The 72,089-nt window shown below is 35.2% G+C and overlaps 6 protein-coding genes across 6 annotated transcripts; 2 read left to right on the forward strand and 4 right to left on the reverse strand.

Moving 5' to 3' along the window:
* Positions 1 to 17,136: 17,136 nt before the first annotated feature.
* On the reverse strand, positions 17,137 to 19,659 carry LOC109807175 (transposon Tf1-107 polyprotein). Its single transcript, XM_083061410.1, has 2 exons — positions 19,246 to 19,659; positions 17,137 to 19,134 (listed from the first exon to the last, which is right to left on the reverse strand). The coding sequence occupies exons 1-2, from the start codon at positions 19,657 to 19,659 to the stop codon at positions 17,137 to 17,139; spliced, it is 2,412 nt and encodes an 803-aa protein (XP_082917536.1).
* Positions 19,660 to 21,626: 1,967 nt separating this feature from the next.
* LOC145950854 (uncharacterized) lies at positions 21,627 to 24,092 on the reverse strand. The gene is made up of 3 exons (XM_083062683.1): positions 23,927 to 24,092; positions 23,203 to 23,844; positions 21,627 to 23,130 (listed from the first exon to the last, which is right to left on the reverse strand). The coding sequence occupies exons 1-3, from the start codon at positions 24,071 to 24,073 to the stop codon at positions 22,864 to 22,866; spliced, it is 1,056 nt and encodes a 351-aa protein (XP_082918809.1). The 5' UTR covers positions 24,074 to 24,092; the 3' UTR covers positions 21,627 to 22,863.
* Positions 24,093 to 24,732: 640 nt separating this feature from the next.
* On the reverse strand, positions 24,733 to 28,575 carry LOC145950853 (uncharacterized). The gene is made up of 2 exons (XM_083062682.1): positions 24,911 to 28,575; positions 24,733 to 24,786 (listed from the first exon to the last, which is right to left on the reverse strand). The coding sequence occupies exon 1, from the start codon at positions 28,082 to 28,084 to the stop codon at positions 24,914 to 24,916; it is 3,171 nt and encodes a 1,056-aa protein (XP_082918808.1). The 5' UTR covers positions 28,085 to 28,575; the 3' UTR covers positions 24,733 to 24,786; positions 24,911 to 24,913.
* A 4,513-nt stretch (positions 28,576 to 33,088) lies between these two features.
* On the forward strand, positions 33,089 to 38,785 carry LOC145950737 (putative terpene synthase 2). The gene is made up of 6 exons (XM_083062425.1): positions 33,089 to 33,252; positions 36,914 to 37,292; positions 37,384 to 37,602; positions 37,701 to 37,839; positions 38,136 to 38,384; positions 38,479 to 38,785. The coding sequence occupies exons 2-6, from the start codon at positions 36,982 to 36,984 to the stop codon at positions 38,770 to 38,772; spliced, it is 1,212 nt and encodes a 403-aa protein (XP_082918551.1). The 5' UTR covers positions 33,089 to 33,252; positions 36,914 to 36,981; the 3' UTR covers positions 38,773 to 38,785.
* LOC109817747 (putative protein phosphatase 2C 15) lies at positions 33,972 to 35,462 on the forward strand. The gene is made up of 4 exons (XM_020383088.3): positions 33,972 to 34,368; positions 34,674 to 34,824; positions 34,944 to 34,972; positions 35,252 to 35,462. The coding sequence occupies exons 1-4, from the start codon at positions 34,339 to 34,341 to the stop codon at positions 35,384 to 35,386; spliced, it is 345 nt and encodes a 114-aa protein (XP_020238677.1). The 5' UTR covers positions 33,972 to 34,338; the 3' UTR covers positions 35,387 to 35,462.
* A 3,906-nt stretch (positions 38,786 to 42,691) lies between the features above and the next one.
* On the reverse strand, positions 42,692 to 44,425 carry LOC145950323 (glutamate receptor 2.9-like; the record flags this gene model as incomplete). The annotated part of the gene is made up of 3 exons (XM_083061411.1): positions 42,692 to 43,123; positions 43,473 to 43,741; positions 44,254 to 44,425. Coding segments are annotated over 3 exons (873 nt in total), but the record flags the coding sequence as incomplete, so codon positions are not given.
* Between the last annotated feature and the right edge of the window lie 27,664 nt (positions 44,426 to 72,089).

A 72,089-nucleotide genomic window follows, 5' to 3' on the forward strand; every position in this document is an offset into this window, starting at 1 on the left:
AACCAATCCATACCAAGAATTACATCTAATTGACTAAGAGGCAAACAAATTAAGTCAACTAGAAACTGCTTATCAGAAACTGTCAAAGGACATTTCAAACACTAGGGATGTAGTCACAAGACCATTAGTAGGGGTTTCAACAACTAAATTAAAATCTATTAAAGACACAAGCAAATTCAATTTTTGGACACAAGAGACAGAAATAAAGGAATGAGTTGCACCAGAATCAAATAGTACAACAAAAAGAGTCTCAGCTATGAAACAAGTACCTTATATTAGATTTTTTGACCGAGCAGCTTCAACACCACTAAGATCAAATACTCTCCCTACAGTCTTTGGACGCTTGCGAACCCGGTCCAATAACATGTGTTCTTGGTGGTTCAGGACATTGGGTGCTGAGTGACCCTTACCATTGCAATTGAAGGAGGTAACCTCCTTATCACAACACTCAGACTGATTATGACCAACACGTCCACACTTCCCGCATCTTCCTGAAGGAGTGGACACAGACCCTCCAACACTTCCAGTAGCACTAACAGTGGATCCTCTAGTAAATGACTTTCTTCCACTAGCAGCAACTTTACTCCCTTGAAATCTAGTAGAAGCGGAGTAAGGCTTATTCCGACCCGAAGTACTAGAGCTCACAGCACGGATAGGACCTCCAACTCCTTTATAAAAAGCAGGACGAGAACGGTTGTCACAATCATAAATGCTACACTTATTGACCAAAGTGGAGAAGTGATATATCTCCTGATAATTAATTGCAGTCTTCACCTCAGGATGTAGACCATTTACAAATTTTATGCATTTAGCTCTTTCACCACCCTCACCATGGTAGTGTGTACAATAATGAACCAAAGCATCAAATTTGGCAGCATACTCTGCCACTGTGTCGTTCCCTTGATTCAGTTCAAGGAATTCCATTTCTTTCCGACTCCTCACATCATCTGGGAAATACTTCTCAAGAAAGGCCTTCTTGAAGTTGTCCCAATTTAAGTGCATCCCTCCATCAATCATCCTCAGTAGTGCTCCTTCCCACCAAAAGTGAGCATCAGAAATTAACATGAAGGTGGCCAACTTCACCTTCTGAGCGAGGGGACAATCCATAATGTTGAAGATCTTCTCGATCTCCGTTAGCTAATTCATAGCAACATCTGGGTCATATCCTCCTTTAAAGGTAGGTGGGTGATTTCGTTGAAATTGCTCCAACCAGTTAGAAGCTACTCCAGCCCTATTGTTATTATTCATAGCTTATGCTAATGCTCAAAGAGCATTAGTAATCGCACGATCATTTCTACCAGCCATAATCTAAGAAAATAGTACAATTAATAAACATAATCAATCATCACACTAGCATACCAATAAGTTCCACAATCAATTCAGTCCATCGTTCATCTACCAAACAAGCATAATAAACTCATAGCTCACGGCCGATTGGATCGACCTGCTCTGATACAACTAAATGTGATACCCTCTACCCCAACATTAATACACAATAAATGTAAACAATAATTTTTTTTTATTTTTGAGTAAATAAAATCTTTCATAGTGTGATAACATCTTTCATGTATAAAACAAATGTCTCAAATATCATAACATAGAAGGTTCACATTCGTAACTCATAAACCATAAATAAAATCAACATGTAAGTATCAAAACTTAAGAAATCATAAAAAATAATAAGAAATTAATATCATAAGAAATTCAAATCACCAAATAAAATGTCCTAATCTATCCCATGGTGTCACATATCCTAATTAGAGTTTCCCACCTAAGCATCATCATGGAATTCATCAATGTTAGGCTGAAAGTCACCTGCAAGCATAAAGGGAAACACACACAAAAACAAACAAGGGAGTGAGAAATGTCTCACTCAGGTTCAGGTGCAAAAATAACTGTCAGATAACACACACAAAGCAATCACAAACAAGGCACACATACAAGCCATACATATACCAGTAACACATGCACAATCACTTATCATGTGACGATGCCATGGACTCGACTCATAAATGCATGTATGTGGCGCCAGTCACGTATCTCATAATCACATATCACATGGTATGCTGCCAAAGTAACACACTTGAAGTAGTTTAGGAGTACATGCAGGCTCAATCATGCACTCTCAACTAGAAGGATGTACTGTTGGTCTCGTTAGGATAGTGAAGCTGCGCAAGATACGTCTCATGCACACAAACGGGCAGAACTGAGCCTTCCAAACTGCACTATCCCCTAGGACTCCTCCGAGATGTTTCACCCAAAGGGTCTTCCTTAATGGTGTACTCCATGTCGTACCCCGTCACATAGATGCATATGATGCATGTCACATATTCACATGTTCATGGACTCAACATTTCACTTATCATATCTTATCATGTCACTTATTCTCATATCACATTATCATACTCATAGTCACAAGGTCACATATAAGAGATTTTTATCCTCATCATGCTCATAGAAACACATCACTTGCATTAACAAAATAATAAGACAATTCTCACACCATTAGCACCTTCAAACATAGCTTAAAAACTTATCTATTTTCAAAATTATCTGTTCCTCATAGGGTTTCCCAAAGGAACCCACAAAGCACCCTAATTCATATCAAAACTTATCTATTTTTTAAATTAAGCACATGTTCACACTCAGCAAACGTCAAGGAATACAATAGAAAACTCAAATATCAAAACAGAAAACATTCATATTTTGTCCGTTTCTAATAGGGTGGTTTACCGTAGGAACCCATAGAGCACTCTATTCCATATCAAAACATATTCAATCTTAAAATTAGACATAGATTCATGTTTAGTAATCATTAGGGAACACAAAAGAAAACTCCGAAGCCGAAACAGAAAACATTCAAAATTTGTCGGTTGCTTACAAGGTTTTCCTTAGAAACCCATATAGTACTCTAATCCATATCAAAAATTATCTATTCTTGAAATTGAACATATATTCACACTTCGAATCACACAAGGAACGCAAAAGAACAATTAGAAAGAAAAACAAAAAACTTTTATAAAGTGTCTGTTCCTATACGCACACATTAGGCAAGGGATTGGGGGTCAATCCGACTATCCAACAATTATTGCCACACCCTTGAGTGAGGTTTCTAACTCTCCCCTTACCTGGATGAGTAGAATATGAAGTATGTACAGTTTCTCTGGTGATCTCCTCCTCCTGGTTTTCTCGAGTTTTCAAAGAAATGAGTAAGAAACGTGAAATATAAAACTCCTGACAACTCCCTTAACTTATGATAATTTCTCTCTCTTAAAAAAATAAAATAAATAATAATAATAATTTACAAAAAGATCATTACGTCCTTCCTTCCCTTCTCATAAAATAATTAGAAACAATCAAAATACACTTTCTCTTTTTAATTAATACAAAATAACATATGCTTAACTTTAATAAAATACATTTCATAAAAGCCTATTTTACATCAAATAATCAAAGATTAATTAAAAATCATGCTTTATATTAAAAAAAATCTCACATAAAATAGATAAATAATATAAAATATATTTATCCTTTTTGGTAAAAATAACATATTTTTGTATAAAAATAAAGCTCATATCAAATAACAAAATAATATTAAAAATATTTTTAATAAACATTAAAAAATTAAAATAAATACTAGCATATTATTAATATAATTTATAAAAATTGGAGTGTTACAAAGGGGGTCTTTGTCAGGCCTTAGCACCAGGCAAGATTTCTCAACACCGGGCATGGGCGAGAATAGGAGCTCGAGTTGAACTTGGCTCTAAGCAAAATTGTAATTTCCCCGAGTGTGAGGTAGAAATAGAATCGTAATTAGATGAAGTGTGTGTGATGGATGACCTATGTTTTGCTATATATATATATATATATATATGGTGGTGTGTGCTAAAATGGAATGGATCTAAATGTGAATTATAAATTGAGATGTGTACGACAATGTTGTGTATAATGCCTCGCACGGGCGTGTGTATGACACAGTGCTGCTGAATGTGTGATGCATCAACACAGGCATGTGCATGACATGGTGCTGAATGTGTGATATATTGGCACGGGCATATGCGTGATACGATGCTAGACGTGTGATGCATCAGCATCGGCATGTGCGTGACATGGTGTTGGATGTGTGACCTGGTGCTTACTTAAACTATGATGTGGTAATGGAAATTGAATGAAATTAGAATTGATAATATGACGAATGATTGACCGAGGTTTAATTGTGTATATTTATTTAATTGAGGATGTATTGGTTGGATTTTCCTATTTTGATTTGTATATGAATGTCTTCTTTTCTCCGCATATTTTGTCGTTGATTTTAGGTGAGGAAGATCTGGATGCAGGTGACACTCAAGGTATGGACAATTGAGTTGAAGGATTACTTTAATAGTGTGACATCGGGCGAGGGATTTTATTTGATAATTTTTATTGTATTTGGACTTCATTTTCCTTTATTTAAGTACAATTGCAAACTATTATTTTCAAGTCTTGATTTTCTATTAGACGATTAATTAGAGGTTTCATTTGTGAACCATTTTATGTAGGATTTTGATAATTTATTTTTTATTTTATTACTATATGTGTTAGGGTAGAATGAGTGTCACATAAAAAATATGAATAACTATTTAATATATTTGGTTAAACAACTCTTATCATTCATATCAATTCAAGTTAGAAATGTATATTTCATCTAAGAAAGAAAGAAAATTGAATAATTTTTAAAAATAAATAATAATAATAATAATAATAATAATAAATGTTATTAATGTTTTTTATAGAATATATTTTAAAAGTGACAAATTTAAAATTTAAAATATATCTACTCATCACAAGTATTATCAATACAAATAAAAAATATATAAAGTATTACAATAAATAAAAATGAAATTAATCTATTGTAACACCCCGGTTTTAAAAAAAAGGTTATTATTATTATTATTATTATTACTACTACTACTACTATTATTATTATTATATGGTATTTGGTCAGAATTATTTTAATAATTATAGATGAATATTATTTTGTATGTTTTAAATAATTATTATTTTGTAAAATTATTTTATACATATTAAATAAGTATTTTTATTATCATTTTAAATATTTATTAATATGTTTTAACGAAAGGTTGATTTTATATGATATTTTAATATTGAAATTATATTATTATATTTTGGGTCAGAAATATATTATTATTATTATAGAGAAAAATATTTTATAATATACATGTATTTATTTTATTTAATTATTTTGAGGAAAAAGAGAAGCAGGTTGGAAGAGAAGGAAGATGGGTTGGGTTGACCCAGCCCAATGAATTATTTTAAGAAAGGGGTTAGACAGAGTTAACCCTATCTGTCTCATTTGTAGTCTGAAGGGTTAGGAAATAAAGAAATGAGAAATAAAGAGCTTTAAGGAAGAGATCTCAGGAACAATCTCAAATTGCATCAAGAGTATTATTCTGATTAAAGCAACCAAGTACAGGGGAAAATGGATTATTTGTATGTAAAGTTACATAAGAGAATCGGGTAGAGGAGGAGTCCCGTAGGAGATGATGGGTAATTTTATAATTATTTATGTTTGAGAATTTGATTATCCCATTAAATTTTGCATGTATTGAAGATTAGGAATATGCAAACAATTTATAAAAATGATGATTTGGGAGAGAGAACGAAATTGTAGAAAAGTTGTGAGTTAAGTTTTGAAAAAATTGGGGGTTTTACTATTTGAGTTGAGATTCTATGAAATTTATGATTCAATCAGATTTCATATCGATTTATAAATTTGGTTGTGATATTATTTGGTAAAATTGATTATTTAGATGATGATTGGATTTATTGGGATATCCTCTGTAAGTTAGGATTCTTGTAGATTGATGAATACCCTTAATTATATGAATTGATGAGTAATTGAGAGATTTTAGTTGTGGATGTACCTTATTATTTTTGTAATATATTTCTGTGTGATTAACCAAATTAATTCTCGTTTATTGGGTTATAAAGTAAAGACTTGGGGCTATAATTTAGACTCTGGAATCGTGTAAAAAGATTAAGAATTGATTGAGTTATGCGACTTATAAGTTCAGTCTCCATTCCAGTGCGCGAAAGATTAAGTTTAATGTTGTCAGCCATACGAGGTGACCTTAAAGACATTTTTAGGCTTCATGTTCTTCTCAAAAGTTGTATCTTTGGGTGTTATACTTTTAATGGCTTTGGAATCACTCAAAAAGAATGTCTAGAACTCTATATATGGCTATTTTAGTGAACAGGGATCAAGTTGTCAGCGTGAATTATATCTGTTGCAGTTTTTGACATTTTTAGCTAAGTACATGATTTTTTTTTAGAATTTAATGTCTCCATAAGAGTTGTAGATGATCCTCTTATATTTCTTTAAAGATAGGTTTGAGCTTATTTGGATGAGTATAACTCTCTGTGTGTTATTTTCTTTGACAGTTGTCAAAGATAGACGTATGCTATTTTGATGTTCCACTACTAGAATTTCCCTTATTACATGCGACTTTTCTTTCGAATTTTTACAAAAAATTTTCAGGAAACGTTTCCTACAAATTTTTCTATGAAATTTTATCTGTAGGTAATTCCTTCATGGATAATATATTTTTGCGAATTTTAAAATTCGCAAGAAATTTTCCTACGAAATTTCTTGCGAAAAAAATTTGCATGAAAGTTTCTTGCAAAAAAAAATTTGCAGGAAAGTTTCCTGCAAATTTTTTCGCAACAAATTCTGCAAGAATATATTTTTATGAAAAAAATTAAAAAACACTAGTATAAATTCTATCAATAATTCTTCAACTTTCAAATGCTCACAATGAATTCATCCAAAGGATTTGTTTCCATGCCTTCAACATGTGATACATAATCTTTTAAATTCTAAACTTGTAGATTATAAGCCTAACACTCAACCATACAAATCAACTTGTTAGTGAGTGTTGTCCCAACTTATATACTCTTTAATTATTTTATTTTCAATCGATGTGGGACTTGAAGTTTTTTTAAAATATTAAAGTTATAAATTTTAATTTTTTTTAATTTTTCCAGCAGATTAAAATTTGCAGGAAAATCCACAGGAAAAGTTACCTGCAAAATTTTTCTACCATTTAGTAAACATTACTTGCGAATTTAATTTTGCAAGAAAATTTGCAAGAAACAAAATAAAATTCTTACAATATTTTTTTACAAATTTTTACCATGGAAAAAAATTTCTATGATTATTAAAATTGTAACAAAATTTGTTAGAAATATCTGTAAATTATTTTTTGCAAGTAGATTCGCAAAAAAATTTTGTGAATATTTTTTTGCAGGAAAATTTGCAAAAAATTTATGCGAATATTTTTTTGTAAGAAAATTCGCAAAAAATTTCTGCAGATATTTTTTTGCATGAAAATTCGCAAGAAAATAACACTTTTCTAGTAGTGTTCTAAGGTGTTATCATGTGAATTGAAAAGTTGTTTAAAGAAGTATGACACTAGGTTGTAGATTTAGTTCATATATGTATAATGATGAGACATGGATTCATGGTGAATTGCTTGAGGGGTATGTGAACCATTATTTGTGTGGACTTATCTATATCATGTATCTGATGCGGAATTGAGTTATGGACTATGGTGTGATGTCTTGGCACAAATGTATAGATATTGTATCTACCATTTTAGTATTGAATTAATAGCATGATGTGGCGAATGGTATGTTATGGCTTAATTGTTCAATTAATTATGATGTGAGTATGTTGGCATGAAATGAGATGTTGTGTTGAATGTGAATGTGATATGATTGTGGTTCCTCACACTTATGTCAGTGTGACACGACCTTGGGCAAGAGATGCTACAGGGGTGGCGTGAGCATGGCATAGTGTGGGATGTGTGAGGCAATTAACACGTATGTCGGCGTTGCACGACCTTGGACAAGAAATGCTACAAGGGTGGCGTGAGCATGACATAGTGTTAATTGCAAGAGTTGTGATGATTGTGAATAAAACGTGATTGTGGTTCCTCACACTTATGTCGGCATGGCACGACCTTAGGCAAGAGATGCTACAGGAGTGACATGAGCATGGTATAGTGTGGGATATGTGAGACAATTAACACGTATGTCGGCGTGGCACGACCTTGGGCAAGAAATGCTACGGGGGTGGCGTGAGCATGACATAATGTTAATTGCAAGATTTGTGATGATTGTGAATGAAATATGATTGTGGTTCCTCACACTTATGTTGGCGTGGCACGACCTTGGGCAAGGGATGCTACAGGGGTGGCGTGAGGATGACATAGTGTGGGATGTGTGAGACAATTATCATGTATGTCAGCGTGGCACGAACTTGGGCAATAGATGCTACAGGGGTGATGTGAGCATGATATAGTGTTAATTGCAAGATTTGTGTGTGACAACTAGTACTTATGTTGGCGTGGCACGACCTTGGGCATGAGATGCTACAGGGGTGGTGTGAGCTTAACATAGTACAAAATATATGATGTGATGAATTGGTGTAATTGAGAATTGTGATGTAAAGATGATGCATGATTAATAGAATTATGATATGTAGAAATGATTATAAATATTTCATTACGTAATGAGTTATGATGAGATTACATTGTGGTGTGTTTGTATGTGCTTTACATATAAATGTTTTCTTTTCTTACCCTACAATTTGTAGATGTTTTAGGTGAGGAAGATCCGGCTTTGAGTGACATCTAGAATGCCAACAGTTGAATTGTGGGTATGCTATGATATTGTGACATCGAGGCAGAGGGCTTCTAGGACATGGATTGTTGTATGCATTTGGAGTTATACTTATTCTTTTGAAAACAATTTGTAAACTCTTATGTTTTATTTTCCAACTTTTATTTTCAATTATTTTAGATATTAAAGAACATTATGAAGGTTTTTATGTGGACCCTTTTACCAATGTTGAAAAATTTATTTCTTTAGTTTATTTACATTATTACAATATATGTGTTGGGGGTAGTAAAGGTGTCACATCTATCTTCTATATAAATATAGACAAATACTTATTAACTTAAAAACGACACATTTAATAATCATATACACAAAATTTAGTCCTCTCATCAATTTGACATCGGTTAATTACTAAATTCAACGTTTAACTCATACTTAAATGATGTAAAATTTAGTAACATAACATTTGGAGATAAAGAAAACTAAAAACATAATAAAAGTAAGATTTATTAATAAAATAAGTACCCATCATCATTAAAAATACAAACGATTGAAGATCTTTTGTAATTTATTTTTTAATTTTTATTTCTACAAACATGTCATTAAATATCAGCTATTTAATTGATTACATGTCACTAAACAACATTAAATTTAATGATTAAGCAACATCAAATTGACAGTATGATCAATATTTTGTATTTTTAAAAATAAGGGAACGAAATGTCTCTTAAAATAGGAGGGCCAAAATTGCGGATTGACAATGTAACATTCCACTTTTTCCAAATAGATTAAATAAATATTTTCTGATTAATTAATTGGGGAATATAATATTCTGAGTGATTTGATTTAATAATATCTATTTATTATATTTTTAAATTCAAATATGTAAGGTTAATTAGTTGATTTTTTGTATTGATTGGCGCATGTAGTGAGAGTTAGGGTTTTATTTAAATACATTATTAGTATTAGGTATTCTCACATGTGATTTGACCGTACATTGTGATCTAAAGAGGGAAGCGAATTGGGGGTAGCCAAAGAGGAATTTGGAGAGTAGGATCTTGAAAGTAGCACCTATCAAGGTAAGGGGAGAGTGTGAACCTCGCTTTGGGGTGTAGGGTAACTGTTGGATAGCAAGATATTAACCCCCAATCCCTAGGTTATTTGTGTATGCATACAAAGATGGATTAAACCTGATCTTCTTGTGAACTTATATGAAATTGAATGTTTTGTGTGCGATATATGCATGTTTATAAACCCTTTAGTAGGAATTAATTCATAATAATTATAAATTTCACGACTAAAACATAGATAAATTAGACTATAGAAATCCCCTTCAAAAGATTAAAATTATAGAAATCGTAGGAACCTTATATTTGAAAAAAAAAATGCGAATTATGTAGAAAACTTGTTTGTTGATACCATGTCGAGTGATAGCTTGGGCTCGTCGGGTGTAGGAACCATAAAATTCTTGCAGCCTTGACCACATTGCATGTGGGCTTGACCTTATCTGGCATCAATACTTGTGGCATCATTGACGCCAGATGTGAGTGTAGTCACGTCGAACACAAGGGATTTAAAAGACCTATAGATACTTCTCGTTGGGTGCAAAGTGTGGCAGAATTCTATGTATGGACCTACTTTTTGTGTATGTTTATGAGTAAGTAGTTTGTGTATATAACTAACTGTGATACGTGAAAGTGATAAGTGATAAATTGTGAAGTGATAAAGCGTGATGTGTTATGTGATAAGTGAATTTGTGTGGTAATCCATTGAGTTTTGAATGACATGTATCATGTGCATTTGTATTTTGTGATGGGTACGATGCAGAATACATCACTAGGGAAGACCCCCTAGTGTAAAAGCTTGGGGATAGTTTGGCTTGGGAAGCCCTAGTCTTGCCCATTATGTGGATGGGGTGTAGCTTGCCCAGCTTAGTTATCCAAAAGAAATCCTGGTAGTATATCCTTCTAGTGAGTGTTGTGATGGCTTGACCTGGTATGTATGTACTCCTAGACTACTCAGCCTTTGGATAGGGAAAAATGATTTTACTAACACCACATACATATAGATTAGTAGACTCTAGTCTATGTATGATCATGACATCTTTCTTGTGTTTGAACTGTATTATGATTTATATCATAATGGAATGAGATGTAAACTAATTTTAATTATTGGTTATGATATATTATTTGTGTATGTGGCTACCTGACCTTAATCTACACCGGTAGTCAAAGTAAGATATGTTCTCACTCCCCTATTTTTCTTGTGGTTGCTTTATACGTGGATGTAGGAGGCTTCCTTTTTGGAGAAGAGTCTAGTTGATTGAAGGGAGAACTCTGATACCTATGATACTGGGGATATTAAATTATGTTTCATGTTTCATGCCTTTGTTTTAGGAATTTTAGTTTACTTCCCTTAAAGCGTACTTTCTTTAATGTTGTAATACCTAGAAGTTGTTTTAGTTTCATTTGAATTTCAAATGTGATACTCTCTATATTTAGTTGAAGTTATTCTAATATCATATTTCCTTTTTATGTTTATTATAATTATTTGATTATGCAGGTGTGGTAGAGGGTGTCACAGACCAAAAATATAAGAATCAAAAGTGAGTCTTTAGAATATTTTAATAAATACTAGTACATGTACCTGTACAATATATGAAATAAATTATGTGTAAAGAAGTAATATTATCATTATTTTTAAAAAATTAAAGTTAAAAGTTAAAAATAATGAAAAATAGTTATATATATATATTATTGTAACTTTTTTTTAGCAATTTTTTAGTTGTTAGTATATTAGATAATGATTGATAGTCCTAATAATATTTTCAAAAAATAGTTGAAAATCACAATTGGAGTAGAATGCAATATTATTTTATTATTTTGCATCTTATTATTTTTGTAACATACTTTTTAGAAATAAAAAATAATAAGAAATTATATTATAAGCTTAATGAATTTAATTTATTAGTTTATAATATAAAGTTGTTTTTATTAAACTAAATTAAATAAAGAGGGACTTTAAGTGGAATGTATTGAGTTGGACTCTAAGATTTGCCTAAAACTTAATAAAAAAAAATAAGGGTTGGATGTTTTCTATTCATCTTTTTTAACCCTAAGAACACATGTAAAGGACAACATAGAGGAGGTCACTAAAGGAAATACGGAGTAGTGGCTAAAGCTTTAGATAATGTGCTTGTGTTTTAGGATTATTAGTCAAAGTAAGAAGAAGTGAGGATGTTGAATCCATGCGTATGTATGAGGGATAAGGGGTATGAGGTGATAATCCCTAAGCATGTGAGTGAATACATTATAATTAGGTCTATGTGTGAATCTCTATGGGCACCTATGTGTGACTTTGTTGTTGCGAGTGTTGTGATGTTTTAGCCAAATTTGTACATATATTTGATTATGTTAATTTGATGATGAATTGAGAAAAGTGGTGAATTAAACCTTAAACCCTATGCATGAATTTTGCGATTTTTCATTGAATTGGATAAATTTAAATATGACAATTTTAATTGTTTGACCGACTGAATTGAGAAAAAGTGGTGAATTGATGGATTTTGGATGTGCTGGGAGAATCCAAATCATGAAACTCACAATTCTACAAAGTTTAGAATTTGTTGTAGTATCAAGCGTGAGAACACAATTATTTGCTTTGGGCGTGAAAAAAGGCTCACGTTGGGTGCAAAGATGCTGGAGGGGTCTTAGACTTCCCGTGTTGGGGGAGAGGTGTCTCGCTTGGCACAATTTGACATCGTTTTAATGAAAGTTTTGATGCTAGATGTGACCTAGATCACATCGGAAGAATTGGCTCTAAAGGGGACATCTTTTACTCCTCAATTAATGTTGGGTGTGGGAGTATCTACCTTAGGCGTAATTTATCCAAAGAGGTCTCTGATCACTTCACACAATTCAAGTAGAAAGGTCTTTAACCTCTTCACATTATGTCTTTTTGTTTTCAAGATAGTATGAATCTATGAAGGAGGGTCACTATGGTCATTTACCTAAACCTTGAAGTGTTATGGTAAGGAGCCTTTAACATGGATAGGGTGTGAGGCAAACATGGCCAACAATTATTGTAACACTCCAAATTTTCTATAATTATTAAAAATGTTTTAAATAATTAAAGGAGTTTTATAATATATTTTAGATGTTTTTAATTATTATGAGTTTTTTTAATTAAATAATAAATATTTACAATTTTTTAAATATTTATTGGAGAAATGTGTTTTTAAGTTATTTTGTTATAGAAAGTATTTGGAGAAAATATGTATTTGAATTAATTATGTAATTAAATATGTTTTGAAAAATGTGTTTTACGTATTTTATTTTATTTATAATTGGTTTGGGAGAAATATGTTTATTTTATATATTATTTATTTATAAGTTTTAAGATTTCAAGGGAAGGGAAGTGTAACCACGGTTTAATTTTGTACTTTAAAGAAGTGGGAGAACCAAAGATTGCTAATGGTCACTGTACTTACACGAACTAGGTCGTCTTCCTAACTCGGATAAGTCATCTCTTCTGCTCGGCTTGGTTGAGAGCGTACGAGGTTGATTGACAAGATGGGATTCCTTCTCTTCGGTCTCTCTGTTTGAGCGTCTCGGATGTACCTGCAAAAAGGACTCCGACGATCAAGTTAGCCCGAGTTCTCCAGTTTTGCATATCATTATATTATTACCTGTGGGGAGTTGTCCGAATAACTGTGCAACTGCCATATGGTTATCTTCTGAGGGTGGTTACTTGTCCTTGTTTTCGTTAACTTACCGAGGTATCTTAATGATGCCTTCTATGATATGTCAGCATTCTCTGACGTCAACTTGGATTGCTTAGGAGGTCACCTCGGGGTGGATTAATTTGTGGGTATAGCCGAGGTTGGCTCTAGTTAGGTTGGTACAATGAACTCGGCTCAGGTCGGCTAGAGTCAGGTTGGTACATAAGCCCCCCAAGCTCTGAGTGATGAAAGAGTGAAAGAGCTGAACACTATTAATTCCTGGGGGAATGTAACGCTAGGTGGCGCCGAAAGGTTATGTCTGTTCAGGACACGTGTAGTGAAAACGGTGGGTGGCATTAAATGGGTGTGACACATAAAACGACAGGCACGCGGGGAGGCGCGAAGTTTGGGGGAGACGCTTGGGTTTTGGAGGGGTGTAAGAATCTCAATAAAGAGTTGCATAGACAAAGGCGCATACATTTGTATGCTTCTAGAGAAGTGCTAGGACGCAAAACGCGAAAGCATCATCGTCGTGTGTAAAGCCTTTGGCATTTCAGGTACTCCCTTAGCCCTGCTGCATTGCGTTTAAGTTTTGGATACAGTCTGTACACATTCCTGAGGTTCAAGTTTTGTAGTGAGATTGAGATGAAAGGTAGCAAAGGCAAAGGTAAAATGGTTGGAGTGGAGGAGGAGAAAGGTCGAAAGAGAGGAGGGAACAATCGGAAGGACTCTCATCCCATAATAGAGGCATCTGGGTATGAATGGGTGAGAGGTGATGCGGGTCAGTATAGCAGTAGGTTTGGGGATTTAATGGGTGTGAGTGTTTTGCAGCACCACTTAAAATTTTGCGTGCCCCCTGTGTTGGAGAAAATTGTGATAGAACCTTGTGCGGCGGAGGAGCGTGTGTACTTTGAAGGGTCGAGTGCATCTCCTAGTGTGTACATGTATAAGTGTGTGTTTAAGGATTTGGGCGTGTTGATGCCGTTTACGCCATTTGAGTGTGAGTTTCTAGAAAAGGTGAATATAGCACCGAGTCAGCTACACCCAAATAGCTGGGGTTTCTTACGTGCGTTTCAAATATTATGTTCAGTATTAGGGATTGAAGTAAGTTTGCCAAGATTCATGCACTTTTATCAAATAAAATTAGGGGAGCGACCCTATGGTTGGGTTTCATTGAGTGCAAGTTCAAAGGGGGGAGGATTGTTCCGGATATTCACGCAATCATACAAAAATTTCAAAAAAGAATTTTTCAAAATTCGGTCTGTATGTAATGATCCAAGTTTAGATTGTTTGTTTTTCGTGGATGGGAAACCGAGATTCCCGTTTTACTGGCAGTCTCAGCCTATTAAATTCGTTGGTACCGAAGGTTTGGAATTAACCTCGGCCGAAGTTGAAGATATAGAAATTTTGCAAAAGCTACCTCGACCTTTAGAAAGCAAGTTAATTATAATGCTTGCTGGATCAGAGAATCCTCAAGAGGGTTTAGAAAGTAAGTTATAATTATAATGTCGGTAACGTTTACAGATATCTTGGATTGACCCTGACGCAATGTGATGCTGGCTGATGCAGGTATCATGGGGAGAAGTAAGTGGCGTGAATTGAAGGGAAAATTCAACATAGAAGAGATTCCAGATGTCGCTTCTTCTAAGCCCAAAGTGAAAAAATAGAGGGTAGGAAGTGAAGAGCCAAAAATTAAGGAGCATGGAATCGCTGATGATGTAGTTGGTGAGAAACAGGAGGTTATTGTTCACAATTCAAGCTCGAGTTCTCCCAAAAAGGATGTTGAGAAAAATGTGACTACTCCTGTTATTGATTTAGAAAAAGAGAAGGTATGTTTCCTAGTGTTGTCACTTGTTATGTGAAAGGGGGAATATGATTTATTCTTGTTATTTTAATTTCGAGCTGATTTTTTTTTTTTTTAGCCTTCCAATATGCAAGTCTCTGGATCATCAGAGAAATTGGTGTCTAATTTGGAGGCCTCACTCGCTCAACTCGGCGTAGGCTCGCCGACCACACCTGGGGGGTCGACCAAGAATCGACCAAGATCGATACATCAGAGGTACGATACCGAGCACCCGTTGGCGAGGTTAGATCACGTGAGTTTGTCACCCGACGTGAAGTCCTTTTGGAGTGCTGAGTTGACTGCGGAGTCATTTTATAAGGAAGATCCAGCTTTTATTGCTGATAAGGCTTTAATTGAAAAGGTTGGCCCTGTCCAAGGCTTAGATTCCGTGCAGGTGTTTTTGCAGAGATCTATCGCTGTAGTGGATCATTGGAAGAAGAAATGGGATAAGAATGCTATTCTGATGTCCAAGTTAAGGACCGAGAATGCCCAGGTTGGGTCATTGAAGACTGAGGTTGGTAATTTAGAAAGAAAATTGGAGGAAAACTCGAAAGCTTTTGAGATATCTGTGAGGTCAAATAAGACCTATGCGGCCAAGGTGGAGGACCTTTTAAAGAAGGTGAACTTGTTAGAAAAAGAAAAAGAGATTCAAGCAAAAATTGTGAAGGAATTAGAGGCAAAAGCAAAGGATCATGAGGGGAGTATGCAAAACTTGAAGGATGAGATGGTGGAACTGTACAAGAAAAACAAAGCTTGCCAAGAAGTGATTGCTGCTAATGTGCAAAAGATCGCAGGAATAGAGAACGAGAATAAAAAATTGAAGAAGGATATGGAGGCGACTGAGTATGAAGTTGTTGTAGAACATAAGAAGGGGTTTGCTAAATGTTTGCGGCAAGTGAAATGCATTGCTCCAGATGTTGATCTGACAGAAATTCACATCACCAAAGATGTGTTTAAGGGGAAACTGGTTAATGAAGACGACATCTCGGATGATATGAGTGGCGAGGAGAATAATGAATGATAGTATTTGTTTTCAGTGCCATAGTACAATTTGTGATAAGGTTGATATTTGTAGTTGCCTGTGTAGGCCAAACTCTTTGTGATATTTTTGATGTTTTATGGTGTTATGCTAGAAAGTAATATACATAGGTATTTTGAACTTTAACTGAAAAAGTATGTGCATGCAATTGGTACGTGAATCAATCAAACTTGTTTGTATCGTTGTTTAAAATTGGTGAGTGAATCTTATTTTTCGAACTTGACCAATGGATTTCATTGCTCGAACTCGGCTAATGAAATGCTCAAACTTGGTTTGATCAATTTTATTGCTCGAACTCGGCTAATGAGATGCTCATACTTGGCCAATGGATTTCATTGCTTGAACTCGGCTAATGAAATGCTCAAACTTGGTTTGATCAATTTTATTGCTCGAACTTGGCTAATGAAATGCTCAAACTTGGCTTAATCAATTTGATGGCTCGAACTCGGCTAATGAAATGCTCAGACTTGGCTTAATCAATTTTATTGCTCGAACTCGGCTAAGTTAGATATTAAATTGAATAAATATGATTGTATATAATACTCAAGTTTTCCGACGTCTCGGTCCAGAATAAACATCGGCTTTAAATGTGGTTGGACGATATTATAAGCATTAGCTCATACTTGGGTGAGGAATTAAATCAATATTCAGGAGAGAGAAAAATGAAATTGCAAAGAAGAAAGAACTAGAGAGAACTTGTAACATTGAATATAGAGTGAAATGTGGGTTACATCTCTCTTGCTGACCTCAGGTATGCCTCGTTAAAACCTCTTCAGCCAAAACCCTTCTTTTTTAATGGGAAAAAAGACTGAAGCAGGAAAAAGAGTACAGTACCTGGGTTTACATGCGTATTTAACTGAAGTAAAATTTTAAATGAGTGGCGTTCCAAGTTCTAGGCAGAACCTTGCCACTGAGCTCGACTAGTCTATACGCTCCATTTTGTAGGCACTCTAAGATACGAAATGGTCCTTCCCATTTGGCTGCAAACTTTCCTACTGAGATGTCTTTCCTGGCGTCGCCTGTGGCCCTCAAGACGAGGTCGCCTTCATGAAAGGATCTCAGTTTAAGCTTCGAGTTGTACCTTCGTGTTGCTCGAAGTTTGCATGCTTCTTCTTGAATTCGGGCGCATTCCCTTGTCTCATCAAGAAAATCTCTGTCCAAGCTTAACTGTTCCCCATTTTGGGATTCGCTGAACATTATCCTTCTGTGGCTTGGCTCGCCAACTTCAACGGGTATCATCGCATCAGAACCATAGGTCAACCTATAAGGAGTTTCTTGAGTAGTAGTTTGCGGCGTGCAATGATACGCCCACAAGACACTGGGTAACTCTTCAGCCCACTCTCCTTTAGTGGATCCAAGTCTCTTTTTGAGTTCACGGCGAATTATTTTGTTTGCTGCTTCAGCCTGACCATTTGTTTGTGGATGTTCCACTGAGGTGACCTTATGCTTGATTCTGAGTTGCTTCAAGAATTGCTCAAGATTCTTATCTACAAATTGCTTGCCATTGTCCGTAGTGATTGCTTGAGGTAGGCCATATCTGCAAATGATTTTCTTCCACATGAAACGTTGGACATTGGTTGCAGTGATGCGTGCTAGTGGTTCTGCCTCGATCCACTTTGTAAAGTAATCAATCCCTACAATTAAAAATTTCAATTGGCCTTTAGCAATTGGGAAGGGACCGAGTATGTCCATACCCCACCATGCAAAGGGCCATGCTGATTGCATTGAATGTAGTGCCGTTTCAGGTAATTGATGTAGGTTGCTAAATTTCTGATAGGCTTGACATTTTTGTACATATGCTTTACAATCCGATCTTATAGTTGGCCAGTAATAGCCAGCTCGGATCACTCTTGCAGCCATGGACCGAGATCCGGAGTGTAGGCCGCAAATACCCCTATGGATCTCGTCCATTACGTATCTAGCTTGATCCGAGTTAAGGCACTTTAAAAGGGGTACTGAGAATCCTCTTTTGAACAATTCACCGGCCTCGAGTGTGAAATGGCAAGCTTTGATTTTAATTTTTGAAGCTTCAACTTTGTCGCTTGGTAAAGTGCCATCAGTGAGATATTGCCAGATGCTTGACATCCAGCTGGATTGATCCGGATCATTAGACAACACTGCCACAGAGTCATAGCTTGGTGCACTGATTGTTTCTTGAATGATTGTTTTGTGTTGTCCTGGGCGCTTGGTGCTGGCTAACTTGGATAATAAGTCGGCTCTGGCATTGTGCGCCCTTGGAACATGTTCAATCTGAAAATGGTCAAAAGAAGAGGTCAGATGAGATACCATAAGGTTGTACCTTTGCAGCTGAGGTTCTTTCGTTTGGTAGGCTCCTCCGACTTGCTCGGTAATTAACTTAGAATCTCTGCAACATTTGAGTTTCTTAACACCCATGTCTTTTGCAAGTTGCAAACCTGCAAGTAGAGCTTCGTACTCTGCTTGGTTGTTAGTAGCTCGGAAATCGAATTTAATTGCAAGTTCAAGCATCATACCATCAGGACCTTCAAGGATAATCCCGGCACCACTACCCTTTGTATTAGACGAGCCATCGACATGCAAAATCCAACATGGATTTTCCAATTGGGTGCTAGGTGTGAGTTCGGCTATGAAATCAGCAAGGCATTGTGCTTTCAACGCTCCTCGGCTTTCATACCTTATACCATATTCAGATAACTCGATTGACCAAGCTGTCATCCGACCTGCAAGATCGGGCTTTCTAAGTATCTGTTTAATGGGGTAGTCAGTCTTGACCACAATTTGATGACTCTGAAAATATGGGCGAAGTCGACGAGACGAGGTCACCAAGGCTAAGATCAACTTCTCAATGGTTTGATATCGCTGCTCGGTTGCCTGCAAAACACGACTGATAAAATAAATGGGAATTTGCCTCGTACCGTCAGCCTACATGAGTGCTGCACTAATTGCGTTGTCGGCAACAGCGAGGTATAACCAGAGATCAACTCGGTCCTGAGGTTTGGAAAGTATGGGAGGTGAACTCAAAAAACTTTTGAAGTTGGAAAAAGCTTCCTCACATTGGGCATCCCAGAAAAAGTTCTTAGGCTTCTTGAGCAAGTTAAAAATTGGTTTGGCTTTTTCTGCCATTTTGGGGATGAATCGAGATAGGCTGGCTAACCTGCCTGCCAACCTTTGTACTTCTTTGTGATTCTGGGGGCTTCTCATGTTGATCAGCGCCTGACACTTGTCTGGATTTGCTTCGATTCCTCGGCAAGTTATCATAAATCCGAGGAATTTCCCACCTTGAACTCCAAAAACACACTTTTCAGGATTTAGTCTCATATTATGCCTTCTGACTTGTTGAAGAATTTCTTCGAGATCTTGGGCGTGATCTGCAGCTGACTTCGTTTTTATGACCATGTCGTCAACATAAACTTTAAGATTACGGCCAAATGTTCCTACCGTAAGTCCGCTGTCATCGTTAGGGTCACCGCATCCGAGGTATTGTCCGCTTTGGCACTCGTTGGGCCGTCACGATTTTGTCCTTTAAAAGGCACCTCGGTGGGTTAAGGAGGGAGGGTGTTTATAAACTACCCTTAGTCTCGACTCCTAAGCGATGTGGGACTTTTAGGCATACCGGAACAAGCCCCCCAGTCGATGCTAAGGGACAAGAGTGGCCTGAGCCCTCCTTCTAGCGCCAAATGTACTTACACGAACTAGGTCGTCTTCCTAACTCGGATAAGTCATCTCTTCTGCTCGGCTTGGTTGAGAGCATACGAGGTTGATTGACAAGATGGGATTCCTTCTCTTCGGTCTCTCTGTTTGAGCGTCTCGGATGTACCTGCAAAAAGGACTCCGACGATCAAGTTAGCCCGGGTTCTCCAGTTTTGCATATCATTATATTATTACCTGTGGGGAGTTGTCCGAATAACTGTGCAACTGCCATATGGTTATCTTCTGAGGGTGGTTACTTGTCCGAATAAATATTTTCATATCCAAAAATTCCTAAGAATCATGATTCCCAGGAAATATATATGTTTGGTTACTCATAAAAGTTCCTAAGAATATTCATACATGTTTCCCGGGAATTAAAGATTTTCATGTTTGGTTACAATAGTATATTCTTAGGTTTTATAAATATTTTTTACAAAAATATTCTTTATTAAAATAAACTCATTATATATATTTATTTACTTAATTTTTATTACAAACATGATATTAAACTATTTCAAAAAGTTGAAAACTTATTAAAAGTATTTAAATATAGAATTTAACATAATAAAAAAAGAAAAATGCTACATTATAATTAAGAAGAATAAAAATATATTATTTTATTTCATTCAAATAAAAAAATATTAACAAATATCATTAAAATGTTGAAACAAAATAGATTTTAATAATATTATTAAAATTGACAAGATCGAGAAATAATAAGATACAAGAAAGAGAGAGAAATATAGATAGGGAGGGAGAAAGAGAAGGGAAGGGGAGAGTAAAATGGTGGGAGAGAGATAGAGAGGTGGAGTGAGAGTGAGAGTGAGAGATAGAGAGTGAGAAAAAAGAAATAGAAGGAGAGGGAGAGAGGAAAAGAGAAGGGGAGTAGGAGTGAGAGAAAGAAAGAGAAGGAGAAAGAGAAATAGAAGGAGAGAGATATTTTTTGTTTTAAAAAGGGATTCTATGGTCTTTTATGTACATAAAATTTTTCCCCTAACTTGGGAAATTGGACTCTCACCCCCTATGAGAATGTTTTTGTGGGAAAGTGGGATAGAAATGATTTCCAATAAACTATATTCCTAGGAATCTCTTTTTTTTCTTCTTCTTTTTTAAATAGCTATCAAGCATGTGAAACTAAGATTCTCACTTTAAGATACCCAGTAATGTAAAAACATTATGTGTACCAAACACCCTCTTATAGAATTAATGTATTACATTAACAAGGGATAATTAAGATGTGTTTTGTATGAATGAGTAATTTGTTGAGTTATGAATGAATATTTGAGTGTTAGTTGTGCTTCTAATCGATGAGATTGAGAGAATTGAGTTGGGTGTGAGTTGTGCATTTTTCACACTTTGTTCTAGTGAATTTCTACCAAGCCAGCAAATGGAACGCCTATGCTCTACATATATTATTAGGTATAGAGCTTTCACTAGTACACAAAGGGTGTTTTACGTCGTGTATTTTGGGCCTTTTACGTCGGAAAAGAGTCCGACGTTAATACGGGAGTCGTAAATTTACGTCGCCTCTGGAAGACGACGTAAATTTACGTCGGTAATTTTTCCAGACCGACGTAAAAAGAGGCAAATTCATGCCCCAAATTTACGTCGGACATGGAGTTGTCCGACGTAAATTTACGTCGGGCCTTGCAATGACCGACGTAAATTTACGTCGGACAACGCCATGTCCGACGTAAATTTACGTCGGTCATTGCAAGGCCCGACGTAAATTGTGGCAGTTTTTTTTTTAAAAACGTTTGTAAATTGATATACCCAACACCTGCATATAAATATAATCCAGAATACCAAATCTAAACCAGGCAGTCCAGAATAGAAATTCAAATTGTATTTCAAAATTGAATGACAAAAAGAAAATAATATATAAATCTTAAAAAACATAAATTATGACAATGTAAATCCTATTATCCTAAAAAAGCTATAAAACATGTTTGTCAATGCTATCTAAATAACTAACTATCAAACTACAAACATAATATCTAACTAACTAAACTTAGAAAAAAAGTTGCCCATTGTTCTCTTATCTTGAGCATCTCATCTTCGGGTAATGGAGATGGATCTTGAAAGACCTGAAAGGGTAATTTAAGTGTCATTAATATGCAATGTTAATTATTCTAAAGGTAAATATAGTTAAATAATTTTTGATATGAATTACCTGCGCCCAAGAATCAATAATACCCGCAGAAACTATGGCTTTCATCCAATACATGATGTAATAGCCACATTCAAACGAGTCTTTTTGCTTATTACACTAAAATGAGAAACAAATAACTATTAATTCCAAAGTCAATAAATTTAAATATTATTGACTGTATGAATTAATTTGCTAACCTTAGGATATATGAAATGCAATGACTTTGATGATCTGGCTCTTCCACTTAATATATTAGCTCCAGACACGATTCTAATTAATTGAAATAAAAATAAATGTTAGCCAATATATATAATTACAGTGTTAAAACATAATGAAAAAATTTAGTTACCCATGTAATTGGCTTTTAATTTCCTGGCTTGGTTTTCGATGAAGTGAACAAAACCACACCACGGTATATTCCTTAGGAATGATTACCATTAACTGCCAATGAGACCTACATTGTATGACAAACAAATCAGTTAAAAAATTACCATGATTAAAAAATCAATTAAAAAACTAACCCGTCAATGTATGGAGCCATGTATATATGTCTTCTTGAGTCACTCATCCATGTTTGCATATATTGTTGGATCTGGACCTGAGTGTTTCCTGATTTTTGGATGGATTGAGGCTCAAAAAATCCATATACTTCTGCTTGTGCTTGCTCCACACTCAATTTGTTCATGTACCTAACACAAATAATTATTATAAGTTAAATGTAATTATTGTAAATTTAGACTCATAAAAGCAAATATGACTTACATGGCCCACAACTGTATGACAGATATATTTAACATGGAGTTTCCCCCAACAATCTCTAATGCATCAGGCAGAGATATGTATAGTGGAACATCAGAGCTATCAACTCCAAAAACTCTAATGTCCCACTGCAATTGAATTGGTTGCTTCTTTAATCGTGGTAATTTGATTAGAAGCTTAGATATGGGATCATCCTCAGCTTCTGCGATATTAGCATCATGAACATGAGGTTCTCTCATGACCTCCTTACCACGATCGATAAAATCCTAAAGAAATAATCAAAATTAGTTAAACAATAATAGAATTATAAGAATCTAAAAGAGCAATAATATAATTACCTTTGCCCGTGCTGAAAGCGGCATGACCAAACATTTTGGCCAAGCTAAGAATGTGCCGGTTGCCTGCCCCACTAGTTGAACCTCTGTATTGGGCAAAGGCACTGGAGCAGCAGCATCTTGAACTTGGTCAACCGCAACCCGTGTCCAGTCTGGCTGTAGAGGGACACCATGGATGGTTGAGCCACCCTCAAATACTCGGCCAATAGCCACTAACCGTGGGGGGTCATCCTCAACATATAACTCGCACTGGTTTGGTACATCAGTGTGAGCATGTTCCCCTGAGGAATTTGGAGCATCACAACTCCCTTTAGTGCTGACTCGAACACCATCATGAGCAACTGCAGTCTGTTGCTGAGAACGAGCCAAAAGTTCAAACTTCTCTTCAAACTGTTTTTCAATATTCTTCAGTTTCTCTTCAAACTGCATCTCTAATCTCTGCTCCAATTTCTGTATAACCTCTTGACTGCAAGAGTCGACACTGCTCCTCGATGATCGGCCACCAAAGAAATCTCGGTGGCTCCAAGAACCACCAACACCACGCACACGACCTCCGTGCTCTGGCTTTCCTATGGCCGTTGTGAGGATATCATTCCGACCATCGGAAACAAATGAGCCCTGGGTGCTCTGCTCAACTAAATCCTCCTGCAACAATAAGGAAGATTAAAAAATCTTATGAATTAAATGAGTTGAAATGAAGAGTCTTAATTTGTATATTTTTACTTACTATTTTATTAGCAACGACCCTTGCAGACTCAGAAGTCATTTGCCCATCTGGTTTTGTCCGGGCTGCTATCCACATCTCATGGCGGGGAGGTGACTCCACACGGTCAGCATCCTCAACCCCTGCTGCCTGTGCCCTAGCCTTCTTCATTTGTTTTTTTTTTCTTTCATATCCCCCTCTTGACAATAGATGGGGTGCATCATTCTTGGCTTGTCGTTCTTGGGCAGCTATTCTTTTAGCCTGCAATAATACAAAATAAAAAATGAGATAAATTAAAATATACCTTAAGTATTTGTGTCAATGTAAAAGTTATCAATAACTAACCTGCCACGAAGGGTCCAATCGAATGGCACAAAATTGCATCCACTCCTCATCAGTGATCTGGTACTTTAGACAGGGAGTCTCATTTTGGCGCTCTCCAAATACATACTCCCGTGTCAAGAAAGTCTTGAAGTCTCTCCACCTGCTGGCAAGGGCAGATAACATCTTCCTCCTCATGCCCTCAGTGTTGGGAATGTCAAAATTTTGCTATGAAAATAACAACAAATAATAAATAATGTATTTAAGTTATATAATATTGAAAGGATGTGAAAGTATATACCTGAATATCCTGCCACATGAGGTTCTTGTCAACCTCCTGAACGTCATCCCATGATGGAATGATAATAGAAACATGTCGTCGAGCTAGGACTCCCAAATAGCTCTTAAACTTGGCAGCATTTGGGCCTGATGCCTTGCCAGAACGAGGATCCACCTCAATCGGTGTCCTCTCCTTGGCAATGCGCCCAGCTGTCAACCCAGACAATCGAGTGACAGATCTACCTTCCCTCCTTCCACTGCCAGACCCAGAATCCTCCATAATCCTGAAAAAATTAAACTGTCATTATTAAAACAATGAATTATTTGAATAGACAAATAAAGTAAAAAAGATAATAACAATATAGCAACAAAATAACTAATAAAAAAAAATAATACATAAACAGAAACCTATTAGGTTGGAATGTTTTCCCATATTCCTTCATCATGATCACTTCGAATAGCATGTATTTCGTCCACTTCATTGTCCGCAATAGGACCAAATGATCTGCTTGAAAAAGACGGTGTCTCATGCATATCTAGAGACTCATCTTCGTGAGTTCCATGCATGGTTCTTCCTTCGAGGACCACTGACCATTTCTCATTACATGGATCCTTTACATAAAAAATTTGTCTTGCTTGATATGCCATAATAAAAGGTTCATCCTTATAGCCGACCTTATTCAAATCAACCAAAGTAAACCCTAAATCATCTGTCCGCACACCTGTATTGCCATCAACCCATTTACACTTGAACACAGGCACTCTAAACGTAACATAATCAATTTCCCATATGTCTTCTATGACTCCGAAATAACTCATGGATGCTGTAATGGGATTTTTATCTTTTGAACTAGCAAAGTGCACAGCCTCAGCCTGAATTGTAACCCCACTATTTTGTACTCTACTTTTGTCATCTTCTGTTTTTGTATAGAAACAATATTTGTTAATGTCATACCCACCAAATGTAATGACATCGTTGTTAGGCCCACGCGCGAGTCTCAAAAGTGTATCAGAAGCATTAACCTCACCATAAACCTTTTTCTTAAACCAAGCTAAAAAACTCTTGTTATGTTCATTCAATACCCATTTCTCAGTCATCCGAGGGTGTGCTACCTTGATTTCATCTATGTGTTCTGATATGTAAGGAATTACTTCATCAGTGTTGTTCAATATGTACAAATGTGCTTGGTCAACTTCTGTTCGACTCACAGTTCTAATCTTTAAACTTCGACTACCCTTACCAAATTGTTTTCCATCATGTCGAGTCTTGGGAATTCCTATTGGTTCTGATTTCGACATGTACCCTGAACAAAACTCAATGGCTTCTTCTGCAATGTACCTCTCCACAATAGAGGCTTCTGGCCGGTATTGATTCTTGACATATCCTTTTAAGATCTTCATATATCTCTCAACAGGGTACATCCATCTAAGATAAACCGGGCCACACAATCGAATCTCCCTAACCAAATGAACTATCAAATGCACCATGATATCAAAAAATGAAGGTGGAAAATACATTTCCAATTGACACAAGATTGTGATTGCTTCATTTTCTAACTCATCTAACTTTATAGGGTCAATTACTTTGTTGCAAATGGCATTGAAGAATAAACACAATCGAGTAATAGCAACTCTAACAGAAGATGGTAAAATGTTACGAATAGCCACTGGCAAAAGTTGTTGCATTAACACATGACAATCGTGAGACTTTAAACCAATCAACTTCAAATCTTGCATAGACACCAAACTCTTAACATTTGAGGAGTACCCTTGTGGAACTTTCACACTGCTTAAGCACTCACAAAAGCTTTTTTTTTCTTTCTTTGATAGAGTATGACAAGCTGGAGGCAAGTAAGTGCGTCTTCCAATAGACTGAGGATGCAACTCATAACGTATACCCATGTCCACCAAATCTTGTCGTGCTTTCACTCCATCTTTAGTCTTTCCTTTGATGTTTAGCAATGTCCCAATTACACTATCACAAACATTTTTCTCCACATGCATCACATCTATGCAGTGTCTAACATCTAACTTGCACCAGTAAGGAAGATTAAAGAATATTGATCGTTTCTTCCAGATATTTCTCTCAGTTGACTTCTTTTGCGTCTTTCCGAACACAATGTTAATGTTCTTCACCCGTTGATATACTTCTTCACCATTGCGCGGTGTCGAGGCAATTTCATCCTCTTGACTTCCATTGAATGCTTTCTTCAATCTACGGTATGGATGACTACGAACAAGAAACTTACGATGCCTAGTGTACGCAGTCTTTTGCCCATGTTTCAATTGGGTATAACTTGTGTTTTCTTCACATATAGGACATGCATAATGACCCTTCACACTATACCCACTCAGGTTACCATATGCTGGAAAATCATTTATTGTGCAAAATAACATTGCACGCATGGTAAATTTTTCTTCACGATATGCATCAAACACCTCCACTCCTGTGTCCCATAACATTTTCAAGTCATCAATCAATGGACTAAGATACACATCTATGTCATTTCCTGGTTGTCGGGGACCTGATATCATCATAGACAACATAATATATTTTCTCTTCATGCATAGCCAAGGAGGCAAATTATAAATGACCAACAAAACTGGCCATGAACTGTGTTTACTACTTAAGTTCCCATAAGGATTCATGCCATCTTTAGCTAAACCAATTCTCAAGTTTCTTGACTCTGCACCAAATTCTGGAAATGTTTCATCAATCCTCTTCCATTGCAGAGAATCAGCTGGATGTCGAAGAAAGTTGTCACATTTTCTACCATTTTCATGCCATGTGAGGTTTTTTGCATCTTCTTTAATGGCAAACAATCTTTTAAACCTAGGTATTATTGGCAAATACCATAAGACCTTAGCAGGGGGACCCTCTATTTCTTCCTCACCATTACTTCCATCAGTTTTCTTTTTGAACCGCGAAAATCCACATGTGGGACACACTTTCAGTGTAGCAAAATCATTTGTATATAATATGCAATCATTAGGGCACGCGTGTATCTTCTTATACTCCAAACCCATTGGACATAGTATCTTTTTTGCCTCATAGTTGCGATTAGGTAACGTGTTATCTTCTGGAAGCATCTCCTTCAATAACTCCAACAATTCTGTGAAACTTTTATCAGTCCAACCATTTCTTGCTTTTAAACTAAACAATTTTAAAGTTGCTGATAATCTTGTAAACATACTGCATCCTGGGTATAATGGTTGCTCAAAATCAGACTTTAAGGTATCATACACATGTGTTCTTTCAAAATTTTCTTCACCAACATCACGTATCATCTCTTCTAAGTTATCGTTCATCCCTTCAAAATTTTCAGTTGTTGACACTGTTGGAATGTCTAATATTTCTCCGTGCCATGTCCATACTGTATAACTCTTCACAATACCATATATAAACAGGTGATCACGTATTTCTCCAACTTCTTGACGTATCTGATTCAAACATCGAACACATGGACAATAATATGCCCCTTTGATGAGTTTCCCATTTTCTCTTGCAAATTGTAAGAACTCTTCAACTCCATTTCTGTACTCTTGACTAATGCGACTTGCATTCATCCAACTTCGATTCATTATCTATATATTAACACAAATTAACTATTGACTCAGTTATTCATAATTTTTTTAACCTAAACTACAACCCTAAAAAATCTATGGTAAACTAAAGGTCAATTACGTTCCAGATCAACAAATTACAACAAAAAAAATTCCAGCAGAACGGGCCGTTCTCCATGCAGAACGACCCGTACTGCTTGCAGAACGGCCCGTTCTGCAAGGAGAACGGCCCGTTCTGCAAGGAGAACGGCCCGTTCTCCTTGCAGAACGGGCCGTTCCAGAGGAACAACTAGCAAAAAAAAAACAAATAAATTACGGGGACAACAAACTAACCTCAAACGACCAACGTGCTGACACTTACAAACTTGGATACGTTGAATGTAGCCGTAAACGCAGTGGGAGACTCAAGTAATTCAGAGGATTTCGTATAAACTGTGAGCGCGGGAATGAAAATGGGACTTTGGGGGTAATATTGGAGAACTATTACGTCGGACAAGGCTTCACCGACGTAAATTTACGTCGGCCTTGGTGGACTCCGACGTAAATTTACGTCGGGTACCTCTATTCCGACGTAAATTTACGTCGGACGTGGGTGGGACCGACGTAAATTTACGTCGGACTAAAGGGAACCGACGTAAATTTACGTCGGAATAGAGGTACCCGACGTAAATTGCCTAATTTACGTCGGTCTACGAGAGGTCCGACGTAAATTAGTCTCCACTTATTTACGAAACTGCCACCGCGTTTTTACAACGTCGGTGTTTGTGGTTTGCGACGTAAATTGGGTGACGTAAATACCCTTTTTTGCACTAGTGTTTGTATGTGTGACATGTATCATATGTATAAAATATTTTATAATTGCACATGAGTATTAGCCTTTGAGAAAACGTAAGTAATTGCACATGAGTATTAACCTTTGGGCAGCCACACATGAGTATTAACTACATGAGTATTAGTCTTCAGGCAACCGTACATGAGTATTTGCCTTCAGGCAACTTTATAAGTATTAGCCTTCTAGTGTGTAAATTGTAATTGCTTTTGATTACATGTTTAATATGTCTTTGTTGTTACTAGGAACTTTGATATGTTGTTTACATTATGGATATTAATTGTATATGTTGTATGTTATGTTATGTGTGTGGCTTCCCAGCCTTATCTCACATCAGAAGCTAGAATGAGACGTATCAATCTCCCATGTGCTCTACTTGTTATTCTTATGTATGTTTCACAAAACAAGAAAAATACAAATTTCGAACAGACATAATCTATTGGTAAAAAGAAATATCCATTGGAAAAATAGAATTTTTGACAATTTTTTATGGATGCAAATTTGTCGAAAAAGGATTGGATAAAAAATTCGTTGGAAACAATTTAATTTGTCAGAAAATTTTGACGGATAATTCTATGGTAAATATTTGTCGGTATTGTTTGAAAATCATTATGTGATTTCGACAGATAAATCCATTGAAAAACTTTTGTTTAATTTTAATAAATTTATTAATGTAACAACTCTCATATTTGACCTCTCAAGGGCTATATTTCACAACACTTCACTTTTCAGCGTGCTTTGTCCTTACTCACACACTTTCTAAGAAACTTCCCAAAAGGTCACCCATTCGTAAATTAATCCAAGTCAAACACGCTTAATTGTGGAGTTATAATGAAATAAGCAACCGAAAAATAGATACATCTTGCTAGTATAGGTAGTAAAAATTAATTCCTTTAAGTTATCTTCAACTATACAATCTCATACTTGTACTATCGCTGGATCGCTCACATTCCGGTGTGTCCGGACTGTTATAAAAATATAATAATATATAATAATTATATTATATTTAATTATATTAACCAATAATAATAATTACATTATATTTAATTAATCTTTATTTGTATATATACTTACTTTTATAATTAACAATCTACTTATTTCTATTTAAAATTAATATTATGATACAATTTAAATGATTTATTATAAATTTAAAAGTTTAAATAATAATTTATATATTTTAAAATATTATTTTTATAATCTATAATGATAATATAATTTATAAAATTATAAATATTTATTTATTATATTTTTATAAATTAAATTTTAACATTTTAAATAAATTATTAATTAACTTAATATATTTATTTATCTTAAATCTAAGATATAAAATAAAAAAAATATATTTATCCTTGACTTATTTTCTAATTATCAACCATTAATAAAATACTAATTTAAAATCTTATTTAATTATATCATAATATTTTCATATCAAATTTAAAACCAGATATTAGTTATACAAAAATATCAAGATCATATAGTAAATTGTCAATAAGATTCTAGTTAAATAATTTAAAATAATTATTTTTTAAATTATATTGTTAGTAAAATTTTTCTCTATATTAATTATTAGTAAAATTTAATAACTTTTAATTTAACAGTTAGATCGATGAAATTCAATATACACCATGAGTTATTGAGCGGAGTTACTTTATCAAGAGTTACTTTGTGAGTCATTTGATTCCTCCTCTCTCTTTGTCTATATATATATATATATATATATATATATATATATAATTCACTAGTCTTTTTTAGATAAAAATTTATTAGAATATATATATATATATGTGTGTGTATATTTAAAATTTTATTGACCTTTTTTAATATATGATTGTCAATTTTAATCATCTTTATTGTTATCGAACAAAATATTAAACATTTTTTATGAATGCAATTTTTGACAAACCATTATCAATTAGTAACATTTGGTCGAAAAATTTTGACCTAAGCATCTGTAAAAAATTTTCGTAAAAAATTATTACATTTTCGAAAAATATATATTTTGTCGGAAATGTTCTGTCGGTAATATAACCTTTTCTACAAAATTTTTTCTATTAGAAATATAAATTTTTCGACAGATTTATATCCGTAGAAAATTATCCTGCGGTAAAATCCGTCAGATATATAAATTTTTCGACAAATTTGTATCCTTCGATAATATAACTTTTTTTATGAATTTTATTTTCATCGGTAAAATCCATCGAAAATATAAATTTTTCAATAGATTTGTGTCTGTAAAAATTTATTCATCGATAATTTACATTTTTCTTGTAGTGTTATCGGAGGACAATAAGATGATGGTGATGCTAATGTTGAGGTTAGGCTTTAGCATGTTATGGGAAAACTTTGATAGGATGTGACATTGGGGGTTCATAGATTGGGATTTGTCTATTCAGTTTATTTCATTTTGTTTGGAAGCAATGTTAGTTCTTGAATTCATGTATTATTTTTAGATGGCTACTATGGTCTAGTAATTATTTTGGACACATTTATGCTTTAAATTTGTTTGGTTTCGAACCAAATGTGAATCCTCTATCATTAGAAGCGTTTTATGAACTATTTAGTTATTTCAAATAATGTTTTATTTAGGCAAGGATCTTTTGTTTTGTTAGTATTTATAAGTCTAAGTTTCATTTAAGTTTGTGACCCCTTTTGCAGGTCAGTAATTCTTGAGTCTCTATTTATTGACTTTATATCATAATCTTAATAAAAGCAAATATATCTAAAATAAAAATAATATATTTCAATTTTAAATAATATCTTAAAAAAAATAAATATCTTTTAAAATCTAAATAATATCTCACATATTTAAATTTGAAAATTCGAATTATTTTCCACCACTTTTCTTAATTACGCGTACTTTTATACCACTAGAGTTTTCTTTTCTCCTTGGTTATACTTCTAAAAGCACCCTCCATTAGAATAGAAAAAATAACCTCTAATAGGAATTAAAATTGCCCAAATATTTGGGTATCCATAAGTATACTTCTAAAACTGAAATTAGCAAAATATCATCTTATTCATTAATCATTACTAGAATTTCTCTTATTACATGCGACTTTTCCTGCGAATTTTTATGAAAAATTCGCAGGAAACATTGTTCTTACAAATATTTTTACAAAATTTTATCTGCAGGTAATACCTTCTGGATAATATATTTTTGCAAATTTTAAAATTCATAGGAAATTTTACTGCGAAATTTCTTGCGAAAAAAATTTGCAACAAAGTTTCCTGAAAAAAAAAAATTTGCAAGAAAATTCACAGGAAAGTTTCCTGCAAAATTTTTCGCAAGAAATTCCGCAGGAATATTCTTTTACGAAAAAATTAAAGAAATTAGTATAAATTCTATCAATAATTCTTCAACTTTCAAATGCTCACAATGAATTCATCCGAAGCATTTGTTTCCATGCCTCCAACATGTGATACATAATCTTTTAAATTCTAAGATAGTAGATTATAAGCCTAACACTCAACCATACAAATCAACTTATAAGGTAAACATTGCCCCAACTTATATACTCTTTACCTGCAAAGTTTTTCTATCATTTAGTAAACATTACTTGCGATTTTTTTTTTGCAAGAAAATCAGCAAGAAACAAAATAAAATTTTACAATATTTTCTGTAAATTTTTACCATGAAAAAAAATTCTATGATCATTAAGATTGTAGCAAAATTTGTAAGAAATATCTGTAAATTATTTTTCGCAAATAAATTCGAAAAAAATTTCTGCAAATATTTTTTTGCAAGAGAATTCGCAAAAAAATTCTACGAATATTTTTTTGCAGGAAAATTCACAAGAAAATAATACTTTTCTAATAGTGAATGTCAAACAAAAGTAATCGCAATAATTTAATACAAAATTTCATTCAAAAGTTTTAGAGATAAATTTTAAACAATAAAACATAATATAATAACCTCAACAACAAATCTTTATTTTTTTTTTGCTGATGTTTTTTTTCCTTTTGCTGACGAACAATAAATCCTTATCCTTCTTGATGATGTTGATTACATAATTAAACCACATGACGTCATGTAACATGATTAAAACAGAGTTTTCTAAAAAATAATTTGATTGATTTAAAAATTTCATATTATTAAATTTATTTTAATTCAGAATAAATGTACGCTACGTGCTCAATGAGTGTTACATCTTCTCTTTGGATTCTTATAAATGAACCAAGTGGTGATTATGAACATTTCATAGATAAGCTACTCTAAAACATAACTATGTCTAATCTAGCCTCTTCCCTTCCAGTTTTCGCCCAGGATGCAAAACCACCCTCAAACATTCGACCTATTGCAGATTATCATCCTACCATTTGGGGGGATCATTTCATTTCATATGTTTCTAGTTCTGAGGTATGTGCATATCCCACTAAGTCTAATATTATCTTTGAGATTTAATTACATATGTGAAACTTAAGATGTCATATTTACATACACTACGTTAGTGGGGTTTTTTTCTGGCGGTTTCAAAAAACCGTCACAAAAGATTATATTTCTGGCAGTTATTTTAACCGCTAAAAAAATGATACATTTTAGGCGGTTTTAAACCGCCACAATCTTTAAATAATTAAAATATTATTTTCTTATTTTTAAGGAAAAAATATTTGAATATTCATTTTTTTTTATCTTAAATAAATATTATTTTTCCTATTCCTCTACTTGTGCTCTTCTTTCTTTCCTTTACTCATAGAATAGCAAGCGGAGCCCGAAGGTTTTCACCTCAATCTCTTCTCTTCTATTTTGCTTTTTGCATACACACGCACACACGCATTAACTTCTCTCAGACACTTGATTCGTATTTTCGAGATCTGTGCTTAAACCTTCACTTGCTTTGCCTTCTTCTGCAGACGAGCTTTACCTTGCGCCGGTGAGTTTCTTTTATATCTGCTTTCGCTTCACACTCTTACGTCGCCGTTTTGCTAGTTTTGCTTTCAGAACTGTATACATCGGGTTTTGTTCTGGTTTCGTTCACGACCTCGATCACTTCCTTTCCTTTTTCAGTGTTTGCAACGTTATCAAACTTTTCGCATAGATACTCGTTCTAAATTTTCTGTTAATTTTCTAAATTATGTTTTGAATCTAAAACGTAGAGCATTGCTCATCTATTCCTTTGCGAAGCGCGTTTGTTCTAACAATTTGAGGTGTCGTGTGGTGGTTTATTAAAACTCCAATCCGTTCTGCTTAGTGTATGTTTTGGATTCGATGTTTCAATTTGATTAGATCTGCAGTCATTTCCGATTTTTTTCCCCCGACGGTTTCTCCCTGTTTTCGGTTCGTCTTTTGTCGGTTTAGAAACGGAAACATAAAACGTGTCCTGGATTGATTAAAAAAAAATAGAGTGCGTGATTCATCTATATATTTTATATGAATAAGAAGTGTGGTTGATGCTCTTTGAATAGCAGGTTTATTTTATTTACTGTTTCAGAAGGGCCACTTGTCATGGTTGAGATCGAGATGGATACCGAAACTGTAATTACTGCAAACAATATCACATTTGTGACTTTGCTTTGTTTATTAAATTAGATTGGAAAAAGAAACTCGAGGCATCCATATCTATATAATATTATTAAGATTTTAGTTTTGTCATTTGTGGCTTGTTCGCACGTCAAGTGGGTGATATCATTATAATATTAGTTTTTAGATAAGGTGTTTTTGATTATCCCAGAAAGGTTAAATTGGAAAATTATTTTTTATCTTTAGGTGTATATAATATATATATATAGTTGAGATTAAGAAATTGTGTTAAGCCATTCTATTATTGATGACTATTTCAGGCTGCAAATGCAAATGCGGCTCCAACCAATGAGACTCCAAAAAATGTTCCCATCTCTCATCATTCCTCACATCCTCCTCTTAATGAGAGGATTATTTCATCCATGACCCGGAGATCTGTTGCTGCACACCTGTGGCATGACCTTGAGATAGGTGAGAGCCAAGAAATTGGTGGAAAAGGGTGACGTGTTTCAATTATGATGAGTTGTGCTTCTTCGTTTCTTTTTCTTAATTGGATTGCCATGGTAACTCTGTTTTCTTTCACAATGCAGGGCCTGGTGCTCCAACCATCTTCAATTGTGTAAGCATCCCTCAGTAGTAAAGTACACATTATAATGTAGGACACTTGTAGGGTTATAATGGTTAGAACCAAGGAAAATATTGGAGAACCTAGATTTTCTGAGGGTTTTAATATGGTCAAGTAACAACAACAAAAAATGCCCTTTGCTCTGTTTTTCCCCCTTGCATGCTACCGAAGTAATAGTTACAGATTTTGTTGTCAAATTCATAGCTAATGAAACAATTTTTCATTTCTTGTTTTTTTTTCCTGGTTGCATTTTCTGATTCAAAAGTTTTACAGCTATTTGATGGACACAATGGATCTGCTGCTGCTATTTATGCCAAGGAGAATCTTCTAAATAATGTATTTGTTGGCAATCTAAAACCACCAGAAAATGTAAACGTAAAAATAATAATAATTTTGAGGAGGTTTTAAAATCGTCAGAAATTTCGCATTGGGTGGAATTACAATGAATTTTGTGGCGGTTTAAAACCGCCAGAAAATGATGAACAAGTCAAACAGAAATGCAGTTTTGTGGCGGTTTTAGACCGCCAGAAAATGTCAACAAGTCAAACCAAAACGCATTTTTTGGCGGTTTCAGACCGCCAGAAAGAGAGATCCGGCGGTTATTAACGACGCCGGTAATTTAATTTATGGCGGTTTTTAACCGCCAGAAACTGCCAAAATAGCCGCCACAAATCACACATTTTTTTGTAGTGATATATTTAACATTTATTTTGGAATATATTTTAGTAGTTACATTTTATGAATCTATCTATTGAATATATATGCATATCAAATTTCCAAGCATAAAATTCATAATTTCACAATAATTAATTTTTATATAAAATTGAAAAGGGTCATGATATGTGAAACTTAAGATGTCATATTTACATATATTTACATTTATTTTGGAATAAATTTTAGTAGTTACATTTTATGAATCTATCTATTGAATATATATGCATATCAAATTTCCAAGTATAAAATTCATAATTTCACATTAATTAATTTTTATATAAAATTGAAAAGGGACAATATATATTGACCCATTAATGAACTTTACTAAATACGCGGTTTTACTTCATGATTAACCATGATTGAATAAACTTGTAAAAAGTTATGTACATGAAAAGAAAATGAAAAGTTCAATTAAAGTGATTCAAATTCTTGGTATAATTTAAAATCATGGACAATCTATATTGTACTTCAATTCAATATACTGTTTAAATATTTAATTAAGTTTTTTTTTTAACACATGTAGGAACTTGATCAAAACATTGAGACAAAAATTGAAATGCTAGAAAAGGAAGTAAGGAAGATGCTTGTATCAAAGCCAGACGAGACTTTAACAAAAGTTGACTTGATTGACTCAATTTGTCGTTTGGGTGTGAACTATCATTTTGAACATGAGATTGATGAAGTTTTGCAACAAATTCACAAGAGTTATGTTGTAAATGGAGAAATAACTATCGAAGCCAACCTTCTCTCTCTTTCTGTGCTATTTAGATTATTGAGGCAACATGGATTTCATGTTTCATCTCGTATATCTCTCAACTTAATTATCTACTTTAATTGATTTCCTTTAATTCAACTTCAAATCACCTAATATATTTAGTGCATAACCTACACACAAATGAAAAAAAAAGGAGAATAACAAGCCAAAAAAATGTGTATTTTAATAATAAGAAAAAAGGTATTTGAATTGTATCATTTAATATTTTTCAAGTCCTCACCTACTTCAATCTTCACTGTTTTTCACTTTGATTATATTTTAAATGTCATTATTGGGATTGTATACATTAAACGAGAAATAAAGCAAGAAGTTTTGCTTATTAATTTGGGAAGCACCTTAAACATTATCTCACAAATTGTTTTATAAATTTTACATTCATATTATAGCTTTCTTAAATTTTGTCTCCAACTAATTTTCAGTCATGTGGTTGTTGAATAAAACACTAGTTGTGTTCAACAAGTTCAAGGATGTGACAGGATGCTTTAGTGAAAGACTTATTAATGACGTTGAGGGAATGTTGTGCCTGTATGAAGCCTCACATATGATGATTCACGGAGAAGACATTTTGGAAGAAGCCATGACTTTCACTTCCACTTCCACTCATCTTGAGTCCATTGCAACCAAATTGAGCCCTTCCCTTGCGGTTCAAGTCAATCATAGCTTGAGACAAGCTCTGCACAAGAACCTACCTAGGCTAGAGGCACGCCGCTACATTTCTATCTATGAACAAGATCCTTCTCATAATGAAACTCTACTCACTTTTGCCAAATTAGATTTCAATAAATTGCAAAATCTACATAAAAAAGAATTTGGCAACATTTGCATGTAAGTTCATCTCATCATGACAAACCTTCTTAAATTGATTCCAAAGACTAATCCTTTTAATTATTGTTGTTATTGTTTTTGGTCCTTATAGGTGGTGGAAAGAGTTGGATGTACGTAGTAAATTACCTTATGTGCGAGATAGAATTGTGGAATGTTGCTTTTGGATTTTGACGATATATTTTGAGCCCCAATATTCTCAAGCAAGAAAAATAACAACAAAAGTAATTGCAATGATATCAATCATTGATGATACATTTGATGCATATGGAACCACTGATGAATTAGAAGTTTTTACTAAGGCAATTGAAAGGTTAATTAGCATATTTTAAAACACAATTTTTCTTTGCTTGTTTTTTTTTATAGGAAAAACAACTTACGTAAGTTATTTTAATGAAAATATTTTTTCAGGTGGGATATTAGTTGCTTGGATGACCTCCCAGAATACATGAAGTTAATTTATAAGTCACTCATAAAGCTTTATGAGGAAATAAAGCAAGAAACGAAGAAGGAAGGAAAATCATATTTCATTAACTACATTATAAACGAAGTAAGAGCTTTTTTTCTCCCTAACTATTAACAACTGTTAAGTTACATAGTTTGTGGTTAGTGACAAATTCAAGATTTTGCAATAAGATAAATTCATATAATAAATTAAGAGTTTGTGTATTATGATCAAGGTTTCTTTTTTGTGTACATATGATAAAAGCCAAATATAAAGAAAGTAATCCTTAACATTAAAATCTATTATAATTCTACCAAAAGCATAAAGACAAATATTTCATATAGTATACTCTCAAAACTCAGTCTCTATATTTATTATAAAGTGTGTTTGTTGGCTAATAGTTAAAAAAGGGTGTTCAAGCCTACATGACTGAGGCTAGATGGCTCAACAACAACTATAAAACAACAATAGAGGAATACTTGCACACATCAAAAACATCTTCTTGTTACTGCACATTGATTGCAACAAGTTACATTGGCATGGGGGATATAATCACAGAGGACATATTTGAATGGGCAACAAGTGAACCAAAAATTGTTATGGCTTCTTGTACTATTTGTAGGTTAATGGATGACATTGTGTCCAATGAGGTACAATATCTGTATTAAGAATATTATGCTTCAATGTTTATGTTTCATTACACGATGTAAATATTAATTTGCAAAATTATTTGTTGTTGCATAGTTTGAACAAAAAAGAAGACATGTTTCCACATTCTTGGAATGCTATATGGATCAATACGGCGAGTCTAGGGAAGCTGCAATTCATGAATGTCGAAAGAGAATAACAAATGCTTGGAAAGATATAAATGAGGAATGTCTTATGCCAAACAGTGTTCCAATGCCTTTTCTACAGCGTATTCTCAACATTACACGTTTCATAGATGTGTTTTATAAAGACAAAGATAACTACACACATTCTGGTGGACTAATGAAAGAATGTATTAAAGCTTTGCTAATAGATCCAGTGCCAATTTAAGCATTCATTTCTATCCTTTGTTTTGTTGAATATGAAGTTGTTCAGAAAATTTGTTTGATAAAATGCATCTATCAAGTATATTGGAATGTATTTTCATTTTTGAATTTATTGTGAAAATATCTTTGTTGTGATTGATTAATCTAATTTAATGCTAATTAGGAAAGTTTGTAAAATTAATTGTTTGAAGAACACATAAAAGTAAAGAACATTTTTTTAGGGATTTCAAGAAAAGGAGGAGAGATAAAAAAGTAAGAATTGAAGATCAATTAATAAAAGACTATTAGAGAATGATTTCACTAACCTTCCCCGCATATATGCTCCCAAATTCTCATTTAATTTCATAAATTAATCAATTAATTCAACAACACTAAAATATATTTAAATCCCAATTCCTTGGTAAAATTTGCTGAGCAAAACATTAAGGTTAGGGACATAAAAATTGACTAATAAGACATATTATTCTTAGTAATAAGCATTATTAACATTTTTACCTAAATCGTAATTCTAAAAGGGTTTCCCAACTTCAAATAAAACTATAAAAACATGCCATAGATGATCAAATCATAACATTAAGAGATAGATGAAGATGATTAACTAAATAAAATCCTATTATTGAGTGAGAACGAGGAGAACTACATGGTTATGACTACTACATCAACCTCTAACGATGGAGAACTTAGTCGCTTATGGCTATGGAATTCTCTCAAGTACAAAAGAAAATCTTCAAATGATCCATGATTATAATGTTTATCACTCTTACTCTCTCTAATCTCTATGAGTATACTGGAAAAATGAAGTGCCTTTCTATCTAATTTTATAATTTTTTAAATAGGGTTTCTTTTGTGCAAACTTGCTTAAAGTGACAAGGTGTGACACCTTCGACCCTGCATATTATAACACATAATATATTAATAACTGAATAGCCTAAAATTAAATAGATAAGTTCAAAATCATATAGGTAGAAAGAATCACATTTTAACATAAACTAGACTTAGTGAAAATATTAAATTATAAAGAAATTAAAATTTAACTACTCAAATTAAATAACATAAATCAAATCCTAACTAATTCCCCAATGTCACGTGTCTTATCAAAGCATAACCCTTCTATGAGGATTAAGCCTTGTTACCAACATCCTCAACATCATACCGAAGATCACTTGCAACAACATACAAGAAAAAACAACACAAAGCAAGAGAAGTCTGGCTCACGACGTCAGATGTAGCTAGACAGCCAAACACAAACAAGACATGTATCAACATAACATAAACATATCAATCATATAACAAATTCCATTCATTCACAATATAACAACTAAATACCACATAACATTAAGATGCATTATGCAATGGACACAAACTAATTGTTACAATGCACGTGACACCAGTAAAAACATCACGTATCACACTTGTGCATTGCCACTAGCAATACACAGAGTAATCTAGGAGTACATGCTAGGTCACACCTGCTACACACTCTCACTAGAAGGACATACTATTAGGGTCTAGTCAGGATAGATAAGTTGTGCAAGATACATCCTATACTAATGAGGACAAGACTGAGACTTCCAAACTGAGTTATCCCTAGGGTTAGTTCCCAAGCTTTTTACACAAGGGACCTTTCTTGGTGGTGTATTCCATATCGTACCCTTTAAAAACATTTTATGCTATGATGCATGTTAAACAAACTTTATGCATACATTTCACGTGATCTCATACTGGCAGTTGATCCCATATCATAAAATCATCAACCATTCTTAATATAGCAATTAACAATTCAACTATATCAATTAAATATAGCAATCAATGGCATAAGAGATCATATCACTATAACTCATACATAGCTCACAAGCATACCAATAGCACATTCACATACTACATTTTCATAATCTTCTACGATATCGTGTGGTCCAAACACCTTATTTAGAGCTATATATATGCTATTAAGTTGATCTTAATTTTATTAGAAATCTAAGACAATTATCTCCAACTTCTATTTTGACCTCAAGAGCTAATTATGCCATCTACTATTTTAAATAAATAAAAAACTACAATGTTTTAGCCTAAATATGATAGCTTGACATTTGCTCATTAATTTGATCATATATAACTTGAGTTCTAAACCTTCTTTTTAGGTGATTTCAATCGTATTTGAATGCTAACATTCAAGACTACAACTTTCATGAATACCACAAAAACCAACGCGACTATCTACGTACTTGCTTAAGCAATCCAATCTTTCTCTTAAGCAAGAGTAGCTTGCTCGGAGCGAGATCAAACTCTCTTGAAGCGAGCATCACCCGAAACTCTTTGTCAGGCCTCACTTGAGTGAGCCTAAATTCGCTTGAAACAAGATAAATTCACCTAGAATGAAACTATGGTCACTTGAAGCAGGACAAGATAGTCACAAACACGAAATTACACTATTTATGAGTTTCTAACCTTCCTTACACCATTCCCTAACATCTCCAACCCAAATCCAATTGGTAAGAACTTTCCATTGGTAAGAACTTTCCATTGGTTACGTTACACTTCTACAAGACACCATTTACGCATACATATGCATACTCATATCATCTCCTCATAAATCACTAATACATTCCCCTAGGATTTCCCACAAGAACCTATAGAAGCATTAAAATAACAATTACAAGCCAAACTCAAAATTACCAACACCTTCATAATAATTACATCAATCAAAATTTACAAGAAGAAATATAGAAGATAAAGACACATTTGGGAAAAATCCCCTCATACATAAACATACCATAGTGACATGATTGGGGTCAATCCCACTATCCAACATACATTTTCACCCAAAGTGAGGTTTCTCACTTCCCCCATTACCCAGATAAGCCCTAGATGACGGGTACACGACTATGAAGTAATTTTCTTCTTGCTCTTATAATCTTCGAGCTTTGAAGCCCGAACATGAAAACATAAGGGAACATAAAAACATATCATAAATCCTTCTTTTTAAATCCTTAACCCCCCTCCCCTTTTTAACCTCATAATTAAGAGAATTAATTATAGTTACAAATTCCTTCCCTTTTAATAAAATATTATAACCTTTTAATAAAATACATTATATTATATATCAAAACATACTAAACAATTAAATAAATATTAAACAGTTCCTATTAATAAAAATACCAAAATTATTAATAAAATACTTATATTATATTTTATAAAAAAAATGAAGTGTTACAAAAAGAATCCTTAAAAACTCTCTTCTTAAATAAAAACACTCTAAAAACATTATCATTAAAGAGAAGATCATAAAAACATTCTTGCATAAGATAACCGGTCCAATTAAATATATTGGAATGAATTAATGGGGAAATCTCAAACAAAACTTGAAGTCTGACCATAAATAAGTTGAATTGATGGAGAATATATTATTTGTGCAAATTTCTTTAAGCCTTTTTCTCTTATATATGATTAAATGTTTAATAATAATTATTTGAGTTGGGTTATGTAACTTTGATTTTATTAATTCAAATTAACTTGGAGACCTTCTTAATCATCTCTTTGTTTAAAAAAAAAAAAATGCCTTTCGAATTAAAGCTTTCGGAGAGTTGAAAGCTTTTTAATTATAACTCAATTCAACCCACTGGAATTATTACGCCAGTTGGTTAACATTGTTATGTGTAGCTCGTTTCTTTCCCAGATCTGCCACGCTCCATGCCTTTCTACTAAGGTGAGGACACATCCAAGGAGTTTAATTTGTTCCCGCAAACGTGAATGTCACTATCATAATAGTTTTAGTAATTTGTGTCATTTCTACACGCGACAACACAGTAAAGGTCACAATATTTACAATGCATTAATGAGAAAGTTATGTAGTTAAAGGAGTGTTGACTTCACTGTTTAATTAAACCTCCTAATCCTTGTGCCACAATACTACATAACCTTCTTGTTTAAGCTAAATCTGGCAAATTAGAAATGTTGGAAGAGTTTAAAGAACTTTCTGCAACATGCTGGACTCTTCTTGGAACCAGTGTCTTTCGTAATCCCCATCTTTTGATCACAGCCATCATTAGACTACACGTTGCTCTCTGTCCAGGGCATGAATGATTCACAGGAAGTATGTAAATTAAGAGAACAGTTGTTGACGTGCCTCTAGTTAGGATGAAGAGAACCATGAAGCTTGTAAGGCTAAGGCTAGTTGTGTCTTCGCCTGGCTCAATTATGTCTTTATATTCCTCTGATGCAAGCATATAGTTTTCTAGATTACGTAGTGTGCCAATTTCTGATATGTTTAGCAGGGCTTGGTTTACACCATGAAGCAATGGAGATCCCTTTGGAAATACCTGCAAAGAGATTCCAACTGAGTTAACATAATCTTGGTTCTAGTTGAGGGGCTAGAAATTAAGGGCAGTTATTGCATGACACAATATCTATAGGTTTATGTTTCTGGTGTTATTCTTTGGTTAGAATTTGAAGTTTCGACTTTGGTAATTTATACTGATCTTTAATGTAAAAACAGTAAAATTTCAACTCTGATAAAAGAATAGTACGCTAAATACATAAAGAATTGCATCTATATTGACCTAAAATAATAATCTAGTTTGTGTGGATGTCCTTGCCGAAATTATTTCAATGCTCTTTCAATATTTTGATTGGTTGTGCGTATACCAATAAAATTACTTACTGAAACTAAAACAGGAAAAAAAAGTGAAAAAAATGTTGAAGCAATACAAATCCATATCCTCCAATTTTGTATGTTGGCCCAGCTTGAACAAACCCTTTACAGTTTTTTGCAAGGAAGATTTTGGCCTCAGGGATATCAAGGAAGGCAGCGACTATTTCTTTGTTTCTTAGGGCATCAACATAGCTCTCTTGTGAGTCAAATTGCTTGATGTTTTTAGCATTGATGCCCAATGTGATGGAAAGCTCCCTTCCATTGATGAAGAAGGAGTCAATGGGAGAGTCTCCTTTGTCCAAGGATCTCGGCACACCAATAGAAACTAACATTCAAAGGTGAAGTAGGACGTTCAAAATGGATGAGAGAATATGAGTGAGAGTGGAAGCTCTCATGGACAGTTGGCACACTCCAAGATGAAGGTGGAGGCCACTCTAGGGTTTTCACTCTCCAAGGGTGAAGATAGGAGAAAGGTTAGCCGAAATTAACCTAGGAACTTTGGATTATTATGATATTGAGTGAGCATTTCATGCTTCAACATCCTATCCTTAGTCCCTAGGTTAATTTCGACTAACTTTTCTCTTATCTTCACCCTTGGAAAGTGAAAATCCTAGAGTGGCCTCCAGCTTCATCTTAGAGTGTGCCAACCGTCCATGAGAGTTTCCACCCTCACTCATATTCCCTCATCCATTTTGAACGTCCCACTTCACCTTTGAAGGCTAGTTTCTCTTGGTGTGCCGAGATCCTTGGACAAAGGAGACTCCCCCCATTGACTCCTTTAATGGAAGGGAGTTTTCCATCACAATGCATCTTGGAGATATCATTTTAAGTAGGAACCTCTATCATATCCTACCATGGCATTATTGTTCTTTAGCTGCTGAATGCTGTGTACGGTTAGTTCAAATCTTTCAACAGTCAACATGCTGGCAAGGCTAGCAGTGTAAATCTGTGTAATGATTAGAGCCACAAAAATCCACACCACCGTTGCCACCCTTGATAAATTGTGATACGTGATGTATCAAGGTACCTGCAGAAGAAACATAGAAATGGCAGAGAAACAAAATAATATTGCTGAAATGAGAGCCAGGCTCCCCCAAGTCAGAGAAAGGTTCTCTTGACTCCAAATTCTTATTTCCAATTCTGACATAATCCCCCACAAATGCTTCCCCAATCCCTATATAGCAGAATCACATAGCACTCCATCTCTCTCTTCTAACCGACTCTTCAGCAAAAGACAATTAGGCCCCATACTGTTTGGGCCTTCGATGATAAGTCTTAAAAGGCTTGTCCCACTTAGAATGTATATTCCTATCAATACCACCATCTATGAAAGTTTCCTTGCCCTCAAGGCAAAAATTGGGATATTTCTCTTTGATAGAAGCTGCCTTTTCCCAAGAGGCTTCCTCTGCAAGTTGTGATTTCCACAGAATCAGCCATTCTTCAACTGAGTCTCCTTGGTACTTGCTGACCCTGGTAGCTAAAACAGCTTCAGGACTTGGGGATTCAGATTCAGTAACAACCAGTCCTGAAGGTAGAGTAGTAGTAGCCGACCCATTCTTCATGGACCTTTTAAGCTGCGAAACATGAAAAACTGGGTGAATACGAGCAGAGTTTGGAAGCTGAAGTTTGTAGGCCACCTCTCCCACACGTGATAGCACTTGAAAGGGTCCATAGTAACGAGGGGACAACTTGGGATTGATTCTTCGAACAACAGATTGTTGTCTATGAGGACGAAGCTTCACAAACACCCAATCTCTGGAGCATAAGTCACATGCCTCCTATGAGCATCAGCATATTTCTTCATTGTCTGTTGAGCCTGATGCAAATGGTATTTGAGTTGGTGAAGAGCCTCATCACGGTCCATGAGCACTGTTGCTACAACAGCCACCTGAGTTTCCCCATTCAAAAAACGAAGCACAGTAGGGGGAGAGCGTCCATAAACAATCTCAAAGGGTGATTTACCAGTTGCTGAATGAGTCGAGGTATTGTACCAGAATTCTGCCCATGACAGTCACGTATACCATTTGGAGGGGTGCTTTGAGGCAAAACAACGAAGGAAGTTCTCTAAACAACGATTAACCACCTCGGTTTGACCGTCTGTTTGAGGATGGTAAGTGGTGCTCATGCGCAACACCGTTCCTTGAAGGCGAAATAACTCACTCCAGAATTTACTGAGAAAAAGAGGATCCCTATCACTGATAATGGACTTTGGGAATCCATGTAATTTAGCAACATCCTTGAAAAAAGCCTCTGCTACTGTTCGAGCTGTGTACAGATGCTTTAAGGCAATGAAATGGGCATATTTAGATAAACGATCCACTACCACCAGAATCACTTCATGCCCTTGTGATTGGGGTAAGTTGGTAATAAAATCAAGGGAGACATCATCCCAAATAATCTCCGGAATAGGGATAGGTTGGAGTAAACCTGTAGAAGACATTGCCTCATACTTATTGCGTTGACACACATCACACTGGCGTATGTACGCCATAATTGATGCCTTCATTCCTTTCCAAAAGAAAGAAGAAGCTAACCTCTTATATGTCTTAGTGAATCCAGAGTGTCCCCCTATAACCGTGTCATGATACTCAGCCAAAAGGGAGGGAATCAAAGCAGATGATTTAGGCAACATTAGGCGACCATTGAAAAATATCAAACCATCCCGAAGCACATAGTGGGGGGTTGAGTTCGGGTCAGACTGCAAGGTTTGGATCAAATGGAGCATTTCAGGATCATTCTGAACTTCTGTTCTGATCTTGGGAAAATCAACCCAAAAAGGGCTTATACTGATAGTATTAATTTCAGGAACATAATGTTTACGAGATAATGCATCAGCAGCCTTATTGTCGAGACCGGGCTTGTATATGACCTCAAATTGATACCCCATGAGTTTAGCCAACCAAAATTGTTGGTCAGTTGTGGTGAGGCGTTGCTGAAGGAGATGTTTCAAACTTCGATGGTCTGTGTAAACTTTGAAGCTCCTCCCCAAAAGATAATGCCGCCAGTGATGAACAGAGAGTGCCAGAGCCATAATTTCCTTCTCATACACAAATTTTGACATAGTGCATGGTGAAAGAGCCTTACTAAAATAAGCTATGGGTTGCTTATCTTGCATCAAGACTGCTCCGAGACCATGACCAGAAGCATCATACTCAATGAAGAACTCCTTAGTGAAATCCGGCAACGCCAAAGTTGGAAAAGAGGATAATGTTGCTTGAGGCATTCAAAAGCATTCACCTGAGTCGGACCCCAAAAGAAACCCTCCTTCTTAGTAGTTTCAGTTAATGGTTGAGCCAACTTGCCATAATCCTTAATGAAACGTCGATAATATCCTGTGAGACCTAGAAAACCACGCACATCCTTCACATTATGCGGGGTAGGCCAATCCATCACAGCCTTCACCTTAGATGGATCCATCTCAACGCCTCTCCCAGAAATTACATGCCCAAATAGTCAACAGAGGACAAGCCAAAGGAACATTTCTTGTGATTTGCTACAAATTGATGGGAAGATAACAAGCTCAACACATCATGAAGGTGGGAAATGTGGGACTGCCAATCTGGACTATAAATCAGAATGTCGTCAAAGAAGACTAGAACGCACCGACGAAGAAGAGGGCGGAAGACCGAATTCATGATGGATTGGAACGTTGAAGGGGCATTGACCAATCCAAATGGCATGACCAAATATTCATAGTGACCCTCATGGGTCCTAAAGACAGTCTTATGGATATCCGTCTCTTGCATTCGAATTTGATGAAAACCCGACTTAAGATCAATCTTGGAGAAGAATCGAGACCCATGTAACTCATCAATTAACTCACTAATTGTTGGTATCGGGTATTTGTCCAACACTGTCACCTTGTTCAAAGCTCTATAGTCCCCGCACATGCGCCACGAATCATCTTTCTTTTTAACTAATATAACTGGACTAGAAAAAGGGCTCACTGAATGACGGATTAATCCTTCGGACATCAATTCTCCCACTTGTCTTTCTATCTCATCCTTGTGATGATAGGCATATCTGTAGGGTCTGACACTGACTTGTTTGGAACCTAGTAACAATGTAATTGAGTGGTCGTGAGTACGTTGTGGTGGCAATTCCTTTCTTGTTGCAAAAATAGAGGCATGTTGCTCTAAAAGGTGCTGCCACGCAGGATCATCAGCAAGGGAGAGGACTTGGGAGTTTACTTGATAGAGAGTAACATCCTCCATTGCTACCCCATGTAGAAAGCCTTGCAGAGCCGGAGAACGATGGATGTCCTTAAAGTGATGACCATTCAATGTGATCAATTGGCCATTGTCCTCAAAACTAATTGTTTTCTTCTGCCAATCCATTGTTGTTCGTCCAAATTTCTCGAGCCATTCCACTCCCAAAACAATATCCACGCCGCCCAAGTCTAATACATATGCATCCATCATAATTGTGTAGCGACCCAACTTCACACGTAGTTCTCTACAAATTCCTTGAGACGAACACGTACTTCCATTACCAAGTCCAACAGAGAATGCCTTTGTCTGCATGACCTCCAGATTCAAAGAACTCACCAATTCCCGCGCAATAAAATTGTGACTCGCACCACTATCAACCAAGAGAAGGATGGGGTATCTGGCCAACACCTCTTCTAACTTGATGGTTTTGGATCGTGCCAACTCTCCTGGATCCAAGGCGTAGTAATCCAAAACTTGACAAGCCATGTCTTGAACATCTATGTTCGGTTGATCCTCACGGATGGTTGATGAATCGGGGCTAGCCACAACCTCATCCTCTTCACCTTCCCAAATAAGAAGGCGCAAGTGATGATCCGGAAAAACATGGGTTGGACCCCACTTACCACCGCACTTGAAACAGAGGCCCTTATTTCTGCGTTCAATTAATTCTGGATAGGAGAGGTTACGAGTATTGGACCGTGACGAGGTTGGGCCAGGAGGATTGGGTCCAAATCTAGAACCTCTATTATGTGATTCATTAGATCCATTTGTAGATTGGGCTCCACTAATAGGCCCATTAACAGAGGAATGAGGAGAACCTGACTTACTTTGCAGAGTGGGTTGTCTCTATCCTGAAGTGCTCCCATGAGTGGTGACTCGATCCAATTTTCGTTCAATCAAACAAGCAACTGATATTAGACGATGACGATTGGGAGGTTCAAACGTCAACACTTCCAAGCGTATATCCTCACATAAACCCCCAAGAAAAAAACCCCATGTATTGCTCCTCAGTGAGAGGGGAAATTTGTGCCGTAAAGACCTCAAAAGCTTCTACATATTCATCAATGGTGGCTGTCTGGTGAAGCAACTTGAGTTGGGAGAACGGGTTGCCAAAATGATTGTCACCATAACGTTCCAACAGTGCGCGTTTGAAGGTGGCCCAAGTCAAATGAGGATCAGAATCATTCAATACCTTGAACCAATGCCATGTCATCCCATCTATGGAGATTTGAGCAAGCTAGATTTGCATATCCAGTGGGGTATTCTGAACCGCAAAATAGGTTTCAGCCTTCGCGAGCCAACTGACGGGGTCCTCGCTGTTGAACGAAGAAAGTTCGACACGTTTGGATTATAAATAATAATCAAGGGTCATGGAAGAGCCTGCTGGTGGAGAAAAGATTACAGTAGAATGGGTTGTTGCATTTTTGGTGGAGGAAAATTGCTGCATTGTTTCGCACATTTTTGTGCACATGGCAGCCACAGATTTACACAACTCAGTGACAGTTGTGAGAAGAGTGGTCAGTTGGGATGATTGCTCTTTCAAGAGCTGTTCATGGGATTTAACAATGGATTCAATAGAAGTAATCTTGGACTCGGCATTGTCAATGCGTGACGTCATTCTCGTTTGCATACGATATATGGAAATCTCTCAATGAAAGCACCAATGATACGTGATGTATCAAGGTACCTACAGAAGAAACAGAGAAATGGCAGAGAAACAAAATTATATTGCTGAAATGAGAGTCAGGCTCCCCCAAGTTAGAGAAAGGTTCTCTTGACTCCAAATTCTTATTTCTAATTCTGACATAATCCCCCACAAGTGTTTCCCCAATCCCTATATAGCAGAATCACATAGCACTCCCTCTCTCTCTTCTAACCGACTCTTCAGCAAAAGACAATTAGGCCCCATACTGTTTGGGCCTTCGATGATAAGTCTTAAAAGGCTTGTCCCACTTAGAATGTATATTCCTATCAAATTGCTATGTAACTTGTCCCCTGTGTCAGCAAATTAAGCAAAGTAATGTTACTTGAGAATTGAGATTGTTGTTAGTGTTACTTGTTAGTTTGTAACAAACACCAAATTGTGAGAATTATTTTTCACACAATATAGTACTGACTTGTTTTCTTTGGAAGCTTTATGTCCAAATGAATTGTGTAAGGAAACATGATATTCTAAGAGTTTTTCACAAGTTTGAGGGTTAAATTTACTGAAATAAGTTAATAAAAATACTAGTAAAGTTTTTCCATCAAATTTGTTAAAATGAACTTAAAATTCATAATTCACTTTGGTAAGCGTAAAGAATTTTCCTAAAAGCACTACTCAACACCTCTTAAAACTATTTTTCAACTAACAAGTAAGCTTTCCAAATAGTTAGTTCTTGTCAGGTAAAATCAACTAAATCATGACAAAGTTAGAGGCATCATGGTCCGCTGCAAATATAAAATATAAATGTTCAGTCTTCAACTCTTCATCCAAAATGTGAATGCATGAAATTCCTAACTGCTGCAAATCCAGATCAAAGCTTGAGAGCCTTAGATATTAGCAATTACCATTCAATAAGAACAGAGAACAGAAAGCCAACCACAACATAGTTGTTGTTTGATGCAGAATAGGGCCCTTCAGTTCAGGGCGGTGGTTTCTTTCAATCAGCCATACAACAAAGCCATTGTAGACAATGATGACCAATATGAGAATCCACATGACTTTTGTGAAAGGCTTCAAGAATAGCCATGCTCTATTGCCTGTCTTTGATTTAACAGGAACAATCATCACCACTCTAAGATCTGTATAGGACTGAGTGAATGAAACATATTCATAACGCGTGGATACTATTTCTACATCTCCAACAACTAAATCATATTTCTGCATCAAGCATAAATCATTATGATGAGCAAATCAAGTATTATTAGGCTAAAAGAGTTTCTAGGGGCTACCATATACTACATGTTACTATGTTAGACGAGGACCAGATAGTTTTGCATCAAATAATCTTGAGAATGAAGGTGTAAAAGATAAAATATTAAAACTAGTTATCATGGAAAAAAAACTCACTCGAGGTTATTTTTCATCTTAGGTTGTATATCAGTATATTAAGGTCCAATGAAACAGAGATATGATCATATGACATGGTAGAGTTATAATATAGTTTATAAGATTGAGTTATTGTAGGCATATAATGAAACATTAAAGTTAATTTAAATATTATGGTATTCTATAAGTGTATAAGTTTAAAAAATAAAAGTAAAAGAAATTACAAAAAGAAACAAGTGTGTTCGAAGTGTGCATATACTATGACATAATATATAACCAAAATTCGATATTGGCTTATTTGTTAAGTGACATTTCTCTTGACATATATGTTAATCTCGTAAAACGAAACGACCTATTTTGGATTTGAATTTTGTATGTAACAAACTAGGTTAGAACAGGGCTTTATAACCTAGGGTTACATGTTTTTTTCTAAGCTTAAAGGCCCGTTTCAATTTGGGAACAGTCCATTCCAGGCTCTTATTTCTGGCCTTTTATGTTTTAGGCATTTGAATGTCATGTTAGCCTGCTCTGATGTTATTTTTAGGCCTTCGAGAACTCCTTCTTCTTATGTTAAAAGTCCATTTCCTTGTTTATGTGCCCCAGACGAAATTAGGTGTCTACAGATGCCCCTCTTTACTTGTCGTTTTGAATAGCTAGCTATGTGTTGCTTTTCTAAAGGTAAGTAAAGACATAGACATTTCGTTCAGGTCCTCTCTTTGTCTCTTCGTGCAGGGGCTTCCACGTCGTTTCCTTGGGATAAATGTGTTTGCCTATACCCTTGTTCTTCGAAGTAGCTGAGTGTTGGGTTACATACTTCATTGGGTAACAAGAATGACAAATTGTACCACCTAATCTTCTATCTTCATGTAGATATTCCATGCCATTTCTTCTAGTTGCTTTTCTGTGATAGGGAGGTGAATATCCGAGTCTTTTCTTTTGCTTTGATAGTAGGTGCCTCCACTTTGTTTCCTTTAGGTAGATGGATTTACATGTATCCTTACCCTTTGAAGCAACTAAGTGTTGAGTTGTGTACTCCATTGGGTGACAAGGATGGTAAATTGTACCATCTAGGTGTCCTACTTGGTGTAAAAACTCTATGTTGCTTCTATTTATCTTGTGATAGTGTGATTTTATGTATTGCTTACTGAAGAGGGAGTATATTCTAGGCTAAGCCTCTCCAAGCTCGATTGATATTAAGGCTTTAGCCAACCTATGAGTGTTTCTTGATCCAACCTCTCCAAGTTGGACTGGTATTGAGGCTCCAGCCGACCTATGGTGAGTGTTACTTGTTCCAACCTCTCCAAGTTGGACTGATATTGAGACTCTAGTCGACCTTTTCCAAGTTTATTGAGTATTTCTTGATCCAGCTTCTCCAAGCTGAACTAGTATTGAGGCTCCAATCAACCTTTTCAGAGCTTGTCCTGGTTTTGAGGATCTAGCGAACCTTTTTGAGCTTTTACTTTTCGAGCTTGTACTGGTTTTGAGGGTCTAGCAAACTTTTTCGAACTTGTACTAGTTTTGAGGATCCAACGAACCTTTTTCTAGCTTGTTCATTGTTGTGTGAGTATTGTGATGCCTCTTTAGGTGTCTCCATTGGGAATGACATGTGTGATAGGAGTTCTGGTATTGTTCCTACCGTGTGAGTATTGTAATGGTTCTCCAGGCGTCTCCTATTGGGGATGTATGGCAAATATTCTATATTATTCCTGCCATGCGAGTATTATGATGCCTCTCCAGGCGTCTTCTAAGCACTAGTTGGTTGATGATTGGTTGGTAGGAATCTAGTGTTGCTCCTACCAAGGTGAGTATTATTATGCCTCTTCAAGCGTCTATTGGATTTTCTGGGAGAACTTTGCTAATGGTCTAGTAGTGGGAGTAGGAAAACTCCTAAGGTATCGATGTGATGCGGCAGGTAGATGTGGCTTGCGAATGTCACGGTTAACATGCTAATGATCTTGATCTTGTCGAACTGTCTGACTTGATCATTGTGGGGTGACTTGTTGCGGGGAGACTATGCCCCTTTGTCTATAGATGGATCCCCGAGCTAAGGACTTCCTAGTGTTTATTATTTTACTTTTAGCTTTGGTTTTTTCTAGTTTGGAAGCTTTGCCTTTTTTCTATGTTGTTTTTTTTCTTTCTTTTTTGTATTATTATTCTTATTTTGTTTTGTTTTGTTTTGCTTTATTTTCCCAAACTGTAGCATAAATAGAAGCGAGGATATGGAAAGAAAATATGATCTCATAAATTAGATATAAATTTGAAGTATAATGATAAAACAAATACAAACAAAGTGTAAAATGCCCTAAAATCTAATCTAGTCCTTAATCGGGGGATCGGGAAATCGCCTCTACAGCCATCCTATCATCTGCTCATTGCACTACTATTGTTGATGATGTTGTTGGTGCATCTCCTCTTGCAAGCTTAATTATGAGACAACTATCGAAGCTCTGATGCCACCTCTCCATCTTTTGGTAGAAGGCCTCGATATCTCCCCCTCCCTGTGGCTGTGGAGGCATCTACTGCTCTTATTATGGATGTGGTTGTGGCTTTTGCGATTGCCCCTCCTATTGGGCGAGTATATCCCCAAATATGATATCATCCATGTTAAATGCCTTCATGGCTACATACCCATCTAGAGAGAGCCCAATGATGCCCACAACCCTGAGGGTGAGTGCGTCAAGAGGTCGAGGGTCCAGACCATTCTTTGAATCCTCATCCACGATCTTGTAGTGCTTGACCACCCCTGCGAGCATAGAGTCGACCACTATGTAGTCACAACGGCTATTCGTGCCTAATCTCTCATCGTAGTCCTATATATGGCGGAGAAAGAAAGCTTCAGGATTGTAGCGAATCCTGTGAGTCATGCAATATAAAGGGAAGAGGTCCTTCTGTGTAACAGAGCTTGGGCTCTGGTAGCGTCCATAGATGGTCTCATCATGAGCTTATGGACCACCCGAAGTGTAGGATCGCTAATCCTTGAGGCCTTAACGGTCCTTGGCATGACCGTCTCACCCGTGAACTCCCGCCACATGTTGTCTATAGAGGTGGCGAAGGTGGGGAAAAGAAAACTGTCGTTGTACTCTATCGTCGCTAGTTGCGCCTCTAGGAAAAAATTGACTATCCGGTTGAACTCTGCCGATTTGTTGGTGTGAAGGATTCTGCCCATCCAGAATATGACCATTAGTACGTCTGGCCCCTCGGGTGCTGAAGTTGTGTACTGCCTTGCAGACACTAAGAAGTTGACTGTCACCTCTCGATAGGCTCGACCCAACGGCTCGAGTAAAAACTCTCATCTGATGGTCGTGGTTTTTAGTTACCATAAAAGCCTAAAGTACTTGTTTGACCAAAAGGAATTGAATATGAGGCAAAGACGATGGTTAGAATTCCTTAAGGATTATGACTTATAGTTAAGTTACCATCCTGGTAAGGCTAATGTTGTAGCTGATGCTTTAAGTAGAAAATCTTTGAGATTATCTTCTTTGATGATTAGGGAGTTGCATATGATTGAGGAGTTTAGAGATATGAGCTTAGTGTGTGAGCTGACCCCTAAGAGTATTAAGTTGGGAGTCTTGAAAGTGACTAATAGCTTGATAGATGAGATTAGAGAAGGTCAAAAGGTAGATCCTTTCTTATTGAGTCAAGTAGAGAAGTTGAATCAAGGTGTGAGTTTAGATTTCGAGTGGATAGAGTGTTGAGATTTAAGGATAGGTTGTGTATTCCTAGTGTGCTTGAGATTAAAAAATTAATTTTAGAAGAAGGTCATAGGAGTAGTCTTAGTATCCATCCAGGAGCCACTAAAATGTACCAAGACCTTAGGAAGATGTTTTGGTGGCCTAAGATGAAGAAGTAATTGGAGGAATTTGTTTATGCTTGCCTAGTATGTCAGAAAGTTAAGGTAGAACACCAAAAACCTTCCGGTTTGTTGCAACCTTTAGATGTGCCTGTGTGGAAATAGGGTAGCATCTCTATGGATTTTGTATTTGGGTTACCTAGGACAGTGAAGAACTTGGATGCTATATGGGTCATTGTGGATAGATTGACTAAGTCTACCTATTTTAGTCTCATTAATATTAGGTACCCTTTAGAGAGATTAACTAAGTTGTACATAGAGCAGATTGTTAGATTGCATGGTGTCCCTACTAATATAGTTTCTGATCGATATCCTAGATTCACCTCTAGATTTTGGGAGAGCTTGCATAAGGCTTTAGGCACTAAGCTTAGATTGAGTTCAGCCTACCATCCCTAGACAGATGGCCAAACTGAGAGAACCATAAGTCTTTGGAAGACTTGTTGAGGGCTTGCATCTTAGACCATGGGGGTAGTTGGGATAGTTTCCTACCTTTGATAGAGTTTACCTATAATAATTCTACCATTCCAGTATTGGGATGGAACCCTATGAGGCTTTGTATGGTAGGAGATGTAAGACACCCTTATGTTGGGTAGAGCCTGGAGAGAATGCCATATTAGGACCTAAGATAGTTCAGCAGACTACTGAAAAGGTTAAGATGATCCAAGAGAGGATGAGAGCAACCCAAAGTAGACAAAAGAGCTATAGTGACAAGAGAAGAAAAGACCTTGAGTTTAAAGAAGGTGATCATGTATTCCTTAAAGTCACTCCTTGGACGGGGGAAGGAAGAGCACTGAAATTCCATAAGCTTATTCCACGTTTAATTGGTCCTTATCAAATTCTTAAGAGGATCGGTGAAGTGGCCTATCAAATTGCCTTGCCTCCATCTCTTTCAAACCTCCACAATGTCTTCCATGTTTCCCAACTCAGAAAGTATGTCCATGATCCTTACCATATCATTAAGTTTGACAACATTCAGTTGAAGGATAATCTCACCTATGAAACGAACCCTTTGAGGATTAATGACAAAAAGGTGAAACAGTTGAGAGGAAAGGAAATCCCTTTGGTTAAGGTCATTTGGGGAGAAATATCGAAGAAAGTGCTACATATGAATTAGAAAGAAAGATGTGAGAAACCTACCCATTTTTGTTTTCAAGTAAATTTCGGAGACGAAATTTCAAAAAAAATGGGCGGAGAGTTGTAACACCCCAGGTTTCTTAAATTATATTAAGGTATTTTAGAAATTATTTTGATATTTAAATGTATTTATTTTAGAGTTTTAATATTATTTAATTAATTATATGAGCTCTATTTTATTTATGAAACATGATTTGTTATTATCCTTTTTAATTAGTGAAGCAGGAGACATTTTATAAAATGTATGTTATTAATATGTATGCTTATGTTTATGTTGATTATTAAATAGGAAGTATATTTTAATTATTATTTATTTTTATGAGAAAGGAAGGAAGGGTGTTTTTGGTAAATGATTGATTTTATTTTTATTATTTATTTATTAAGAAAGAAGTTATCAGGAGTTAGGAAGTTACCTAAGGCTATCAAAATCATTTCACTCTTCTGATTTCATTTTCCTTTCTATACTCTTTGAAGACCAAGGAGAACCAAGAGAAGGAGACCAACCAAATTCTACTCGAGCTTTATCTTCTACTTATCAAGGTAAGGGGGAAGTGAGAAACCTCACTCGGGGGTGTGGGAATAACTGTTGGGTAGCAGGATTGACCCCAATCCCTTGCTTGATGCATGCTTCTAGGAGCAAGCAAAATATTAATGTTTTCTGTTTTGATGTTGATGAGAACTAATGAAGTTTATGTCTTCAAAAAAACGTCAAATACCTTCCCCTAAACTTGGTAAACTTGATCCTAACTAAAACTACCAAAAGAAAAACTTAACTCTCAAAGATCCTTTGACCTTTAGAGCTCTAATAGAACCATAAATACATCATATTAGCATTAAAATACAAAAAAAAAAATTTCATAAAGCATATAAATCATACAGTACTCACCAAGCGATAACTCTATAGAATGACATATGTTGTAAAACTTTAAGTAAAATGAGGTGTACTTGTATGATTGTAATCCTAGTGTACTCATACATAGTTGTATTTGTGTAATTGTTTCATCTATTTGTGGTTATGCTTAAAAATAATAAACCATACAAAAGAAAACAAGATGAGGCACTAAAAGGCTTAAAGTTGAAGTATTTTTTTTTATCAACACAAAGTATTATCTCCAAAGGCTCTCAATAAAGGAAGGTTATGTTTATAATGAAATGAAAAATATTTATGTACAAGTAATGCTTCAGAAAAAAGCCCCTAGATTTGTTAAGCCTATATTATAGGTGCCAAATGGTTCTTTAGAAAAAAGCTTGATAAATACGGGAGCATCATATATAAGAAATAAGGTCGTATTGGTTACTAAGAGTTAGAACCAAGAGGAATACATAGACTATGATGACATATATGCTCTAATTGCAAGAATAGAGGCTATCGGATTGTTATTGGCATAAGCCAACATTATGAACTTTCAACTTTATCAAATGGATGTGAAAAGTGAATTTTTAAAGCATTTCATTCAATAAATGGTTTATGTTCACCAACCCCCTAGATTTGTTGATTTCAAGTTCCCTAACCATGTGTATAAGTTGAAAAAAGGCACTCTAAGATGGTCCTTGGAAGTATCTCCTACGTTACTAGCACTATGGTCGTCGTGTTGCATCTTGTTCATGGCTTCAAACATTTTAGCCATTTGTTCCTTGAGCTGTTTAAGCTCCTCGTTGAGGATACAGTTTCTTTCTTCTAGGGCATCCATGACTTTTATCCTTTGAGCTCTCGTGAGTACGGAGTGTTGAAAAGCCACCTTTGAGGGACAATGATAATGTCCTATTAAGCTATTTAATTGATAATGCATGAAGGAGGTCTCTAACAAAGACTTGGTGGCCATTCCTTTGAAGGTGAATCATAGTGTCCCTTTTCGCAATGTTTTACGATGTGACAAAGGTCACACTAATTGGAGTTCACTAGTCTTTGTGAGAGATCTCCTAGTGATCCTATACGATTTTTCTAAAAAAATAGGAGATGCATGATGACCTTCTTTTTAATGAAGGGATGCATGTCTCTTACATATTTTATTTTCTATTGTAGACACCCAATTTCGTCCAGGGGCACACAAACAAGGAAATGGACCTCCGTTGTGAAGGAAAGGAGCTCCCGAAGCATGGAAACAACAAGAGATGACAGCCCAGAACGGGCTGTTCCAAGACCAGAACAGGCTGTTCCCAAAAACGGAACGGGCCGTTCCAAAACAAGTTGATATATGCAAGATTTGAACCCAGAACGGGTCGTTCCGCTTTTGGAACGGGCCGTTCCCCTGGTTTGGAACGGGCCGTTCCACATTTAGAACGGGCCGTTCCAGTGTCTTATTTTACCCATAACGGATTAGCCCAGAACGGGCCGTTTCAAATCCGGAACGGGCCGTTCTGGTCCCCTTCTGATTCCTATAAATAGGAGCCTTGGGCACAGTTTTCCGAGGCAGCCAGAGAAATTTCGAATAAGACTCCTTTGAGCACAAAAATTCTCTATCTCTCTCCCTTCTATTATATTTTTTGAGATTTGTGTCGCATCTCTATATTCTCTCTCCCTCTTATTGTATTTCTTGAGATTTGTGAGGCATACTGTAGTGTGAAAGGTCGCCACAAAGCACCTTTTTCATATTTGAAGATTCAATAAAGCTTGTTCAAGAAGTATTTCAGCTAATCTTCTTCTCTTCCTTTTATTTCTTATCTTTATCTCCTTTTTTTGTTATAATAAACATCATAATGTAGATATTTTAGGGTTAATCGCTTAATTTATATTTTAAGCATGATTTATATTTTAAGCATGTAAATAAATATTAATAAAGGGGATTCAATATTTAATTTATTAATTTTTATAATGTTAACTTCATCATAGGGTACCAATTGAGGGTGCTGTAGGGGTGCTTAATACCTTCCTTACACGTAATCGACCCCCGAACCCAATTCTGGTTATCAAGGCCATAGTTGGATCTTTAAAAAACCTTTTCTTTTTCCAATGTTTTGAGTAAAATATTGGTGGCGACTCCATGAACCTATTTTCAAAAACCATTAATTAAGGATTAGTCTGGTGTCCGGGCATTCCTTAATTAATGAGACTTTTAAAAGGATGTCTAAACCATACGTCGCGAGATCGGAAATTTTTGGGTTGCGACAGATGGCGACTCCACTAGGGACGTTTAAAGAGGGTCAGGCCCATTTAATTGATGAAGTTAATAAAATAAAAATAATAAATTAAATATTTTTCCCCTTTACTTTATTTGTTTTATTTGTTTGGCTTTAATATTTGTTTGTTTGTTTATTTAAATTTTGCACCTGTTTGAATAAAATTGTACACAAATCTTTGCACACAACAGTTCCCCCTACACCCGGGGGCATGAGGGTAATAAACATAGGGAGTGGTTGACGTACGACCGGCCCAAGTTTGGCTTTGGAGCCTGCGAGCCTTGTCGGAAATCACACTCAAGGTGATAACCGGTTACTCTAGCCCGAAATACTGCGACAGACCTTAGAGTTTGCCAGGTGACGGTGATAGAGATACTGGGTCCCTATAATGGGGGCACCTTGGGGCCTTAAGACCAGTGAGATTAGAACCGTCCTATACAATGCACTTTTCTTGCAGGGACCACAGACCAAGGATTTAAACGTGACTATTCGCGGGTGTACATTTGTTTGAGCATATGCGTGTTGCATTTGTTTGTGTTTATTTATTTCAAATAGATAAGAATTACAAACAAGTAGATATGAATAAAAAAAATATGATAAAAATTTTAATTCCCTTCTGTATACCCTAACTCTAAAGCATCATATAGGGTAGTTTATTTCAAAAAAAAAAAAAAAATATATATATATATATATATATATATATATATATATATAGCAAAAGAAAATCATGCATCATAACTCTTAGTTAAAAACATGATAAAATTTAGGCAAAAAATAAATATCATGCATCTCCTAGGATAGTACATTAGCATACATTCATTAGAAATGGAAGACACATGTAATAGTATGCAAAGAATGTTCTCTAAACAAAAATCAATGAGAATGATATCCGTTGAATTTCTCAAATGTCTTTGCATCCTATTTTACGTTTCATATAGATAACACGTCTTCCTTGTAAATAATAAATACGAATAAAAAGGGAAATCTAATTTGTGCGTGTTAGCCAGATAATGGAAATTACTGTAATCAAATGCGAACCTGATACATCAAATCGGGAAACACTTATCAGTAATTAGGAGCATCACATGCCCAAATCGACGATTCAAACAGCGAGACTTTCCCATGACGAAATGACAATTGTCGGGTTAGAAGGAATGCTCAAGAATGGACGAATCCTTGCTTCTAGGGAATCACAAGACAAAATCCAATTGAGAAATAAAGACATTGCGCGACGAAAACCCGCTAGGATGAAAACCCGTAAAGGGCGTCCTAGGCAAAAATTAGGGTAAAAGAAAAAAAGAATTAAAATCCCGATAGGATACGTCCTATGCAAAAGTTAGGGATATATAAAAATGTCTCTCTGAGTTAAAATCGAAAGGTGGCTCGAGTATTCCCTTTGAACGCAAGAATTCATAAAGATTTCACTCCCAGTTCGAAACACCGACGTCCAATCAAGCTGAACAGTCTTTTTGAAATTATCAAATCATCCATGACTTTCTAGGGAGAAACCTTTGTCTATCTCTCTGTGTACGAATCACGAACTCGGGGCACACTACAAGAAAAACGATTATTATCTACGGAATATTATCTACGGAATTTTTTCCGTAGATAATGTTTAGTTATCTACGGAATATTATCTACGAAATTTTTTCCGTAGATAATTTTTAGTTATCTACGGAATATTACCTACGGAATTATTTTCGTAGATAACTTATCTACGGATTTTTCCGTAGATAATTTATCTACGAAAATTTCCGTAGATAACTTCACCCATAGATAAATTTCGTAGGTAAAACATTTTATTTAAAATATCAATTAACATATTTTATTATCGTTTCATTTTAATTTATTATAAAATAATTAAAATATTTAATTTAGCATCATTAAAAAAATAATCATTATAAGATTTAATTTTTTTAAAATTTAATTATTTATTATAATACTTTTAGTCACCGTATCAACCAAAAAATATATTTTTGATTAGAATATATTTTAAAATTTAGTTAATTCATTATAATATTTTAAAATAAATATTTTTAAAATTGTTATTAGATAAGTTATCTACGGAAATTTCCGTAGATAACTTATCTACGAAAATTTCCGTAGATAACTTCACTCATAGATAAATTTCGAAGGTAAAACATTTTATTTGGAATATCAATTAACATATTTTATTCTCGTTTCATTTTAATTTATTGTAAAATCATTAAAATATTTAATTTAGCATCATTAAAAAAAATCATTATAAGATTTAATTTTTTTAAAACTTAATTATTTATTATAATACTTTTAGTCACCGTAACGACCAAAAAATATATTTTTGGATAAAATATATTTTAAAATTTAGTTAATTCATTATAATATTTTAAAATAAATATTTTTAAAATTGTTATTAGATAAGTTATCTATGGAAAAATCCGTAGGTAACTTATCTATGGATTTTTCCATAGGTAACTTATCTACGGATTTTTTCATAGATAAGTTATCTATGGAAATTTCCGTAGATAAGTTATCTACGGATATTTCCGTAGATAAGTTATCTACAAAAATTTCCGTAGATAAGTTATCTACGAAAATTTCCGTAGATAACTTATCTACGAAAATTTCCGTAGATAACTTCACCCATAGATAAATTTCGAAGGTAAAACATTTTATTTGGAATATCAATTAACATATTTTATTATCATTTCATTTTAATTTATTGTAAAATCATTAAAATATTTAATTTAGCATCATTAAAAAAATAATCATTATAAGATTTAATTTTTTTAAAACTTAATTATTTATTATAATACTTTTAGTCACCGTATCGACCAAAAAATATATTTTTGGTTAAAATATATTTTAAAATTTAGTTAATTCATTATAATATTTTAAAATAAATATTTTTAAAATTGTTATTAGATAAGTTATCTATGGAAAAATCCGTAGGTAACTTATCTACGGATTTTTTCGTAGGTAACTTATCTACGGATTTCTCCGTAGGTAACTTATCTACGGATTTTTCCGTAGATAAGTTATCTACGAAAATTTCCGTAGATAACTTATCTACGAAAATTTTCGTAGATAACTTCACCCATAGATAAATTTCGTAGGTAAAACATTTTATTTGAAATATCAATTAACATATTTTATTATCGTTTCATTTTAATTTATTGTAAAATAATTAAAATATTTAATTTAGCATCATTAAAAAAATAATTATAAGATTTAATTTTTTTAAAATTTAATTATTTATTGTAATACTTTTAGTCACTGTATCAACCAAAAAATATATTTTTGATTAAAATATATTTTAAAATTTAGTTAATTCATTATAATATTTTAAAATAAATATTTTTAAAATTGTTATTAGATAAGTTATCTACAGAAATTTCTGTAGATAAGTTATCTATGGAAATTTCCATAGATAATTTATCTATGGATTTTTCTGTAGATAAGTTATCTACGAAAATATCCGTAGGTAACTTATCTACGGATTATTCCATAGATAAGTTATCTACGGAAATTTTCATACATAACTTCACCCGTAAATAAATTTCTTAGGTTACATATTTGAAACATCAATTAACATATTTTATTATCTTTTCATTTTAATTTATTGTAAAATAATTAGAATATTTAATTTAGCATCATTAAAAAAATAATCATTATAAGATTTAATTTTTTTAATTTAATTATTTATCATAATACTTTTAGTTATCGTATTGACCAAAAAATATATTTTTGATTAAAATACATTTTAAAATTATTTATGATTAAAATATATTTTAAAATTTTATTTAATTCATTATAATATTTTAAAATAAATATTATTAAAAATTGTCATCTGAAATTTTTTATTTTTATAAATTAATTGATGATAAAAAAAAATAACATACTAATATATGGTTTTAAATTTGATATGAAAATATTAGGATATAATTAGATAAGATTTTTAATTAGTATTTTATTAATGATTGAAAATTTAAGATTATAATTTTAAAATATATAAATTATTATTTAAACTTTTAAATTTATAATAATTAATTTAAATTGTATCATAATATTATTTTTAAATAGAAATAAGTAAATTGTTAATTATACAAATAAGTATATTTATAAATAAATATTAATTAAATATAATATAATAATTATTATTATTGGTAATATAATTATTATATATATTTTTATATTTTTATAGCGGTCTGAACATACCAAAATGAGAGGGATCCAAAAATAGTATAAGTATGAGATTGTACTTAAATGAATTAATTTGCACTACTTATACTGATAACATGCATTAGCTCTTCTGTAGCCTATCTCATAAGAACTCCACAGTTAAGCGTGCTTGACCTAGAGTAGTATAGGGATGCGTGACCTTCTGGGAAGTTTCCCAGAAAATGTGCAATAAGGACAAAACATGTTGAAAAGTGAAGTGTAATGAAATAGCATCCTTGAGAGGCTAAATATCAGGGTTATTACTTTAATAAATTTATTAAAATTAAATAAAAATTTCCTGAAACGAGTTATCTACGGAAAATTTCGTAGATAATGTTCCGTAGATAACGTTATCTATGGAAAATTCCGTAGATAACGTTATCTACGACCATTTTATCTACGGATTTTTTTCCGTAGATAATCCGTAGATAATTAACATTTATCTACGGATTTTTATGTTTATCTACGGATTTTTCCGTAGATAATCTTGATTTTTCTTGTAGTGGCATGCCCGGGCCTTCGAGCTTTGTTAAAGGGGCACGTGTAAATTGAAAGTACTATTTTAAATGCCATAACACTCTTTTGTTTCTCTTCTCCCTCTAAATATCCATTCTAGGCCTCATCCATCAACCCTTAACAAACAAAATGCATTTGCAACAAAGATGTTACTCAATAATAGCATGGAAAGGATAACAAATGAACAATCAGAATTCAAACATGACTAGGGTTTGATAAAATAAAGACATCCCATACCTCATGAGTGCTGCAAGAAATGAAGACCCGGTAGGAAACCCACTAAGGGGGCTGCGCAAGAGTTAGGGCAAGATCTGCTAGGCAACCCACAAGTAAAAATGGGTAACCTAGGCAAAAGAAAAGATCAAAAGAAAAATGTCCGCTAGGGAACATATCTCAAGTGACCTAGGCAAAAGTTAGGGCGTTAAAGCTGCAACCTGAGTTGAAAACTGAAAGACAACTCAGGGGAATCATTCAATCAGAGCGTGACCCCAAGTCATCACTCCACTTTCTAAAAAGGCTAAAACACAATGATAGCTTCCTTGCAACAAATACATTTTGTTTAATAACCCTAAACACCAAAACCTACCTTGGCCAGCCCTTCTTCTAAAAAACCCTTTTTGAAAAAAAAATCCCTTCTAACAACCCTTTTGAAAAAAAAAATAATAATAACATTCCTTCCTTCTTTTCTCTTGACCCTTATGGCATTAAAATAACACTGAAAAGATACACGGAAAATGCACAGTGAATACTCACAGAGGGAAGGCCGAGATGTTCTCAAACAGAGGTTAGAGACGCTTGACCACACATCAACTGGATAGTCAAGGAGCCACTGAAGCTTGGGCTCAAAAGAACATATCCCGACAGCAATCAAGATTGACATGGATAGAAAGAAATCGTCAACATTAACCTTAATGCGTACAGGTTAATTTCCCGACATAAAAAAATGAATTGTATCTTTAGAAATAAACACATGAGCATAAACTGCATCGCATGCATATGAGTTAGGGACATATGGAAGGGCGTTACACAAAAAAAAATCATTCTTGTCTTGCATTTTCATTGCATCTATGCATCCATGCATTCTACTTGCTATGGGTTAGAAAGACTCGTCAGGACAAAGCACTCATAAAAGCTCAATAGCCAAAGCATGAGTCGAAGCGGCGTCAAATGGCAACCCCAAGTGATTCTATGTGCCCACTAAACAAGGACATATCAATAGTGGAATAGAATCAACCAAATAAGCAAACCCATAAGCATGAAGAGGCCATCGCGCCCTACTCCTCAACCGAATGATGGAAGATTCATGAAAATGCCAAGACCAGGAATGTTTTCCTACCAAAGCCAAGAGTGGCTTCCAAAATAATACTCCTCAATAAAGATCCAACAAATAACATCATGGGAATAGATCCCTCCACCAATGATGACAATAAAAAAAAGCAAAAATAATATCAGAAAAAGGCAAGCTTCACAAATGTTGAAAAAGCCGAAGCATTTAGAAAAATAGCAAAAAAGGCAAGCTTCAAACATGAAAGAGCCGAAGCTAAACAAAAGAACAAAATTCAAAAAAAAAAACCTACCACAAGTCAAGCAAACCAATGAGGGCATCGACAGTTTCCTCAAAATTCAACAAAAGTCTGGAGAGACTATACTCACATCCCAATTCGGTATATGACAAAGCCGTGACGGAAAGGTCTAGAGAGATTGTACTCACCTCCTAATTCGGTATACGACAAAGCCGTGAAGGAAAGGTCTGGAGAGACTGTACTCGCATCCCCATCCGGTATACGACAAAGCCGTGAGGGAAAGGTCTGGAGAGACTGTACTCGCATCCCAATCCGGTATACGACAAAGCCGTGAGGGAAAGGTCTGGGGAGACTGTACTCGCATCCCAATCCGGTATACGACAAAGCCATGAGGGAAAGGTCTGGAGAGACTGTACTCGCATCCCAATCCGGTATACGACAAAGCCGTGAGGGAAAGGTCTGGAGAGACTGTACTCAAATCCCAATCCGGTATACGACAAAGCCGTGAGGGAAAGGTCTGGAGAGACTATACTCACATCCCAATCCGGTATACGACAAAGCCGTGAGGGAAAGGTCTGGAGAGACTGTACTCGCATCCCAATCCGGTATACGACAAAGCCGTGAGGGAAAGGTCTGGAGAGACTGTACTCAAATCCCAATCTGGTATACGACAAAGCCGTGAGGGAAAGGTCTGGAGAGACTGTAGTCATCTCCCAATCCGGTATACGACAAAGCCGTGAGGGAAGCTGAGCTACGAAAATACTCCCTCTTTAACAAGCTACAAGTAAAGGAACGCACTATCACAAGATAAACAATGGAGCATCTACTTGAAGACCGAGGATCAGGTGTACAGTTCGTCAACCTTTACCCAATAGAGTATATGCAACCAACACTCAACTACTCTAAAGGGTGAGGACACGAGCAAATACATCTATCCAAGAGAAGAAACGTAGAAGCGCCAACACGAAAGAGACGAGGAGAAGACCCGGACGAAATGTCTACGTCTTTACTTGCCTTTGAAAAAGCAACACATAGCTACTCCAAAGGACAAGTAAAGAGGGGCAGCTGTAGACACCCAATTTCATCCAGGGGGCACACAATCAAGGAAATGGACCTCCGTTGTGAAACAAAGGAGCTCCCGAAGCATGGAAACAACAAGAGATGACAGCCCAGAACGGGCTGTTCCAAGACCAGAACGGGCTGTTCCCAAAAATGGAACGGGCCGTTCCAAAACAAGTTGATATATGCAAGATTTGAACCCAGAACGGGCCGTTCCGCTTTTGGAACGGGCCGTTCCAGGTTCTTATTTTACCTATAATAAACTTGCCCAGATCGGGCCGTTCTAAAACTGGAACGGGCCGTTCCCCTGGTTTGGAACGGACCGTTCCACATTTAGAACGGGCTGTTCCAGTGTCTTATTTTACCCATAACGGATTAGCCCAGAACGGGCCGTTTCGAATCTGGAACGGGCCGTTCTGGTCCCCTTCTGATTCCTATAAATAGGAGCCTTGGGCACAGTTTTCCGAGGCGGCCAGAGAAATTTCGAATAAGACTCCTTTGAGCACGAAAATTCTCTATGTCTCTCCCTTCTATTATATTTTTTGAGATTTGTGTCGCATCTCTATATTCTCTCTCCCTCCTATTGTATTTCTTGAGATTTGTGAGGCATACTATAGTGTGAAAGGTTGCCACAAAGCACCTTTTTCATATTTGAAGATTCAATAAAGCTTGTTCAAGAGGTATTTCAGCTAATCTTCTTCTCTTCCTTTTATTTCTTATCTTTATCTCCTTTTTTTGTTATAATAAACATCATAATGTAGATATTTTAGGGTTAATCGCTTAATTTATATTTTAAGCATGATTTATATTTTAAGCATGCAAATAAATATTAATAAAGGGGATTCAATATTTAATTTATTAATTTTTATAATGTTAACTTCATCATAGGGCACCAATTGAGGGCGCTGTAGGGGTGCTTAATACCTTCCCTACACGTAATCGACCCCTGAACCCAATTCTGGTTATCAAGGCCATAGTTGGATCTTTAAAAAACCTTTTCTTTTTCCAATGTTTTGAGTAAAATATTGGTGGCAACTCCATGAACCTATTTTCAAAAACCATTAATTAAGGATTAGTCTGGTGTCCGAGCATTCCTTAATTAATGAGACTTTTAAAAGGATGTCTAAACCATACGTCGCGAGATCGGAAATTTTCTGGTTGCGACATCTATGTTAGGTTTTCCCTTGTGATAATGCATTTTTTTTGTTCTTTTTGTTTTTTATTTTTATTTTTTTTGTTTTCTTTACCTTAGGGGAACTACACAAACAAATGCACATACATATGCTCAATCAACGCAACCACAAATAGTCATGTTCAAATCCATAGTCTGGGGTCCTTGTCAAGAAAGTGTTTTGTATAGGACGATTCTAATTATCCTCACTAGTCTTTAAAGGCTCCCAAGGTGCCCCCATTATAGGAACCCAGTATCTTTGTCGCCATCAACTGGCAAACTCTAAGGTTTGACATAGTATTTTAGACTAGAGTAACCAGTTATCACCTCGAGTGTGATTTTCGACAAGGTTTGCAAGCTCTAAGGCCATTCTTGGGCCGATTGTACATCAATCACTCCCTATATTTACGCGCTTATGCCCTTGGCTATAGAGGGAATTGTTGTGTACAAGGGTTTGTGTACAATTGTTATTTCAAACAGATGCGAAATTTAAACAGACAAACAAATATCAAAGCAAACAAATAAATATTTGCATGCAAAATAAACAAGGTAAAGGGAAAAAATATTTATTATTCTTAATTTGCTAATCTCATCATTTATTTGAGTCTGACCCTCTTTAAACTTCTCTAGTGGAGTCGCCATCTTTCGGAACTCAAAAAATTTCGATCTTGCCCATAAATGGTTTGGACTTCCTTTTTGAAAAGTCTCATCAATTAGGGAATGCCAAACACTAGACTAATCCCTAACTAATGGTTTTGGAAAATGGTTCTTAGGAGTCGCCACCGATGTTTTACTCAAAACATCGAAAAAAGAAAAGGGATTTTGAAAAGTGCCAATTTGGCCTTTATAACCAAAATTGGGCTCGGGTGCCAGTTACGTGTAAGGAAGGTGTTAAGCACCCTACAACATCCTAAATCGGTACGCTTATGATGAAACTAGCGTGATAGAGAATAATAGTTTAAATATTTGGTTCCCTTTATTATCGGTTATTTACATGCTTAAATTTAATGTGATTTACCCTAACACGTCTACATGGTTGTTTTTATTAGTTATAGCAATATTTTACAATAAAAGGAGTAAAAGATGAAGAAAAAGATTGGTAGAAATACCTCTTAAGCGGGCTTTTATAAAGTGTTCTTCAAATGTGGAATACTTGAGGCACTTTTTGGCTACCTTACACACTATAATATGCCTCACAACTTTGAAGAAATAAAAGGAGAAGAAGAGAAAGAGATTTGAATTGTATCGAGCTTCAGAAGGCAATTTTTTCGGTCCCTAGGAATAATGCCCGACTTTGGTATTTATAGACATCAGACCTGACTATAATGGCCCATTCTAGTTTTGGAACAACCCATTCTAGATCAGTTTGCTAAAGCAAAAATTTGAATCTGGAACGGTCCGTTCTGGATTTGAATTTTACCTTTAACAACCTATGTCAAAACGACCTGTTCCAGACTAGAAACAGTTCATTTTGACCTAGGGTTTCTATGCCTTTTTAGGAGTTTGGAACAACCCATTCTAGGCTCCTAATTCACCCTTATTGGGCTTTGGGCCTTCTAATGTCATATCGTTTCGTTCTGATGTCATATTCGAGCCTTTGGGGACTCCTTTGTCTCGTGCTAAAGTCCATTTCTTTGTTTGCGGGTCCCGGACAAAATTAGGTTTCTATAATACAATGTTTTTCAATACGCTTTGACAATATCGTAGAAGTCTAAAGAAACTTAAGTTTGGTTGATACATAGACAAGTCATCTTTAGCTTCTAGAACATGTCTCCTTATTGCTTCCGCCTGTTCATGGATCGCCTTGCTTATGTTGTCCAGAGTTGACTGTGCTTCCTTGGCCTTCTCTTGATAATATCCCAACATCACTTTTAGCTCTTGAACTTCTTCTAGAGCTTGGTCTCTTTAGTGGGTAATTTCTTTAAGAAGGTCGAGCCCCTCTTCCTCCTTTTGTCGAAAATTAGAGATGGTTGCGGCTCGTTCTTGGGTGATCTCCCGCCAAATTTTAACCTCAGATCTGGCCTTAGATAAGTCCTTATGTGCTTGTTCTTTTCCTTGTGTTTGCCCTTGGTGTTTGATCTCGAGTTGTGCTACCTTTGATAAGGCTTTCACTAGTTGCTTATCTAAATCAACTCTTGGGATTTTCATCGATAGTGTATTTTTGTTGGCATATTCATCTTTTAATCACTCGATCTCAATGTCCTTCTTCTTGAACTTCCTCTATAGACTATCGATGTAAATTTTGGATTCCTCATCCTTTTCTTCCAAGGCTTTTACTTGGGCTTCCAAAATTTCCATCCTTTTAGTCAAGGAATTGACTCGTTGTTGTTTGCTTTGGTCCATTGACTTGGTTATACCTATGATTCCTCTTTTTCTTCTCCATTGTTGATAATCATCTAAAGGTTATCCGGGGTTTACCAAGCTCATTGTCTCCAAAGTAAAGTGGCTTGCTCCAAGCTTCCTTGATGGCGTCAATCAGCGGTTGTTGCCCAGAGGCGTAGAAGAAACAAATCCCTCCAAGTTCTTCTAGATTTGGCAAAGTTTGTGTTCTCCCAAGCTGCCTTAATATCTGCTTTAGAGAATAAGCTATACATCCTCTTAGTCCCATCAAAGGTAGATTATGGACCTTGCCACATCGAATCAAAACTTGACTTGGTCGAAACCATGGACACATCCATGTGAAGGTGTCCTCAGTATAGTTCTCCATCTCAGTTTTCCAAGCCATAACATACTTCCTTGGTGTGAGAATTCTAGGAAAGCTCCTTAACGGATCAGGTAGCTTTCCCATATGGTCTTTGGCAAAAAATTGTGTTTACACCCACACATAAAGGAGTGGGCTATAGCATCTCATCTATTTCCCTGATTTTTTATTACATAAGTCAACAGTAATTAAGGTGTTGGCAAGAATGGCAAGCACGAGGCTCTTTAGGTGTGCATCCCAAGCAAAGAAGGCATCGATTGCGAAACGCTCTATTACCTTCTCATGAAAAGAGAAAAGGATTATCCCAAACAAGATTAAAGCTAGATTCTTGTTGAAAATCATCCAAACCCCTTGATTGGCTAGAAAGGAAAGGTGTCCTTCCAGACTAGAGAGCTTTCATCCTTTGATTGTCCCATTGCCCTCAAGAGTGGATAAATAAGGAGGTATCCTGATTAGCTCAATTAACTTATTTGAGGAGATACATCCTTCCAAAATAGCGTAGACCCCTTCAGACTTGGGCCACCTAACCATTAGGTCGTACTCCTCTACAATGGGCACTATGTCAAAGTAAGGGAACTGAAAACAACAAAACTCAAGCTTCTAGAAGTGCACCAAAGCTCTCATGAAGGTGGGGTCAATAAATATCCTTAATAGGTCAAGGATTCTTCCATAACACTTTTTGAAGTCTATCTTGACTTCCCTCGACATTAAAGCACATAAGTTGTTGACTCTTGGAATTGCATAATTCAGAATGTTCACCATCCTCAACGGTCCATGCATGATACTACCTATGCCTTCCATATCTCTAAATGAATGTTTATTAATTACTATCCTAAAAGAAATGCATGATATGTAATTTTTTGCCTAAATATTATCATGTTTTATTTGACTAAGGCCTATAATCCTTATCCATTTGAATGAAATTAAACACGCAAGTGCAATAAATATATGCTCACAAAAAGTAATCCATGAACGACACAAATCCATGGTCTGTGGTCCCTTTCAAAGAAAGTGTTGGTATAGGAAGGTTCTAGTTATCCCCACTAGTCTTTAAAGGCTCCCAAGGTGCCCCCATTATAGGGACCCAGTACCTTGATCGTCGTCACCTGGAAAATTCTAAGGTCTGATGTAGTATTTTGGGATAAAGTAATCGATTATCACCTTGAGTGTGATTTTCGACAAGGCTTGCAAGCTGTAAGGCCATACTTGGGCGGATTGTACGTCAATCACTCTCTATGTTTATGCGTTCATACCCTCGGGTATAAAGGGAACTGTTGTGTGCAAGGATTGTGTACAATTGTTTATTTCAAACATACAAATATCAAAGCCAAATAAAAATGAATACAAAAAAAACAAACTAAAGGGAACTAATATTTGAACTATTATTCTTATTGTGCTAATTTCATCATTTATTTTGGGCTTGACCCTCTTAAGCTTCTCCAGTGGAGTTGCCATTTGTTAGAACCTAAAATATTCTGATCTTGCCCACAGATGGTTTAGACTTCAAATTTGAAAATCTCGTCAATTAAGGAATGCCCCGAGACTAGACTAATCCCTAACTAACAATTTTGAAAAGAGTTCATGGAGTCACCACCAATATTTTTCTCAAAATGTCGAAAAAAGGAAAAAAAGATTCTTAAAAATACCAAAAATGGCCTTCATAACTAGAATTTGGGCTCGGGGTCAATTACGTGTAGGGAAGGTATTAGGCACCATACGACGCCCTATATCAGTACCCTATAATGAAATTAGTGCAGTTGAGAATAATAATTTAAATATTTAATCCCTTTTATTAATGATCATTTACATGCACAAATTTAAATTTACATGATTTACCCTAAAATGTCTACATGGTTACTTTTAGTTATGGTATCGTTTATGACAAAAGAAATAGATAATGAAGAAAATACCTCTTTGAACGAGCTTTTATAAATACTTCAAATATGGTAGACTTGAGGCCATTTTTGGCTGCCTTATACACTACAATTGTCTCACAAAACTCAAGAAATAAAAAAGGGAGAAGAAAAGAAATGTATAGACTCTATAGAGACTAAATTTCTAGCCCTTAACATTGTTCACGAGCCTCATATTTATAGGCACAAAAATCCAACAGAATGAGGCATTCTGACCTAGGATTACAGGCTTTTTTCTTAGCTTAGA

This window comes from Cajanus cajan, chromosome 8 (genome assembly GCF_000230855.2).
Source record: "Cajanus cajan strain Asha chromosome 8, NIPB_CcT2T_4, whole genome shotgun sequence".
NCBI lineage: Eukaryota > Viridiplantae > Streptophyta > Magnoliopsida > Fabales > Fabaceae > Cajanus > Cajanus cajan.

What these genes read in the sequence shown, in the direction of transcription:
- LOC109807175 (XM_083061410.1), bottom strand. Translation starts at nt 19,659, where the DNA reads ATGGTCATAAAAACGAAGTCAGCTGCAGATCACGCCCAAGATCTCGAA. An exon ending in TTTCCAAACCTCAGGACCGA is followed by an intron (nt 19,135 to 19,245) that starts GTTGATCTCTGG and finishes CGTGTTTTGCAG; the next exon opens with GCAACCGAGCAGCGATATCA.
- LOC145950854 (XM_083062683.1), bottom strand. Translation starts at nt 24,073, where the DNA reads ATGAAGAAGGCTAGGGCACAGGCAGCAGGGGTTGAGGATGCTGACCGT. An exon ending in GGGTCGTTGCTAATAAAATA is followed by an intron (nt 23,845 to 23,926) that starts GTAAGTAAAAAT and finishes TTATTGTTGCAG; the next exon opens with GAGGATTTAGTTGAGCAGAG. An exon ending in CGCTTTCAGCACGGGCAAAG is followed by an intron (nt 23,131 to 23,202) that starts GTAATTATATTA and finishes TTATTTCTTTAG; the next exon opens with GATTTTATCGATCGTGGTAA.
- LOC145950853 (XM_083062682.1), bottom strand. Translation starts at nt 28,084, where the DNA reads ATGAATCGAAGTTGGATGAATGCAAGTCGCATTAGTCAAGAGTACAGA.
- LOC109817747 (XM_020383088.3), top strand. Translation starts at nt 34,339, where the DNA reads ATGGTTGAGATCGAGATGGATACCGAAACT. An exon ending in TCGAGATGGATACCGAAACT is followed by an intron (nt 34,369 to 34,673) that starts GTAATTACTGCA and finishes TGACTATTTCAG; the next exon opens with GCTGCAAATGCAAATGCGGC. An exon ending in GTGGCATGACCTTGAGATAG is followed by an intron (nt 34,825 to 34,943) that starts GTGAGAGCCAAG and finishes TTCACAATGCAG; the next exon opens with GGCCTGGTGCTCCAACCATC.
- LOC145950737 (XM_083062425.1), top strand. Translation starts at nt 36,982, where the DNA reads ATGTTGTGCCTGTATGAAGCCTCACATATGATGATTCACGGAGAAGAC. An exon ending in TTTACTAAGGCAATTGAAAG is followed by an intron (nt 37,603 to 37,700) that starts GTTAATTAGCAT and finishes ATATTTTTTCAG; the next exon opens with GTGGGATATTAGTTGCTTGG. An exon ending in ATGACATTGTGTCCAATGAG is followed by an intron (nt 38,385 to 38,478) that starts GTACAATATCTG and finishes GTTGTTGCATAG; the next exon opens with TTTGAACAAAAAAGAAGACA.